Source organism: Ammospiza nelsoni, chromosome 16, assembly GCF_027579445.1.
Source record: "Ammospiza nelsoni isolate bAmmNel1 chromosome 16, bAmmNel1.pri, whole genome shotgun sequence".
Lineage (NCBI taxonomy): Eukaryota > Metazoa > Chordata > Aves > Passeriformes > Passerellidae > Ammospiza > Ammospiza nelsoni.
Window position 1 is genome coordinate 13439304 of NC_080648.1, and position 72089 is coordinate 13511392.

Genomic DNA, 72089 nt, shown 5'->3' on the forward strand with positions numbered 1-72089 from the left:
TGCTCCTTCTGGGAGGGAAGACAGGGAATGAAATGAGACCTGAAGGAACCAGGCTGAGATGAGCACTTATATGAGTGTTCCTTGCTGTTAATGCAAGAGACACACAAAAAAACTGGGCTGTGCTGAGGCTGAATCATGTCTGGCAGTCCTTGCTGCCTCTTGGAGGAGTGCAGTGGGTTTGCTGGGATTTGCTGGGCTGCCATGTGAGCCCCAGCTTTGGGACCATTTAGTGTTATAAGCACAGGGAGGCAGCTCCACATGACTCAGCCCCTTGTCTTGGGACTGGGATCCATAACCAAAGCAGATTTATCTGGGCCAGTGTCAACTGCTGTTCGTCTTTGTTACATGCAGGAGCACAAACTGGTTTGCATCATTTTAAGCTAAGAGCTTGCTGTGTCTCAGTTCCAGTGCTGCTGAAATGGAAATTTATGCCTGCTCTGTTTCTGTGGTTTGTTTTTCTGTGGGAGCAGGTAACCTGAGCTGGGAGGAAACTGTGCCGCAGGGCTTAGGGGAAGCTGAGTTTTGTGGTGCTAACCAGGCTTGTTCACACTCAAAAAACCCCTTTTTCATGCAGGATTTCCCTAACACCAAGCCAGCTAACAAACCCCAGGCTGTACATGGCTAAATAAACATGGTTAAAGATACCTCCATGTTCCTGCATTAATGCTTTGTTTCCTTCCTCACAGTTTGGTGAGTTTTTCTGTTTCCCAAAACTCTGACTCTTTTAAACTATGACTCTTGTATTTTTTTGCTGCAGTTGCTCTGTGCTGCCCAACCCACCTGCACTGCAGTCAACAGCAGCACGAAAAAACTTCTTTTTGGAGACTTTCCATTGAGTCCAGGCAGCTGTTTGGCTCTGGCAGGACAGATCTCTTCCCTGCCCTTGTCATCGCCAAAGAAGTAAAGGAAAGAAAACTGCAAGGTTGCAAACAAATGCTGCAAATTGTACAGTGCTAGAGCTTTGCTGGAATTTCTCTGCCTTTGGAGGCAGCAGCCCCAGAGCAATGAACAAAGGGGTAGGTGAGCCCCTGAGGGTGCTCTCCTCCCTCTGTTTAGTGGTGATTTAGCTGTGAGCCATTTGCTTTGCTCATTTGGAGCACGATTTTCCTACTGAGTCATTTCTGAGGGAGTCTCTCGGGTTCTGGAGAAATGAAACAAATTGGAAGGGTCTGATAAACACACCTGCTCTGCAACAAAGAGCTCTCAGCCCTCCAAGGTGACTTGTGCCTGGCTGTGTTTTTCAGCTGCAGAAGTTATGCATAAAAACTACCTGTAAAGCACCTAAAGTAGATGACTGAAGTAGGTCAGATAAATTGGTTTTAGCACAGCTTTTTTTCCCACTCATTTGACTAAAAAAAGGAATACAGTTTTCCTCTGATGGAGATCATGTTGTACACATCTGAGTCAAAGGGTTTTCTGGAAGACCCACATCTAGCCAAAAAACCAAACAAAATCCTGTTCCTCTGGGAAGGATCTGCTGTATTTCATAAAATAGTGTAAGCTGGGGATGCAAGAAAAAAATATTTGGGATTTTACAATTAGAACATCAGTCTTTTATTCATGAATTAGCCATCCTAGTGGGAAGAAAATTATTCCAACAGCTCCCATAGACCTAAAATTAATCCTTCTTTAAAAATTAAGTGGATTTAAGGTAATTTGCCTTTAAAACATCAGCTACAGCTTTTCAGGGTTTCAAAAAGTCTATATTGTAAAATAAAGTCTTCTTCTACTGGTAGCAAATGAGCTTAGATGTGTCTAGGTATGACCAAGGCAGGCTATTGATTACCCAGAATGTAAATGGAAAGAAATGTTGAGGAATGTCAACAACCCTTGACTCTCCTGGAGAGGTTCTTACATTATGGTCCATTTTGTACGAGGCAAATTTCTTTTTCAGAGTCAGGGAATCATGCACAAGATGTTCCTTGTCTTTTGGTGCATGGTGACCTGCCCTAACAACCTCAGAAGTGTGTTTTTCCCAGGAGAGGAAACCTGCAGGGCCCCGATTAGGCAATTTTCTGCAGTTTCTTTGGGAACTCTTTTAACCCCCCGCTCACTCTGAAGGACATTTGCCATCATTGCATTGACTTGGACCAAATTCTAAACTCAAAATTTAATCCTTGCAACAACTTGTTTAATTTCTTGTTCATTCTGCTTTCATTATCATATTTCTCCTTACATTAATATCCATTTGATATGGAAATGCCTCAGCTCAGCAATTTGCTAGTTTGTAGAAGAAGAAACCTCAGTGGGGAAAATATTAGCAAGTGTCATAATGAAAGCAGAGAAAACGAGACAAATGTGGGAAAACAGAGAGGGACAGCAGGCCTGGCTGTTCCACAGTCTGGGAAGGAGAAATTTCTGCTTTGGGACCCTCTCCTGGCTGTGACAAGAGAGTTTTGTGCTGCCCAGTTTGTAACCTCCTCCCCTGTAGGAGCAGTTGTGCCAATTCTTGGTCACAAGGTCCATGGGGATTTGTCTGGTTTTGTGTAAATATCGCAAAAATATTATATATTATATATATATATATATATATATAATAATTTTTTTTTAAGGACTGTGATTTGGAATGAGCTCTTGGTATTCTGCACCTGAACATTTGGGGAATGTCCATCTTCTGCTGCTCACATGGAATCAGAGGGAGAAACAAGAAGGATTTCTGGAGCATGGACCAGGCTTAGGTAGACGGAGTTTAGTATATTTATTTTCATGTTACAGATACAGATAATCATCTCTGCAGCTGGAATGTACATTGAGTTTTACTGATAAGCTGTGGTTTAAAACTTCAAAACACAATGATGTTCAAAAACTTTTCATATAAACTGAACAGAATAATCTTTTGCTGTTCAGGGTGGTTTTTCCGACTGAACCTGGTGTTAGATCTGAGCATCACTCACTGGCAACAGCCACAATTCTTCTCCCCTTTGAGTCTTCCTTGTAGCACATTTCAGACTCTCCACGTTTTGTTCACAGTGCTGGAGCACTGCCCTGTTCTCCACACTTTCTGCTCACACATTTGCACATTTCCCAGAGGGAAACAGAAGCAGAGAAATAAATCAATAGACAGTTCTGTCTCCAAAGTCACGCTTGATTTCAAATAAATACAGTTTTATCACACCAGACCACTCTGGGGGAAGGAGAGTTGTTCTCCATTTTGTGCAACAGGAGTTTTTCTCAGCCAGTTGCCAACATTTTTCAGCAGTTGGCTATGAAAGCTCCTTAATGTATAAATAAAGGAACAGCATCAGCTTTCATGACATCTCTATCCATCTTCCTGGTTTTTCATCTTTGGATCCAGCTTTCAAAATGCAGGAGGTAAATATCAGAGCAGAGTGATAAATAACTCCAGCACTGACCTTTTGGGGAGAAAAGCCTCCAGTGGGCATTGAGGGACAAAGTGAATCAAACGTTTTCTAGAGATCCTCCCTCAGGAGTACCAAGCTGTGCAGTCATAGGGAACTTAACTTGAAGTCTCCAGTTATTCTGCATTTTTTTCACTGCATTTATTTTATTTTCAGCAGAATTCAGAGGAGTTTTGACATGTCTCTCCCAATAACACTTTCACAGAAGGTTTGGTTTGGTGCAAGACTAAATGTTTTCAGCTTTGATTTTGATATTTGGCCAAAAAAGCTCAGTTGTTTTTGCTTTTTGCATATCACTGCTTTTGGCTGACAACAAACTAAATGTGATAAATCAAATGTGATAAAAACTGATTTTAGGACAAGAAAATAAGTTAATTCTGAACTAGGTGATTTCATGATGATTTGCTTCTCACTATTTCTCTTTGAAAATTATTCCATCCATGCACTTTGCTCCCACCTCTGCTTCTCCTTCCTCACAAGACCCTTTTGAATTCCCTTGGGACAAAACCACGGCCACTTTGCTTAAGGTCACAGGAAATCTTCACCCCACAATATTTCTCTGCAGGTTTCTGTGCTCATCTGCAAGTCAAGGGATGCATTTCTCGACCCTGGGCTCTGCAGCTGAAGGTTGGGATTGTCCCATGAGGACAGGAGAGGAGAGAGGGCATCCCTCGAGGGTCTCTCACTCATGGATGGCTCTCTCTGCACCAGCACAAGGTGCTGTCTCACCCTAAGTGCATAAAAGGCATTGAAAGAGCCACAAAAGCTGGCAGAGGAATGGCTGGATATGTGACTATGTCTCCTGACCCCTTTGGCTGGTGTCTAGGGCAGATTTCACACAGCTGGGACAGGGAGGAAAGCCCCCAGGGCTCTGTGAGGGTTCTGCCCAAGGGAGGAACAAGGAGAGGGAGGAAATCCAGCACAGGCACTGCCCAGGTGGGATCTCAGAGCTGGGAGCAATGCACAGGCAGGAGAACAGGGACCTGGGCAGCCAGGCACCACTGCCATGGGCTGCCCAGAGGGAAAACACACTGTAATCTCTGGCAGAGGGAAAAATAAAGCAAAATTGCTGCTTAGACATGTCGCTGGTAAAATGCAAGTGTCCACTTGGTGGTGGCAAAGCATTTCAGCCGTGTCTTGAGGGAGCAGGAATGGCCTTTTCTCTGCAGGGCTCGTGTGTGGCTCTTCCCCTCTCCAAGGCTTGTTTCTCAAGACTGCCGGTCGTAAAAAGAGTCTGAAAATATTCCCCTTATGCTTCAGGAAAAGGGGATTCTTCTCCAGCTGCCATGAGTCTCCCACCTTGGAGTCCCACAGTGAGAATCAAACAGGAAACTTTGGGGCAAACAAGGAAAGAGACAAAGTGGTAGTCAGGAGTACAATCCCTTCCTCCTTGGTGGGAAATGTCATCTGGATCCCCTGTGACCAGACTGGAAAATGTCTTTATGCACACAGTGTATCGTCCTTCAGGAGCTGATGCTGTTATTTGCTGTGATAACTCTGTGTTCCCTGGCTGTGGAAGTGACTGCCAGTCCCTGGTGACACTCCTGGGATGATTCTCTGTGGCAGTGCCAGCCTGAGCCCAGCCTGGGGACAAACCCAGCCCTGTGTCAGGAGGCACACGGGAGGCATTTCCCTGAAACACAATGAATAGGCTTTGAAACGTGTGAGATAGGGGTTTACAAAATCTCTATCACATAATGAACCCTCCCTTGGCAAAATTCTAAAGTCCCTGCAGTCAGGAATTTGTCACTCAGATATGGGTGTACTGCCTTCAGGATCTGTTTGCACCACGGGGATGCAGGAAAGTTTTTCAGACCTTGCATTGTGCTTTGTGGCAAAATCTGAATTTAGTAGATGCAATATCACTGCAAAACTCCCCTTTTTTTTGCCCTTATATGTAAAGCTTGTCCCAATTCCCTCTGCGGTGGGTTCTGTCCAGGCTCCTTCCTGGTGATTGCTGATCCATGTGGATCTCTGATTTCTGCAATCCAACTGGTGTGGGAGCAGTGAAGTCTGCTGAGGCACAGCACAGGGCTTCACTGGTGGAGACAGCAGAGAAATATCTGAAAGAATATCTGAAAGAAGCTCAGAAAGCAAAAGTTTGCTTTACATTTATTTTACAGTTGTGGTCTTCCTGGTTTTTCTGGCCCAGAAACAGCTGTTGCTGGTAGCTGGTGTTGATCAGCCCAGCTCTGAGCTGCTCTCATTCTTGCCTGTTTGCTGACGTTGGCAGCAGAGGTTTGCAACAGCCATACCTCAAAATGTTGTGGCAGAGGGAAGTGGGACTGGCTTACCTAAAGCTGGAAGTGGGGAGAGAAGTTTTATGCAGAAAATTGTCCTGTTTCAAAATAAGTAAAACCTGATGTTTTGGTAGCTGTACAAGAAGCCATTTGGTAAGATTGGCTAAAGTGATTCTCTCTCCTGTGCTGGCAGTGTTGGGAGTGTCTCTCACCTTTCACAGCAGCTCTTTGCTGGCACAGCCTGCAGTGAGCAAACTCCCATTTCCAGCCCTCCCATTAGCCTGGGGGCAGCACAGTGCTTCCCTAACACATCCTAAATACAGCCTCCTCCTTGCTTCATTCAGCGGGACACCTCCTGAGCAATTCTTGCTGAAATCACTCTTTTAGGAAGTTTTCTTCTGCCTTAGTTTCTCAATTTTCTTAACCTTTTCTCTCTCACCTGGATCACAGCACAGGAAGTCACAGGCCAGTGGAGAGCTGAGAGCTGCTGACAGATGTCCTGTGAGTGCCAGGGAGGCTCGTGTTTTCTGCAGAGTCCATGAGATTGTGATCCTCAACCACAAACGTGCTCTTCTGGGATGAAATCTTGCAGGGGGGATGTTTGGGGGCACAGTGCTTGCAGCAAGGAGCAATCACACTGAGGAAAGCCATCCTGAAGCGCTGGGACAGCAGATTGTAAATGATGGGGTTGGTGGCAGAGCTCAGGTAGAAGAAAACACCTGGGAGAACAAGGGCGGGGGGGAAGACAGAAACATTTATTTGTGTGTGAAATGATCTCAGAAGAGGAAAATCTCTTTATTGCCTGTACAGCTCCACTAAGTTTGGATGCAAGGGTGGAGACAGCAGCAGTGGAGCTCTGCTGCCTTCCTGGCCCAGGCAAGTTATGTCTCACCAAGATTAGCTCAGCTTTCACTGTGGTGAAAGCAAAGTGGGAGAGATTGTGCATTGGAGCTCAGGCTCTCCAGCTGTTCAGGAACCAGCTCTCTCCTGAGCTGCCCTGACCTGCCTCCAGCACTGCCCTCATCCCCACAGCAGCATTTGCACAGCTGGTGCCCCATCAAAGCTGTCAGAGGATAACTTCCAACCAGGGGAAGCTAATTTCCTACAGCTCACCAGGACAATGGCTTAAGATTGGATTTGTCTGAGCTGCCTAATGGCCACATTCACAGTTTTCCCATAGCAGACTGAAAATAAAATTCCTCTTTGAAAAGCCCTTCATTTTATGGTTGGCAGGGCCACAAACATTTGGTTTCATCACCCAGTGCTGAGCAGTATGTAAGGCTCTTGCATTTGGTAAGATTTCCTATTTGCTCCTGTGTTCTTCTTAAAAGCAGCTGAATGACAGCAGCCTTTACTTCTGATCATTCCCAAGAGTTAAAAGCAGCTAGTAATGATGCATGATATCCTTTTATTTCCTTTTTTTTTTTTTTTTTTGGTGAATTTGGCAACATGTCCAGATCTTGAAAGCTGCAGAAACCTGCCTGCAGTTTTTATTCAGGCACAGTTCTCATCACTGCCCACCAAACCTCAAGAAGGTTTTCCACACAAGTCTCACGTCCCCTACAAAATAAATGACTATACATTCCAAGTAAAACCATTCAAAAATACCTTTTTTTCCCCCAGTCCCTGTGCAAGTGGAAGAAGAAAGCTTTACCTGACACCACGTGGATTAAGTTGAAGGTATTGGCCAAGGGCTCAGTCCATTCCACCACAAAGCTGAAGAAAAGTCTGTCTATGTGGAATGGAGCCCAGCAGATGGCAAAAACTATCACAAGGACAACTGGTGTGGAGAAAGGGGAGAAGGAAAACAGGTCAGAAATGGGAGGACATGGTTCACCAGCCTGCACAGGGCAGAGAGATCATAAAGCTGGATGGGAGACTTCATATATAAATTATATTCACAGTTTCAAAACTTTTGTCATCCTTTCTGTCTTACCATTACCTACTAAGAGAACAATCTTTCCATTAATTTCTGTATTGGATGATCCAATGCATGCACACAGGGTGGCTTTCAAACACAGCAGATAACAGTCAGGCAATGTTGGGGTATATATGGAGGCCAAACCCATTCCAGGCTCAGAAAACCAGGCTGGCTCCAAAGTAGAGTTTGGTGTGATGCAAAACAGATGTACATTCTTAAAAATGTACAAGATAGACTATTTGCACTCTGAAAAAAGGGGATCCTCCCTGGAGGGCCGCAAGAACTGGTTTAGAGTGAAGGATGTTGGAGACTTGCCATACAAGAATCTGCCATGAAGGTTTCCTCCCCTCATCTTGTGCTGGGAAGGAAAATTTGCTTTCTGAGCAATGTTTTTCCTACTCTTTTGGTAGTTACCCCGGATGCTTCACTCCTACAAGTCCAGATACAACAGAAAAAACCTTTTTGTTTAATATGACAGCTACCCATCTCATACCCATCTCATATCCAATGGACTTGCTCAATACCCTGCAGGGTCTGGTCACGCTCCTGCTCATGGTAAATAAAGCACAGAAGGACTCACTACTTACACAGCATCTTGGTGACTGATCTCCTGGATGGCCTCTGAACATTCACAGCCATTTCCTCCACTTCCAAAGATTCATCTCCTCTCAACTGGCAAAGAAGGGAAACCAAAGGACAGCTTAGGCACGAGACCACATCCACACCAGACATAGACTGTTTGATATTTTGATAGTTGTGGTTTGAGAAAGCAAAATTTGGGGCCACTCGGGACCCACTGAAAAAAAATCTGCATTTAAATTTCTGTTTTTGTCTAGAAAAACATGGAAGCTTTAGGTTCAAAACAATCTGCAGATTACAGCAAATTTGTATTTCAATTCCCCACTTACCTTTTCTCAATGAGTCAATATTTTGCTCACAGTTTATGTTCCATTTCAACAGTGGCATTAGGCATTATTTTCTCTTCCAGCAAAATATAGTTTGTTTATTTTCCTAAAAGTGTTCCCCACAATTAAGCACAAACCAATGATCCAAAAAATACCCAGAAAGGCCTGAGTACAACACAGCTGTAATCATTGGAAAAAATCCTGTGGAATTCAAGGGAATTTGTTTCATGTCGTGAGTGTTGGGAGTAGTTGATATTCAACCCATCTAATGAACAAACCCCAGAAATTCTGCCTTGCAGATGGGCAGGGTGCATGATACACACAGATTTAGCCACACACTGCTCAGGCACACAAGGAGAGGTTTTTCTCCAGCAGTTTTTCCTGGACTTCAAAAAAAAAGGGCAATATATATAAAAATATAAGTAATAGGAATAATATATAAATAAATATAATAGAAATAACAATTACATATATAAATATATAAATAAATATAACATAGATAATATATAAAGAACAATAATCTGATCATCCCTGGAATCCATCCCCAGTATGTTTATGATGAGAAGACTGGTGCTGTGATGAAAAGGTCAGGTTTACATAAACAGGGCAACTGGTTTGAATAACAAAGAAACATATCTGGCAATATCAAATCATATTTGGTCCCAGCTTCCTGCAGTGGGAACTCCTGATTAGCCAACAGCTTTGTCTGTTTTCAAGTAGAGAAACTGGAACCAAAACTTAATTATACATGAGACAATATCAGGAATGTTGGAAAAGATAGAAATCTTTTTTTTTACAAATCTCTGGATTTGTGAAAGCCTTGTGAAGACATGCTAGCTGTGCTGTTTGCTTTTGCCTTTATACTGTGGCTTTGCTTTCTGACTAATAATACTTTTCTGTAAGGATGATGAAATGAGCCCTTCTGTTAATGTTCTCTTTATTCTATTTATAAAAGGAAAAAGCATATACATGGAATTATAGTCAAGTGCAGTGCAATTCAGCCTCTCATATTTTACATTATTCCCCTTGTAACTTTCAGTCATAGCCACAGTTGCTTAAGGAAAAGACTCAGCTGATTTGTAACACATCCAATGATGAATGATCAGATTTATTAAAACCCATGGATTCCCTTCAGTGGTTTCAGTCTCAACAGTAATCTATTCCAGGCATTTTCCAAAGCCTCAGAGAGTAGAGTGTGCTGATGCTGTAATAAACCAGAGACACATGTATCTTTATTTTTCCCCTTCCTCCTGTCATTTTGATGATGCTGTGAGGCTCCTCTTCACCTCAAGTGATGAAGGTCTAACAGGTAAGAACAACTCAGCAGCTGCAGTTTAATGAAACAATGAAACATTGCAAACTGGAGGGAAAAAAATAAATAAATTAGTCCAAGGAAAAGGTTGTAACTTGAGTTAATGGTTTGAGAGGGGTGTAACCCCAGACAAGGTATTTTACATCACTGTGATATATGAGGCTGTGTAGGTTTGATATGAATACTACTCTTCCACTGAAGAGAATGAAAAGTGACTGGAGCAAGAAGCTGAAAATTGGATTTCTCTCCCCCCGATCTTTATTAGCTACAGCATTTCACCCCAGAAATCAAAAGGCTGAGTGAAATTAAGGTCTCACCTATCCCCAGACAAATATAGTGAGGCCGATCTGCAAAATGACTGTTTTCTGTAATCTGCAAAAGAAGAACTGTTTTCTGTACACTCCTTGGCCTGTCTGACACTAGTGGTGATCAAAGTTTCTCTCCAGTTGATGGAAAAAATTATATTTAAACCCCATAAGGCTTCTGCTAAAGATTTTTTCAGAGGTTTGGCTGAAGCAGTTGCTGCTGAGCTGCAGCCTTGGTGTGCCCTCAGCTCACCCCATGGGAAAGGAGAGCCAGCCACTGGGACAAGGACTGCGGAACACATCCATGGAAAGGGGACAGCTGTGGAAGAGCTGTGCTGGGCTCTGCAGAAATTAGCCAAAGTCCACAGACGATTCTGGGTGTTTAACAGCTGGGCATTTAGGGGGAGAAATAGATTTTGAGGATAAAAGCTGGACCAGATGTGAATTGGCAAGAATAAGTTGTCTTGCTTTGAAGACAGCTGAAGTTTTCACTATATCCTTATTATTATTATTATTATTATTATTATTATGACTACTACTACTACTACTACTGCTGCTGCTACTACTACTACTACTAGTATATTTTGAGAGGATGAGACACTAAGAGAAAAGTTGGAATCTTGGGAGAAGAATCATCCAGCCTACTCTGTCAGAAACCCTTGTTAAACAGAGTATGACTTTTAGCCAAGCAGTGATCAGCACCTACACCTGTGTCCTTTTAGGAGTCAGTTTGAAAGAAATGTGCAGGGACCTTGCCCTGAATCCTGCTGCAGTGCAGACTTCTGCCCAAACACTCCCATCCCATCTCACTCAGTGCCCCAGGGATGAGCTTCCATAGTGCCCAATGTTCTCATCTCATCCCTCTGCTCTCCCTCCTCAGCTCTCTGGCTGTGGCCTGCAACCGGTAGCTCAACAGCTGAACTGCGTTTGAAGAGCCTGGATGATTTAGGGATTTATCCTAAAGGTGTCTGTGATAGGAACCCAACGACAGAGGCAGCAGGAAGCTTCCCCAGTCAGGCCTAATGAGTCTACAGTGCAATGAGCAGTGTCCCCTTTTTTATTCTGATGCTTGACTGATCAATTGACCATAACATTGCAATATCAAACCACCAAGCCTTAAAATTATACCCAAATAGATAATGAGGTAATCAACCATTTCCCAGTGAAAAAGGCAAATGCATTTTTACATTTTTGAAGGGATTAAATGATAAATTAGCTCAGGTACCCTATGACCCATGTTTGCTGCCTACTCACAGCTGCTTGGCAGGTGCCCTGTCCCTGTCTCCATTGCATCCTGAGACTGTCCAGCACTGGCAGAGCTTGAGGGAGAAAATGGTGAAGAAATGCCCTTTCTACAAAGCCTGAATATGAAAAGGTCACATCTCTGTTTGCTGAATTTGAGCTGTTGTACAACCTTTGGATCAACCCTGAGCTTTTTCACTACATTCTGTGAGTGATGTATGGCATTCAGAGACTGCAGGGTGCTGCTGAAGCCTCATGAATTTCCTCATCTGTGAGTAGATAAAAAGTATCTCCTCTTGGAAAATTATCTATATTCATCATTCTTCTATCACTTCTGCTGAAGAAATGAAATCATCTTGCCCAGTGCAGCTTGGAGATAATGCAGATCTAGCCAGGATGGATCCTGTTAAAATTTGGAAGTCTGAGCTGGATATACAGAAAAGCAGAGGCACAAACAGTGAACATGACTGTCTTTAGGAAAGACAGCTTGAACAAATGTGTGAATTTGCAGAAGTCCTGGGGGATGAGCCCTCATCTGGTACTGAGCTTCTCTTCTGGGATGGGTTATAGGAATATCTGCTGCTGCAAATAGAAGTTATTGCAACCTTCAAGTCTTCCTTCTATAAATTCAGGGATCTCTCTTTTTCTCTTTGTAACAACTCTATTTTCATCACTTTTTATTCCCTTCAGGTCTAATTTTACAAAATATTAATTGATGCAATGTAAAGGACCGTTCAAGAGGCTCCAGAGATTTGGGATAGTTTAACCCATTCACTGCCTCGAGGATCTGCTCGTTGCTGTGGATTTCTGGCAGATAATCTGTGTTTTTTCACTGGGTAAGTAAAAATTGCTTCTGTGTAATTTCAGGTGACAGTAAATATCAGCCAGCACAACAAAATTATATATACACCAGCAGAGATTTGGTTGAGTTTACTGCATGTTATTTAATAAGTTCATTTGCTTCCTTTTCTTGCTATGGGATCAGATCTTTGTAAACTTTAAGTTACATTCAGTGTGATAAAATGGGATTTGTATTGTATAAATGTCTGTAACTTATGAGAAGAAAGTGGTCATCAAGTCACTGTGACTAGCAGTGCATCTCAGTCTTGTGCTAGGTAGTTTTATAACACTGTGATCCTGATTGTTTTGTCCACACATTTACATGATGGATACTTGTCAAAAGTAGTCCAAATTTTTCAAGAGAGAATGAATATAAGCTCTAAGGTAGCCTGGTGAAACAAGGCTGTAGTTATATGAAGAAATGATTGCTGAATTTTCTAGCTGCAGCAATAAGGTAAGATTTCAGTTTATGAGCTTTGTGAATTTTAACAAGTGAATATTACCACCAGCTCCAGGGAAAGAAAAGAAGAAAGTAATGCAATGAAAATTCTACAGTCACAAGGAAAGGGAAAATAAACAGTACACAAGATTCAATCACTAGCCATCTTCTTTTTATTCTTTTCACATTTTCCTTTTGGTCCATTTCTTTCTAGTCCCTACTGCAAAGGTGTAAATCTCTGAGAGGCTGGAATCAATCTACAGACTTGGATGTTTCATTAACACTCAGATGTGAGCACCAGTGATGGTAAGTTTTCATAAGAAGATTGGGGTAAATTATCTATCTTAATAGCTAATAGCTATCTTAATTTCAGAACAGGCTTGCACCAGAGAAGAAGTTGGATCTACTAACTTGGGGGGGAAAACACGGGCAACAAAAAAAGGTGCAAAAATCTCACTCAGAAGCCACACATAGCCACAAACACACAAGAATGAGCCAAGCCAACACTGAGCACAGCTCGGAGCAGGACTTACTCTTAGCCCCATCAGATAGTACAGCACACTTATCACCCCCATGGGCAGCACATAGAAGAGCAGAGAGGTGACCTGCACGATGCAGTTGTAGATCCACAGGGGCACCACCACGGTGCAGGTGGCGGAGCCGGGCACCAGGGTGCCGTTGGGGAAGCGCTGCAGGGCGATGCCGTGGGTGCCCGTGTTGGGCAGGGCGCAGAGCACCGAGAGCAGCCACAGGCCCAGGATGGTGGCGCGGGCGCGGTGGCGCGTGGCGGCCAGCTTGGCGCGCAGCGGGTGCAGCACGGCCACGTAGCGCTCCACGCTCAGCGCCGTCACGCTCAGGATGGAGGCCAGGCACACGGTCTCCAGCAGGGCCGTCTTCAGGTAGCAGCCCACGGGCCCCAGCAGGAAGGGGTAGTTGCTCCACATCTCGTACACTTCCAAGGGCATTCCCAAGAGCAGCACCAGCAGGTCCGAGACCGCCAGGCTGAACAGGTAGTAGTTGGTCGGGGTCTTCATGTTGCGGTGCTTCAGGATGACGAGGCAAACCAAGAAGTTGCCCACCACCCCCACGATGAAGATCACCGAGTACACCAAAGCCATGGGCAGGAACAGGTGGCTCCGTCTGGGCCCGCACAGGAAGGTTAAATAATCCTCAGTGCTGTTTAAGTACCCCCTGAGGCGTTCTTCATGTAGAACAAGGTGGTTTAACCAGGAGAAATTACTGACCCAGGCCATCGCTGGATCTGCTGAAATGCCTCACAGCTGAGGTTTGCTGTCCTTTCTGTTTTTCTCTGTGCAAGTTTGCTCACTTTTGGCAGAAACAGGAGGAGGGGGGTAGCTGCCTTGCCACCCCTGGCAGCACAGAGCCACCGAGGATGTGAATGAGTGTGTTTGCCTGGCTCTGGGTAAGGTTTTGCTGCTCAACAGCTGTTCCCCTGCCAGAGCCCCTCAGCCAGAAAGCCCCTCCTTTGCCACATATTCATTGGCTCGCTAAGTGCATTAGATTATAGTGTACGGAAAGAGGTTCCAGCCACTTGCATCAGCTCCCGGGGCTGATGCACGCACAGAGTCACAAAAGTGGGAATTAAGGGAGCTGCGAGTCTGAAATGTGGGATACAAAACCAGATCCAGGTTATTTGTTTATGGCAGAGGGCGGGGAAGCAGACCAGAAACACTCCCAAAATTCAGTCCAAAAAGCTTTCACAAAATTATAATGATGCTGCATCCTAGTTATGAGCCACAAGCAAAATACAGCAAAACAAAAGATTCTGGCATGATTTTGTTGTTCAAATCTCTGCTGATTTTTATTTTCTGTTGTCTGTGGCAGCAAGTACTTGGAGACAGAGTTTGATCAGTAGAAAGCCAAATGGTTTCTGTAGCCATTTCTGTGGAATTATAAGGCTTCAGCCTTTTTTTAACCACTACAATTGTTTTTCTCCTGAGATCTGACTAAAGATTTTAATTGCAATTCTTATTGACATAAAAATATTTTCTCACTTCCCAAGTATGCTGGAATTTGATCCTATATTCTTAGAGAGCCTTGTTTTGGGAATATTTCTGTACAGCATATTATTCCGTATTTATTGCCTGTGGGGCATAAACTTCTATAAAATCTTATTTCTTCATGAATGACAAGCATCCTGCAAACACACTTTCTGAGCCAAAAAATAAGTGTCTCCTGCAAGCACCACAGCTTTACCAAAATAGATCATTTAGCTCTGTATGAATGCTTGATTCCTTCCTGAATTTCTGTAAAAGAAAAAAGGTCCCAAGTCTGTAGATATAATTTTCTAAAATTCAGAAAACATTCAGCTGTTTGCAATTGAAGAGGTGCAAGGTCCAAAGGCTAATTTACGGGATTTTTGTCAGCTTGGTTGTGTGATTTCTCTGCCCAGAGCCTCTCATTAGCTCTCACTTCTGAGTACCTGCCCAGTCCCCTCCTTGAAGCCATGTAAACCTTTTACATCCCTGACATCCTTTGGCAAGGAGCTCCTTGAATCTGCTATTTGTATGTGTATCTCTTTTCTCTGCTTGACCCTTTAGCTTGACCTCTCAAGGAAAAAAAATGATTGTTCCAATAAGCTCAGACTGCCTCCAAAATAGCAGCAGTGTGTGAGGGACCAAGGGTTGGTGCCTTTGAGGCACATTCAAAATGTGGAGCCTGGGAATCACTGAGCAATCATTTAAAATGTGAAAGACACGGAAGGTACCACAACAACCATACTAAAAGGCAGAAGCAAGTCTCTTGTGATGACTTTCAGACCTGCTGAAATTATCCCACACGTAAACTGCATCAGAAGGACCCAACTCATTTATTTCCAGCATTGCACAGAGGTATTTCGTTCAGCAGATCGAAAAGTTTTACTGGATTATTGAATAGCAAATGTGCCCTTTTGACCCATTGCTCCTTTCATTAAGGATTCATTTTATGGCTATTCCCTGCATTTTAACAATGTTAAATTTGATCTTGATCTGCTGCTGATGTAAGAGCAGAGGAATCATTAGTTGGGTTCCTGGCTGACACGAGGATTAACTCTTTCAGAGCACAGCAGAAGACAAGTATTTGAAAATTTGTGCAGGACAAAACATTTTCTGTACCTCTGCTTCACTTACAATTTTTTTTTTATTTTGTTTCATTTATGCCTTTTGTTTTGTTTTGTTTTGTTTTGTTTTGTTTTTCCCACATAATTTCTTAATACTTAGTTTCTTTCCATTTCTCCTTCTTCTTCCCCCAGTAAATTCCATCATTCCACTCCACACTGCAGCATTTATGAGGTGAGTAAATCCTTCTGAAGTAGCTACCAAATTGGCTTCATTTTTCTTCTTGCACATTAACCTCTGTAAAGAAACTGAAGTGAAAGATTGAGTCTGTTCATCTTGAAGCCAGTCTTACAGAAAAGGAAACCAGAGAGGTTTGAGTAATTTATTAAAAAGCCAGAAGGGCAGCAGCACCCACTGTGATCTCTATGAGAGGAAAGCAATGGGCTGTGCAAACTCATCAGGTCAGCTCAAAGTGTGGATGTGCCAGACCCACCTGAGCCTTCTTCCACTTGCTTTCAATCCTTTTTGATCCTGCTGAGCTCGGATGCTGAAAGCCTGTAAGAATAGAAGCAGAAGAAAACCAGATAACCAATGGACCAATGTTGCTATGACCACGGCTGTGTTGCAGATGGAGAGGACAAAGAGAGTGGAAAATATATTTCAGTTTATTTCTCAAAGCTTTATTTGTGTTCTATATCACATCTGTCTCAATAAAGATAGAAGAATGTATCCAACCAAAGACTTGCTCTGGCTCTATATGAATGGAAATATTTTATTTTTACAACTGAGACAGAAAATAAAAACAGATTTTTCCTTATGAAAGTGATATTAAAGCATTTGGTATTTTTCTTTATAAAGCAAACCTCATTGGTACTTGCTTTTATGCACTGGAAGGAAGAGGGTGTGCTGCATGCTGGCCTTGGGATTGTGCAGCTTTTATACAATAGCAATGTAATGAATGTAATGTAATATTTCCATTAATGTAGTGTAATATTGGCAACATTAACCCAGACAAGTGTTTTTGGCAGTGTGCAGGAGTCACAGGAGGCACTGGCCATGTCCTCATGCTGGTGATGTCTCTTGTACCACATTTACACTGTGGAATGTTTCCTTTTGCCAGTGGATTCCACTATGAACAGCAAAGTGCACACTTGAGGGCTGAATTCAAACACTCCATGTTTGTCAAAGCCCCTGTAAGGGCACCATTAACTACTTCATATGAGTACTTGGTGAGTAATTGGGAAATGAGAAAATTTGGCACATTAATCAAAAGAGGCAGAGGACAGTGGAAGTTATCCAAGGTATAGAAAATGGATAAATGCTCCACTGGTTCCACTGAGAGAGGGGTGAGGGGTGTACATTGAGCTATGAGCCATTTTGATGGACTCTTCTTAACATTGGTTTATCTCAGAATGGAGACTTGCATTCAAGCAAAACAAGTTGGTTTTGGATATTTTTACCTATGTGGTGAGACAAGGAGGTTTCATCATCATATCCTCTGGTTGTGGATCTGGAAGTAACAGAACTGTGAGAACTGACTGGTGTGCCACACAGATCAATTCAGTGCAATCCTGTACTGACATGTCCACTTGCACCCAGGACTGGAACTGGCATCTCTCAGCAGAGCTGCAGGGCATTTTGCTCAGAGTTTCCAGGGAAATGCTGCCCTTCTTACTGTGCACACACCCTCAGGATGTCATCCTGCTTCACTGGAAGGGCTTGGAGAGGTGCTGGGTTTGCCAGAATTCTGAGAAGGTCCAGTATTTTTTATCTTCAGCAAGTGAAGCTTGGCTTTTTTCTCATTTCTAATTTCCTTTTGCAGATTCTGTTGTTTCAGTGGTTTCTCCCCTGCAGTTTGAGGATACTGAAGGCAGGGGCAAAAGCCTTTAGAGGTTCTGTGTAAGGGAGCTTTCTCCAGCCTGTCTGAGCCTGAGTTCCCTGCTCCTTTCATGGAGCTTTCCTGAGCTGCCCTTGGGCCACACAAAGTTCTGAGTTTCAGATTCAAACTCCCTGTTTTAATCCTTGGACAACTTGCCAGAACTTGGTTTCTGTCCCAGAGGAATGCAAAGAAGAGGATGCAAATAAGAGGGTGCACAGCTGGAAAGCAGAAATATTAGGTTATACTACACTGAAGATATTAATACAATTACCTAAAAAAATACAGTCTCATTCCCCTTACAAATTCCTGAGCTATAATTATAGCTCATGGATTTGACTTTTTTTCTCTGAAAGGCCTGTTTGAAATGTTCCCTACAGTAGCTGGAATGTAAATCCTTGTTTTCCTAAGTACCTTCAGTATAAAATTCAACATGCCACCAACCACATTGGTACATTCTGTGCATTTTCTCTTCCTCAAGGCTGGAGGATGCACCATAACAAAAGCTGGATCTGCAGTAGCCTTTCCGTGCCTCATTGTAAGTAATTTTGCAATTACTTTGGCTCTTCACAGAGAGCTTTTCCATGGCTGTGCATGACATCTGAAGTCCCCAGGATATCAATCAACACACATAAGAAGTGGATTTCATGACTACAGTATAAAATACCAACAAGGGCACTTCTTTGCCTGGAGCAGCTGGCATCCTACACAGGCAGTGCAGACACAAGCCACTTCAGGGGTGGAACATATTTTGACTAACTTTAGTCATTAAAACCAGCAAATGAGTCTTCACAGATTTTTCAGGCTCCTGCTTTAGTCAATAATGGAAAGAGGAACCTCCAGCAGGGCTTTCTCCTAAGCCACAGCACAAGGTGAGACGCGTGACATGGAATAGTTTAATTTTTCTCACTGTCTGTAGAGGGGAAATGAGTAATAACTTTAACAGCAGGCTTATTAAACAGAGATGAATTTATACCTCAGTTTTGTACAGTCTTTTCCATCCCCTTCCCATCAGGCTTTAGAGGGAGATTTCATTTTTGAGGAGATGTTTAGGACAGCTGAAAACAGGGCCAGAGAGGCAGCCAGCAGGTCCAGGGCGAGGACAGAGAGTGCTAAAATCACTCCCTACTCCTCTCTTGCCCAGTGGGGTGGTCTCTATTGACACATTTTCAACAATGGATTGCTCTGTTAGTGTTGACTCCAGAAATTACTGGGAATGATGTATTTTCTTTTTAGAAAGCCTTTTGTGTGTTTGTGTCTGTGTGTGCTCATGCTTTGAAGAGGCAGTGGGTGACAGCCAAGGATGTTGGTCAGACTTGATGTTCAAGAAAACAGCAAAAAGAGCTGAAAAAGAACCCTGATACAGAAAATCTTGTGATACTGAATGTGTCCATCATGTCTTGGTTTATGTGGAGGAAGAGGAAAGTATTGTCATGAGAGAAAATGTCACAAGCAGGGTACAGGATGAGTCAGGTTGTTTGAGTCAGGAGGGGTCTGGTGCTACAGGACTCAGATTTACGTGGGAAGGATCAGATGATTCAGCACCTCTCTGTGGCTCTCTGCACCCATTCCCATTTCCACACTCCCCTGCATCTCTTCCTCTCCTTGTGCTGGATGTTTCTCAGGAGAGCTCAAATCACTTGGTTGTCTGACCCAAAACAGACTTAACTTCCCCGACACAGCAGAGATATTTTTTTTTCAGCTCACATCCATTTGGGTTCTGTCCCACACTGGGGGTTCAGGCAAGGATTTTCCTCCAATGGAAAAAAAGCCATCCATACCCTAGAGACTGCATTGTGCCTGGATGTGTGCTAGACAGACACACTGAGGGGACAGAAGGAACCACAGGGACAATCTTAAAATATTCAAAGAAAGGTAGGGATGTATTGTGCCACTGGAGGTGGTAGACAGTCAGGAAATTGTGACAGGACAACTGAATCCATCAATGAAAATGATAAATAGGGCACATGGAATTTACAAGCACGTATCATATATAAATCTAAGAGAAATATTAAGAGAATTTCTTTTCTGAATGTTTCCTTCTTTAAGGGAGGTAGCCTGGCTATAAGAAAGACAAAGATAATTGGAAAGCTTTTGTTCCTATTGGAATACTATATACACTTTCCCACAGAAATGCAGCGATGTGTTAATTTATATTCTATGAAGCATTATACATTTTGTTCAGAGCTACTTACATACTAATATTAGTAATATCACAATTTTCTAAAGTGGAAATTAGAGAGCATTTTTTCCTCTTGGAATTTCAGAAAAGGCTTGTTTGAATTACCTGTGCATGTTTAAACTTCTTGTCTTCCCTAAAAGAATAATTCTACTGACACTTCAGCAAAAACACTTGTCAAGTTTCCATTCCCCTCCTGCCTCAACTACTCTTCAGGTTGCTTTTTAAGTTGTATCACAGTGATCACTTGTCTTTGTGTCACATTGAGAATCAATATTATTTGACTTGGAATTGAAGAACCCATTTTTATGAAGAAGGATGTGCATTAATTTAGAACATTAATATGCTAACAGATGATGATTTCTTCCTGCTCTTTTCCACATTAGACTATCCCCAGGAGTCATATCTTGGTTAAGTTAAATGCAGCGAGGGATGGTAATGTTCTTTTGAATGTCTCCTGATACAAGGTTAGAGAGAGAAAGAAAACTCTAGATACAACAGTGATGCAAAAATATGAGCCAGAGGCATAACTTACCATAGTTTTCAAATAACCTAATGGACCTTACACATGGAAAGCAAACTGGATCAAATTATTAAAAAGCTTTCTTCAAATTGTGCTGGACACCACAAAAACATTTTTGTGCTTTACCACCCACTCAGTAGCGAGATGACCCCAGGCAAAACTGCAAAATAAGGTAAAATATTCCATCTCTGACTTCCAGAGCTGAGGAACAGAACCAGGAGCAGTCCCCATGCAGGGAGAGCAGCTCTCCTGTACAGGGCCGGGGGTTTGATGGCCTCAGTATCCCTTTGACCTGTGATTTGGGATTCAGTGGCTTTATTAGGACAGTGATCAGCCATTTCTCCACCAGGATTTAGATCAATCTGCCAGTTGGAGTTTGGAGCTTTATTCCCCTCACTGAAACTGGAGGTCAGTGTGAGTCTCAGGAGCTTCCCACAAAACCCTGCAAGCAGACAAGGGCATGAAGGCTGTGCCCTCTTCATTTCAGATGCAAAGCAATGCAGTTTGGGCATTTGTGATAGGACAAATGAGAGGACAAGGGGAAATGGCTTGGAACTGAAAGAGAGAAGGGTTAGATTAGATAGTAGGAAGAAATTCCTTACTGTGAGGGTGGTGAAGCAAGGCCAGGCTGGATGGGGCTTGGAGGAACCTGGGATGGTGGAAGGTGTCCCTGCACTTGGAAAGAGATCATGAACTCAAAACTTTCTTTGATCTATGATTTTCTTAGGGGCTTTAAGGCCACAGCTGCTGCAGTGCATCTCTGTTCTTCCCCAATGATGGTTTAACTGCAGATGTACAAATTTGGCTTGGACCTCCTCCCTTTACTGGTCTTCACTCCAACCTCCTGCTTAGACTGTCCAGACTGAGATCTATCAACATCCAGACTGTCAGATATTTCATCTAGCCAAGACACCTTCATTATCTGCAAACTTGCAAACTCTGATCAGCAATCAGGTCTGAGGTGACCCAGAACTCTATTGATCTGCTGTGATTGTCCTACATGCTAAACACATCTTGTATTGACCAACATCTGAACGTTCTGCTGTACCTCTAATGAAAGAAATCTCTGCACCAGACAGAAATGACTCAAATCTGAGCCAAGCTGTTGTCCTCTCAATACAGGAAGTTGTGTTTAAATAAGTAGTAATGTAAACTTAAATGGTATCAGGAACAGATTAGGTTAAGGAAAGCAGAACTAGACAGTCTGATGTTTTATTTTTTCAATTCTGTTTAGAGATCAATGGCTAAAGATCAATGCTGCTTGAAACAAGAAAGCTTAATGATTGCTGGTGGGACATAGAAAGGAAATAAAATGGAGGAGGAGAGCTAACAACCTTGAAACAATAACCTGGTAAGAAGATAAATAAAGAAACACTGAGGATTAGGAGTGAAAAACAACAAAATGGATTTTAGATATGAATATTAATAGAATACATCAAGGGAAGGAAGGAAGGAAGGAAGGAAGCGTCGGAAGGAAGGAAGTGTTGGAAGGAAGGAAGGAAGTGTCGGAAGGAAGGAAGGAAGGAAGGAAGGAAGGAAGGAAGGAAGGAAGGAAGGAAGGAAGGAAGGAAGGAAGGAAGGAAGGAAGGAAGGAAGGAAGGAAGGAAGGAAGGAAGGAAGGAAGGAAGGAAGGAAGGAAGGAAGGAAGGAAGGAAGGAAGGAAGGAAGGAAGGAAGGAAGGAAGGAAGGAAACAAACAAGTACTCTGGTGTGCACTTGCCTTTCCCAGCACTCCTCTCAGTGGAAGCTCCTACCTCTAAAATGTAAGGAATGGCCCTTCAGCATTGTTATTTCCAAGACAACGCTGTGAATAAATCTGATTAACCCCCCTGTGTTATTCATTATTCTCTCTCCTGCTTCCACATCCCTCAATCATCCCACAAGTGAAAGGGAGCAGTATCCACAGACACAATTTATGATGTGTCTGGGAGCCTAAGTCTCTCTGGTAGTAATGAGATTTTGAATCTTAAAGACTGTTCAGAGCTTTCGTGCTCAGGCTTATGTTACCAGCAACAGAGGAGAAATATTGCAACATAATTTTTTCCAGAATTGAGACTGTCTTACTTAAATATCCACTTTACCATTTTCCCGGAAGATTTAATGGTTGATGAGATGGTACTGGATAGTCTCCTAGCACTAATAAAAAACATTTAGGGTTTTTTTTCCTCAAGTCATAAAAGTGTTCCAGAGTTAGAGCAAAGCTCCTCCCCACAAGCCTTGTTGATTGCCCTTGCACTGCCCTTGCAGTGTTGATCTGCAAGTCTCCCAAACTTTCTGGGTGTCCCATGGCTGCCAAACCCTTCAGCATCTCTGTGGTTCCCCTCTCAAGAAGGAAGATGTGTTCCTTTCTGTGCTTCCTTTCTGTTGTTTGACAGTCACCAGGGTTTTACAACACCCACACAAATTGATTTAACAGCAAACAGAACTGAAAGGGAAGAGATGCAGGTAGTTCTTTATGTGAATGTTGTATTTCTTAGAGTTTTACAGGGCCCTGAGAATATACAGAGAATATCTGACCTTAAGGTTCTGGAAAACCAGTGCATTTCCTGATACTTTGGAAGGCACAAGGTTTAAAGGATATCTCTTAGTCAGACAGAGAAAAAGAGCCACTCTTAGTGGCTAGGCGGAAAAATGTTCAATCTGCACATCTCTGGTCCATTTGAAGGAACATTTATGACACTTCCAATGGTGATAGTGCAGCTCCCACCCTGGCTCTGAGCTGAACAGCTGCTTTTCATGTGAAGTGTTCAGGCCATGATTTTGCCTCCAAAGATGTGAGAATCAAGGCCTGCGCACTTTGCCAGTGATTCTTTCAAATGCAATCTACAGAGCAATGCAGATGGTGCTTCACAGTCTAAAAAGGCCATTCTTGTTGGAGAAAAAGCTAATTTTCCTGAGCATATCCACCCTTGCTTTGCTATAAAATTCTCATGTGATTATCAAGTGCTTTATGGATAACCCAGCCTTTCAAAGAAAGATGTTATCCCAGAGAGATAAAGAGGAAGTCTAAAGTTCTAAAAATGTAGTGTTTTAAACTTTGTGGCATTTTGTCCTGTGCTGTACCAGCAACACATTGTAGGAAGTTCATGAGGCATTTTTGCCTCTTTCCAAACTAAATGCTGTTTTTCCTTCCACCTTTTCTGGAGCATTGTGTAGATTCTTCTCTGAGAGATGTTATGTCCTCTCTGACAACAATTACCATAATGTCAAGAGCCTTGGAGATCTTAAAAGCCCATTTGAGTCTGCTGCAATGATAATTTGAATATTTTTAAACTGCTAATACATTTGGTACACATTAGCTTGAAGGCTTTTTCTTCAGACCTTATGCATATTGACCGTGATGTGGATGCTTTTCCCATCTGCTCTTGGCATTTTAAAAGTACAGGCCATGAAAGGGTTTCATATTAAAGAAAAGGGGAAAAATAGGAAAATATGTAATTTCTATGTAACAGCCAGGCTGCTGCAGATGTATTGCTCTGTTGCAGCTAGACTTCTGAGATCTGAAGGCAACTGCAAGATGTAAACTGGGCCCAAAAGATGAGGCTCAAAATTAAATACCCTCTTTAATAAAAAATCCCCTCTTTTTAATAGTTTTGTATTTAAGACAGAGTACCTTGAGTATTTTAAAATACATGCTCTGCATCATTCAGATAGAAAATGCCCAAATTTGAAACACAAATAAGTGTCATGGAAGCATGTGAAAGCTGAAGGGCAGAATGAAAAATCCCACACCCAAATCTGAAGAGCTGAACAGCCAAAGGTGCTTTTCAAATAATGATATTTTTTGACAGCATCCACATTAATGCTGGCTCTTTGTCCAGTTACCTGGCCAAAAAACCAAAAATGTTTCTACTCTTCTGCTCTAATGTCAAAGTTTTGCTACTGTGCTCTAAAGTCTGTTGGCACACTCAAGGCAAAGAAATGAACAAATGCCCTCACATGAAACTGCAGTGCCACCAAAGGGCTGTAAAGAGCCATTTCTCTTTCCCATTCCTGATGGAGAGAGGTCCAAGGCTTGGAGGATGTGCTGCAGCCCTGTTTCCATTTGTAGCTGCAGCAGGGATGGGATGAGTTGTGCGGGCACTGCCCCTTTTCTGGTTGGCAGCATCAATCCAACACTCCACATGTCCAACTGCTGCTCCCGGTGTTGCCAAAGGTTGCTGTAGGTCTGAGTGGATCTGGAGCAGCACGGGATCAGGCCTGGGGATGCTTCATCCTCTTCTGATGCAATGAAGACATTTGTATCAAAGTGTTTTGTCTTTCATTGTTCTCTTTGCAAACCTTCCCGGCAGCGTGGGGACTCTTCCTGCACATTTCACTGGTTGGTCCAGACCCTTGTGAATCCATCTTGTGTTTACAAATGGATGTATAGAAGCCAAAATAATGAAATTCTTGGTAGCAACAAATTCTCATTGCAATCTTGTGGTTAAACCAGCTTTCTTTTGGGAAATAATGTTTTGATGAAAACCAGACATTTTTGTGTCTCATGAGGCTTATTAATTTCAATGAGACCACTCCCCTCTGGAAAACTTCTAAAAGTAAAAACTGATCTGCTTTGGATATGCCAAAATAAAGATTTTAATATAAAAATATTGTTATGACTTTTCATTTATATTAGTTTGAACATTTCTGTACTATTTAAGGTCAGTCATAGATGTTGCTCGATATGTTTTGTTAGGAATATGTCAAGTTACAGTGTGAAATAGAGCCAGAAATAGGACAACACTTACATGTTTTCTGACCTTTTCAATAAGTTTTAAGTACAGTTCCTACTGAATAGAGATTGAACTGGAAAAGCACCACGAAGCCTTTCAGTGTGTTTCTCATTTAATAAAAAAGAAAAGAGCAATACTGGAAGTACTACACAAGGAATAGCTGGTTTTGATAGTCTGGTGGTTACCTGGAACATTTTTTTAACATATAAAAAATTATATTATTTTATAAAAAACATTGGAATTTTATTTTTTTTCCCACAGCAGCAGATTTCAGTGTTTCAGTTATTCCTCATGTTTCAGAAAGAAAATAACTCTTCCAGCTTTAGTGTTTCCAATGAACTCGAAATCCCAACAAACTCTAATAACCATCAATTTTCTTTCTCTCAGATTGGTTATGTGTTCCACAGTCACCTTTGCAAATAGGATCTGCAGACCTTGGGCAGGCAGGGCTGTATTTACATACAGAGCAGACAAGCTTTAAGGGGTGCATCACCAGACTTCTCATTTTCACACCAAACAGACAAACTCAGGGGCAGGACCTGGGTTACACACAGAGGAGAGGACAGCAAAGGCAGGGCTCAATTCAGAGAGACCCTATTAAATGCTAACAAGATAAATTCAGAACATTCTGGACTTCTCTGTCTGTGCAGTTTTAGGTATGTATGTAAAGTCTTTTATGAAGTGTAGATATGAAAGTACATATGGGGAGAGTTTTCCTTTCTCTGTAGTCTATCCTAGTTCTAAACATAAAATAAGTCTTTAAATAAATGAAAATATACAGATAACCTGCCCACTATGGCAAACTGTATTAGTCTATATTTTGAAATACAAAAATGTGAGTCATGCTTCTGACAGGGTTTTTAAAATTTTGTATCACTACAAAAAGGTCAAAGTGTTGGTGTTGTTGGAAAGAAAATCAGTGCTTTTATTCTCTGCATTTCCATTGCATTTTTAAGTGTGTGAGGTGACACAAGATTTTGTGGGGATTTATCTGCCCAGATTTGCCTGAATACAACTAATAGTTTCTAACTCTCTTGAGAATAGCATTTTAAGCACAGGTTCTGCACAATATTTGCTCCTTAAGATTGAGGTCTTAAACCTCTTCAGTGCAGATAAAAAAAACAATTCTCCCTTACATTGCTTCAGTGCAGATAAATATCAAAACTTTTCCCCCATTGGAAATTTTTAGCTCAATGGGATCTTGGTTGAAGTTTTTGAAAGAATTTTGCAGTTTTGTATAGGTAGTATTCCAGAGTGGTGAGGAGAAGGGACACAGAATGCATTAATTATGGAATTAATTCAGCTGTAATTTTTTTTTTTCAGTAGGAAGCAAGCTGTGATCACATAATGTCAAGCTGTTGCACTCAAAGCCTTTCCTGGAAAGGCACTTGCTCTGAACACTTGGAGACAGATTTCTTTGTGTGGTTTCTAAGAAGAACAGTAGAAGACTTTGCCCCTTTCCAAGAAAAGCCAGGAGCTCGGGGCTGGGAATGGACACGGTGTGTTCAGGGCCAGGTCTCCATGCCCACACACTCCTTAAATGAAACCCAAAATAGCCCCAGGTCTGGCACTTAAACTCTTCCTGTGCTGAGCAGATTTGGGCATTTGATGTGGAGCTGTCAGAGCCTGGCCTGGATCCACCATGGGTGAGCCCTTCCCCTCAGGCTGGTCCCACATGAGCTCTGTGTGGCACACACACCTTCTATGGAAAATCCTTTCCTTAGGATTTTTTCCTCCTGAGAAGCTGAGAGGCCTCAGGAACAAAATATAAACAATGGTTATCTGCTGCTGTGGAATGCAACAGGTGCATCTGTGATTGGTCTCATGTGGTTGTTTCTAATTAATGGCCAATCACAGTCAGCTGGCTCGGACAGAGAGTCCGAGCCACAAGCCTTTGTTATTCATTCTTTCTTTTTCTATTCTTAGCTAGCCTTCTGATGAAATCCTTTCTCCTATTCTTTTAGTATAGTTTTAATATAATATATATCATAAAATAATAAATCAAGCCTTCTGAAACATGGAGTCAGATCCTCATCTCTTCCCTCATCCTTGGACCCCTGTGAAAACCATCACAACTCTGGGCTTGCCCAGGGTAACCTTCCTACACAGCCTTTGTTTTATCTGAAAACTGACCCTAAAGTATTGATGTGGCAGAGGAGGCATTTCTTCTCAAGATCTGAACTTTATTTCAAAGGTAGCTGAGATTCAGGGAAATTCTGGTGAGGATAGGTTCTCACTAAATGATGAGCAGATAAACAGAGAATTTTAAAATTTTTCCAAAGAATAAGCAAAAATTCTTTACTTCCTTTCTTCTCCGTTATATGACAAACAAAGGCCATTAATAATGACAAGCAAAATGTAAAAACTTCAGTGACTTTCCCCAGGCTGGAAAATGGGTCAGTAATTCAGCTTCTGTAAGAATGCAATGTTCAGGGCTCCCAGACACCTCTTTCCCTCCCTACAATGTGTTGTTTTCCTTGCATACTGAAAATACCCTAAAGAAGGGTACTCTTTAAAAAGGAGCTTTTAAAAACAACATGTGTTTATGCAATGACAAAAATTGGATTGTTTAGAATACTTTTGAAATTATTAACTGATAGATAAAGATTATCTTCTAAATGTTAAAGTGTTCAGAAGTACTTTAGAAATATACCTTCAGCAATGAAATCCCTGCAGCTTGGAAAGGGAAAATGTAAACAGGTAGGCAGTTTAAAGCAAATAAAAAAGCAGTGGCATCGAATTTACATCTTATTTACACACACACAAACCAAAATATTGCATATATTAAAATTTTTTGCATCTCTAAGAAGATGTTCTAGTAATTTTACTTTGAAATTTACTGCAATAAATTACCTATTGTACTAATACCTGATGTCTATATAATTTTCAGCACAACTGCTTCCATTTTTAAAAACAATCATCATCTTTATGGCTGGAATGTAACAGGAACATAAAAGTCCAATTCATGAAAATAGACTTGCATTTATTTCAAGATGCTTACAGCAAAGTCAGACTCATATTTAAGACTCTCTTTGGACTATATCTTATCTATGTATAGTTCAGGACGCAGATTTCAGAAGTCTAATAAGAGAAGCCCAGCAAAATGAGAGTGATAAGGAACAAAATTCCTGCAGATAAGACTGATTTTGTTTTGCCTCTCACTGCATTCAGGAGCTGGTAACTCCTGCTTTTCCTCTGAACTCAATAAGTGCCTTTTTAAAATAAATCTGTTCACCTCCTTATTAGCAAAAGTGACAAAACCCAAACCCAAACAGGACTGCAGCTATGAAAAATCACAGACTGCTTAACTGCATTTGTGAAATGTCAGCACAGGAGATGCTCAAGAAACTCTTCCTGATGGGAGATGAGCCTGGCTGGGCTTTGCCTGCACTGCTGCTTCCTTTGCAGTGTTCCAGCTGCTGGAACAGCTGGAGGTGTCACCACTCCCAGGTTATCCATCCTTATCCATCCCTGTGTAACTTTCTCCTAGACGTGTGGTTGATATTTGCTCAGCCTTTCTCAGGTGCTGCTAAGAATCAAGCAACACCTGCCACATAAAGTGTGTTATTAAGTTCATTAACACTGATATCCACCTCCCATGAGCCTCATCTGACATACATGAGAACATGCTGTAAACCCAAGGGGACTAAAACTGGAAATTTATATGTTAGGATGTATTATGACACCAAGAAAGTGGAGCTTTAGGGAGTAAAGGTGATCCAGCATTGCTAAAGAATACCATCCCGACCCTTGTTCCCTCTGAGCTGGCCTTCTCCTCACCTCCTGAGCATTCAACTCTAATTTCCATATTTTTGTGCAGATGTCTTCCATGATTTGAGAAGAGTGCATGTAGTGTTTATTATTGATGTGTCTTGGAAATGCAGACCAGAATGAAGAGCATGAGTGCTTTGTTTACTACTTAATGGCAAAGTGGTTGAATTCCAAAAAGGGCACTCTTATTATTTAAAGATGAGTGGAAAGCAGGCAGCAAAGACAAATAACCTGCTCAGAATTCTGCACTGTCTACAAGACAGTAATAACCTTCTGCCATGGAAGAGAAATAGAGGTAATTAATGCTTTTAAACTCCAGTAGGCAACGGGATCCCTTTCTTTCCATTCCTGCCACTGTTTAACAACACAAGGCAATACCTGAGCATGGAGAATGGCACATCCTGGGACAGTTTCACAGGAAATGTAGTGGAATTGCTGTGGTAAAGTTCTGAAGATACAAAACAAATGTGTGTGGCAGCAAAATGCCAACTCATCCTGAGCCCACATTGGCTAATTTAGTGGTTCCTCAGCTTTGTGTATGGAAAGGATCAGACTTCTGTGGGAAAAAAAGGGAAAAAAGCCAACATGCAGCACAGAGATAAGCAATGTGAGAGCTTTTTGAAAACCCAATCTTTGCAAACACTTTATCTGAAAAATCTATGAGGTTCTTATTGCAGCAAATACTCTTAGGAAGAGTGCCTCAATTTCATATAATCCTATAAATAAGGGCCATTACTGCTCAGTGAATTTCTCCCTCTGGTGGGCACAACATGATAAACAAAAGCAAATATTTCAATCAGAAGATAATCTTTCTATTAGCCAGAAAAGTAAGGCCTGGAAAATCCCATTGCTCAGGGATGGGTTTGTGTGAATGAGCTCCCAGTGTGAGGCTGAGCTCTCCAGAACTCAGGGGCAGAGAGCTCTCAGTGTCTGTGTGAGCAAACCCTGAAATAAATAATGCTGTCTCGCTAGAAACAGCAACTAAAAGAGGTCTTTCATATTTTCTAATTTTAGAGGTTTAGAAAACCAAAAGCAGCTCTTTCCTAAACACCTCCAGGAATGCAGGGCTCAGTTTCCCACCCTAACTGAAGCCAAAAAAGAGAATATCTTTCTCTCAAAACTCAACCAAAATCCACCACCAACAAAAAGGAACAATGCCACATTTTCTCTTTCTCTAATTTTGTCTGAACAAAGTGATGTTTCTGTTCAGTTTTGGGACACAGCTTCAATTTGACTGCCTTGTGACCAGTTAAGCTGCAAGGAGGAAGCAGGGCATGGACTGATGATAATCTGAGAGGGGGAATCATGCCCAGGAGTGCAGGGAGCTCTAGGAAACACCTGCAGTGTCAGGAAAAATAAAATTACAGGCAGTAAGAGGAGTATTTCAGCAATGTTTAGAAGTGGCATCAGAGAGTAAAGGAAATAATGATGCTAATTAAACACTTTGCCCTGCTTCAAATCTCCTGTGGAGGTGAGTCCAAGCAATCAACTTTCACAACATTCATAAAGTCTTTGGTGATGAATTCATAGTGTGAGAAAAGCACCATAAACAAGCTCCTGGAAAAATTATTTGTTTCCACAGAGGGCCAGACCAGGGGGGAATGTCAGAAAATGAGATAAAGACGGGGCCTGAACTCTAACAGGCAGTTAATTCTCCCAAATTGCCTCCCTGTGCCAACTTCAGCTGCCCTTTCAATATGACAGCATTGATCCAGCCAGTGCTAATCCCCCAAATCCCTTCTTCTGCTGCAAACTGCATGGCAGCTCAGTGCCTCCAAGTCACTTCTTGGCCAGTGAGACACAGCAAGTGTCCAAATGTGGCTATTTCACTGCAGCAAGGTGAAATACACCGAATTATTCATAGCTGGTGTCCCTGCAGCCAGCAGGGCTGTCCTGTCACCTGTGTCCTCCTCCCTTCCACTCCTGTGCCTCTGTAATAACAGGAATTTCCATTATCCTGAAGGTTTGAGGATGTTTTCATATTTTGCCAGTAAACATTGGGACTGGAGTGTTACTTAAAATATGTGAGGGAAGGCACAGTGAGTTGGCTCTGGGGCTCATCCCTAAATTTATCTGTGTCCTCCAACAGACACATTAACCTCCAAATAGAGCTCAGTCCCACCAGCATAAGCATAAACAAGAAAAGATATCAGGTATAATATTAATTGTTCTAAAATGTATTTGTTCTTCAAATAATATCTTCATAAAGAATCCCAGATGTGACTTGACATTGTCAAAAGCTGGGCTTTCTTTAGCCTGATTTTTTTTCTTAATATCTCAATTACAAGTCTTGTACTTGTGTTATCTTGTTTTTGTATTACACCCCAGATTTGTGAACATGGGGAAACATAGATTACTGCCCATGTAAAAAAACCTCTATTTTTATCATGCTGGAGGCTTAGCAGACTTTCCTTTTAATTTCCCTTTTGTAGAAGAAACAGATTAACTTCTTTCTATTTTACACTGCAGCTTCTCTTCCCCCAAACTCTACTGTTTCCATAATATTTAGCAGTTAATAGCTATTCTGTAATTTTTGCAATTTATAAACTGCTCCATGACAATCCCCCCCAGTGTATTAATAGTTATATGCACTGTTGATTAAAATTTAAGGAATATTTCAGAAGACCATCTGTGGACAGCAGTGTCAGAGTAGAAAATATTGTCATTTCATCATAAACATTTTTAAAAATTGTTTATGAATCTCCTTTCCTGACTAAATAGTAACAGATTTTGTGGTGGCAAGAGAGGATTCAGCAGGAAGGTGTTGGTTGCCCAGCAGGGACATGGAAAACTCTGTCCCCTTCCACAGCCCTCTCAGAGATCAGGAGCTGGCCCAGAGGATTCCTGGCTGTCCTTTTACTGAGTGGGGAGTGCAGAGATCTGTGAGGATTTGGGACATTCTCATTTTCATCTGTGACACAAAAAAAAACAAATCAACCTCTGCATCCAGAAAATGCCCTCAGAAACACAAAAACCATCTCAGGATACCTGTGGCCCTAATAAATGCATTGGCAAATGTTTCTATTCTTTTACAAATCTTAATTGGCTCCCTAGAGCCTGTCCGACTTCAGAATAAATGGAACCCTAAACAAACAGGGAAAAAAAAGCCAACTAAATTCTCAAAACTCAGAAAAGCTGGGGAACAACTTCAGCCATTTTTAGAGCTTGGAAATATTTGCTAATTCCTGCCCAGGCCTGCTCTCAATACCTTTAGGCAAGACATCTTTCCTGGAGCAGTGCTGCCTGTCTTTGGTCACAATCTCCTGATCTTTCCATGTATCCAGCTCCCCTGAGAACTGAGCACCTCCAGGGCGAGGAAATAGAATAAAATATAAATCTGTGTCCCCAACTCTTCAGATGGAAACAGACTGTGCCTGAACATGCAGCTAAATGAATTCTTTTAGAAACCAAATTAAAGCCTGATGCTGGCCAAAGCAGAAGGAGAGTGGAGGCAGTGAGTCAGCCCCGATGAGCAGGGCTGGGGTGAGCAGGCAGGGGGCTGAGCCCAGCACATTGCCCATGCTCAGCCCCACTGGGGATCCACTGCACCGCTGCTGCTGGAATTACAGCTCAGCCAGCCCCGGGCAAGGATGGGGGAATTAATTCAGATTGCTCTGAATCACTCTGGGTCAAACAGACTGGAAGTGTGGCCAGCTGAGAGTGGACACAGAGCTTGCTCACCATGGGGGCAGGAGGAGCAAGACAGATGCTTGTGCGGAGAGGAACCCAGCAGGGATGGGTTTGGGGGATCCTTTCCATCCTGGAAGGCACTGTGTGATTTAAAATATATATTAGACAAATTTTAAGGAATTTAAAATACTATTCTTGAAATAATATTTAAAAAAAACATTTTAGAAAAGGTTAAAATATTCAGACAAAGAGCTATTTGGCAGTATATGTATTAATTGTGCAACTAGCATGAAATGGGTGTTTCCAGATGAGACAGTGCCCTACAGCCAACACAATGTGTCTGTCTGTGGTGCAACACAAATTTCAGGAAATATTAGCTGGGCTGCTGCTGTGAAGTTCAGACTTTTTAATCAGCAAATAATTTTCTTCCAGTCGTGTGCTGCTGTGCTAAATTGTGGGGCTGAATTCAGAGAAAATTCTCGTGGCATGACATGTATGGATTGGAAATTGAAGGCTTCCAGGCTCAGTAATTTCTTGTTCAATCAGGATAACAGAAAGCTGTTGTGATTCAGAGTTGGTACAGAGTGAACCCAATTTCCTGTTCCAGTACAGCATCCCCAGAATTACCCAGCCCAGGGTGGGTTTTTGCCTGTTTTGCCCATAAAAAGTGCCCCATTATGAAGATGAACATTTACCATTGGAGCTCAGCCATTCAGTGTGATTTACATTAATCTGTTTAATTGCATTAATCTGGCTACTCCTCTCACTGTTACTGGACATGCAAATTGGCAGACCCACAATTGTCCAGGGGCCATGGCTTTACAAGATGGTACAAGTATGATTTTGTTTGATTCAGACTGAAATAAATAATTCTGTCTCGCTAGAAACAGCAACCAAAAGAGGCCTTTCATATTTTCTAATTTGAGAGGTTTGGAAAACCAACAGTAAGAGCTAATGACCAAATCCAGTGGGAGCAGCTCTTCTTTTGTTCAAGTTAATAGCTCAATACAGAGGGGCTTTTCTTAGCTCAGCTCAATTCCCACATCATCCTGAGACAGTCTGCCCCAATAACTCCTGCTTCCACAGCCTGTAAAATATTCCTTAATGAGGATTTTCCATTCTAACCTGCTAAAAACCTCCCATTTCCCCACTGATTATTGAACCATTATTTTTAGCAGGAGCGGGTGTTCTCAACATTTCCTTCTTTGTTTGACTATACAGACAAACTCTTAATACTAAAAAAACCAATTAATATTTACTAAAAGTAATAATTCATAGAGCAACCCATGTTTTTTACATTATCAAAATAGACATAAGAATCTCATTTTACACAAAACAAGCCCAAAATGTTCACATCATTCACTTATCAAAAAGAAGAAACACCTACTGGTTTTTTTTTGAGGTAAGAGAACTTCCTGGCAGATCCAGTTCACTGTGAGAAATCTGTTAATAAATCACATTCCTGAGTGTCTAAGGCAACACTTCCCCTTCCTTTTCCCTACTTGATTCTCACACCCTGACAGAAGGTTTCTTTACTGCTTTTTCAGAGCTTTCAGTCAGGTTGTAATTTTGCTCTTCCAAAGCTGAAAATTCAGGTTCTGGAGGTGCTGGTTCATGGCCATTTCCAACTTTTATTTTCTCCTTATTTACTTGATAACAAATAAACATTCGGCCTTAAAACTAAATTTTCATATCTCAGGTATTTCTTAGCTGAGCAATATTAATCCATAATGACAACTGTAGCACAAAGTAAAATCTGTATTTCTCAGAAGAAATATATTTTTGAAAATTTTCCCCAAAGGCTCAAAATTTGCTGGCAATGAAATATTTTAAGTGCTTTGTCCAATGAAAATGGAACTTTATCACTGTCTTCTTAAGTCATAAACCCAGGACTGCAGTGGGGCCATTCACAGCTTCTCAGCAGCACCCACAACTTGAGACTGTGAATTAATTTCAGATTGCTGCAGGGCTGGGGGCTGTGCCCAGGTTTTGTGCAGGTAATGGTTGAGTTTAGGTATGGTACTCACAAAGCAGCTGAAATAAATCTCCATTTCCCCCAAAACCTGATTTACCTGAGTGCAGAGGGGGAATGACCACACCAGGTAGCTGAGCTGCTCTGGCTTGGCTCAACAAAGGCACAGAAAAGTGTAAATAAATTCAATCCACAGTGGGGAAATGATTGCCTGGACTGCTTGGGGCTACTGCTGCCTTTTCTCTCTCCAGCAGCACTCCAGTGTGTTATCAGTGATTCCTGATTATTTCTCACCATTCCCTCTAAAACCTTTCATTCCTACCCACTCCTTTTTGGACATAGTTTGAAAAGTAGTGGAATGGCTTTTTAAAACTGTATTTCAGGCAATTGACTTTTCTGGAAGGCTGAGAACAGCGAGGCCATTGTGCAGTGGCAGCACCAGGGAGCAGATGGTGACACTGATGCCAGGCACCGAGAGGGATGGGGCTCCTGCTAAGCGATGGCTGTGGAGATGAGTGATTTTACACACAGAAAAATCTCCCTGTGCAATCTGGTACCCTTCTGCATATTCATTGCATTCTATACAATATTCAACCGCTTTTGCTGTACCTTCCTGGGTCTTATTTGCCATTATAAAAATTACATTTGTATCTCGTGCCTGTCACTCACTTCTGCACTGATCTGGCTGGTGGAAGGGAACAAGCTGAAGGTACAGCTCAATTTCTTTCTGACAGAAAGGGTGCAGAGATGCTAGGGTGCTGCTCTGGAAGGACAGAGAAGTCACATCTGCCCTGTCACTGCCGGAAGCTGCAGAAATGAACCTGTGCTGCTCCCTGAGCTGACCCAAACCCTCTCCAGAGCTGGTCCTGCAGAGCCAAATGTGCAGGGCTGACACACATCAGCTCTGCCATCTCCTACCAAGACAACCTCAGCAGAAGGTTGGAAAGCTCAGGAGAGGTGGGAAAGCTGCTGTGAGGTGACAGAGCTGAGCTGTCAGAGCCCTAATCCTGCTCTGACACCTCAGGAAATGAAATGCCTCACATAAAGCAGCTGAAATAATTCTCCATTTCACTAATAAATTATCTGTGAGGCAGGCACAACAGGGGAACACCACACTTTCCAATCAGCATGGTTTTCCTACCACTGTGGCCTCAAGTCATGTAATTCCTTTAAGGGGAGAGAAGAACAGGCAAGTTCAATAAGGGCAACTCCCCTTCAAGGAAAATGAAATACACTCTGATCAAATTTTAGATAAATTAGAAAGTTTTCAGCAGTCTGTAAAGGAAATATTTGATTTCTAGTTGCTTGTCCTGATTGGAACAAATTTTAATAGAAGAACAACATTTTTCAAAAAAGAACAAAAGAAGAAACCTCACAGTGGTTTTGATGTTGAAGCAAAACCCTGTGGCATTTGCTGGTAAAACATCCTAATGCTCCCCTCCCCAGCCAGCAGACAGATGGTAGAGCTGGGTTATGGCATCTTATGCATCATTGATAGCACACATTTAGAGTGTTAAGCCGTGAAAGAAATGAGTTCAGATCCTGATACCTCAGTGACATGACAGCACTGCAAATAAACAAGAGCAAACATTAGAGCAAAGTGGATAAAGATGATAAAGATTTTGGGATGCTGAGCAGGACACCCGTGGTGCATCCTGAGCAGCCAGGGATTTCAGCAGGAATCACAGATATTCTCTCAGTGCCAGTAATGAGAAGAAACAGTGGGTTAAAGAGTATAAAGATATTTAGAAATTATCTTTGCTGGGTGAGTCAACAAGCCATAGAGTGTTAACCATGGATGATCTTCATGGGCTGACTCTGGGCTCCCTCTCTGAGGGGAGGAATAAAAAACCCGTAATTGCTGGTCCTGGCAGGGAAACAAAGGGAAAAGAGCTGCAGCAGTAGCAGCAGAGCTATAGGGGTCCAAATGAGTGACCTGCTGTGCATGTACCTTCTCTGGGGGGAGCCTGCACAGACCTAGAGCATAAACACAACAGCTGCTGCATCCTCACCCTGCTCTGGCAAGTGGGAGGCCCTTCTGAACCCTAGGAGAAAGATTGAAAAATATTTTTATATATATATATATATACACACATACACTTCCCAAAATATTTCTCAAGTGGGATACACACACAGACATACGTATACATATACATATATATATGTACACCATTTTTTCCTAGCAGTTTCCAAGTGTTTAAAAGCCACAGGGAAAAAAAAAAACAACAAATAAAACACAACCAAAATTCTGTTGTTAGTCTTTTATAAAAACACATAATTTACATAAATCCCCCAAGTCGTTTGTAATATCTTGGAGTGATAAAAATAATTGTGTAGCAAGCAAAAGTCAGTACTAACCACCACTAGTGGTTCCCAGCATTAACCAGTGACTATTAACCAGTGACTTTCCAAGGCAAAAACCTTTGAGGATCTAGTGAGAGGATATCAAAATGAAGAATTTAGTTTGAAGTCTACTGAAACAATTTTAATTAATAATGCTGTGTTTGAATACGATGAGCATCAGACAGCAATCCAGCCCAGGATAGCTGGAGCCTGACTGTGTGACCGAGACCTTGACAGACCAGGCTCAGTGTTCTGTGCTATTTTCCCCAAGAAAAAGGCAATATTTGACTCCAGGAGGTGCCAGGGCTTAGCTGCTACCTTGCTGCCTCACTTTAATATGGGCCAAAATCCAGGAAATTCCTTCATGTTCCTCCTTCCACTAATCAGTTTGAAAACTCCCTGTCTTCCTGCTGCCTGCAAACTTTTCCCTTGGGTGTTTGCCCCTGAGCACCTGGGTTCTCCTTTAACAGGGCAGCACCCCTGAAGGATAAAACCCACAGAAGAGGAGCATTGAGTTACCTTCAAATCCTGAAAGGAGCTTTTGGCAGCGAGAGTTTGAGAAGACGGACACGGCTTGGGTTCCACCTGGTGGCCAGAAGACCACCTGTGCCAGCCCAGGTGCCCCAATGCCCACCTGGATGTCCTGTTCAGGCATCCGAGGAGCAGAGGCGAGGCACTGCCATGGGGGTGGGAGCAGCAAACAGGGGGTGAGGAGACCCCTGGGCTGCCCTGCAGATTCTCCTGGCAAACCCTGGGCATCCCCAGCTCCCGAGTGGGCACCAGGCTGCTGCCAGGAGCAGGGAACAGGTCTCAGTGTCCTCCAGCTTTTCCCCAAAAGTAGAACCCCAGGGAATTATTAACACCAGGAATATTCAACCCTGACCAACTCCTGCAGGATACTTCTGCAAGAAATCTCCTGTCAAAGAAAGCAACCACCAGATGTCATTGTAGGATAAATTGTTTGAGAAATGTTGTTCAAACTGCACAGACTATTTCACTGCTCAGATTATTTCACTGGTTCTCCAGCAATCTCATGCAGGGCATCATTGGGACCGTATGTCCTGTTTTCCTTCCCTCATAATGTGAGGAAGAACTTGGATCACATTTATAGGCTGAATTTCACAGTGAGTTAAAGTCAGAGCAAATAGCCTCACACAGCACAGTTCCAACTGTACTGCTTCTTTTTCATAATGAATATTTTGTAATGTTTTTTTATTTTTTTTAATTTACTTTCTTCCAGTTGTATCAGTGGCTCTATGAAATTCACCCCTGTGTACATTTTGGTTCACTTGCTGATCCTGCAGGGTTTTCAGCACCACTGTGACTCAGAAAAACATACATTGGTGTAAATCAACAATTGAGATTCAAACACTAAACATTACTGTTTCCTTAACAAAATCTTGGCCAAAATAACTTCAGCTGGTAATTTTGACCTCCCAGCCGTACCCCATAGGATCAGAGATGATGGGGACATCCTAAATCTCCACGCTGACATCTCTGCTGTGGGACACCAACATGGAGCAGCTCTTCCTGCTGATTCCACACACCAGGACAGCAGGGCTGAGCTACAAACCACTTTTCAGGTACAAACCACCCTTGTAGCCATAGTGCTCCATTGTTCTCCTTCCCTGCCAAGCCCTGGGCTGCTGCACTCTGTCCCTGGGCTGTGGTTTCCCCAGTAACACAGAAATCTGCTCTATTGTGGCAAGTGAATGAGCATACATAATTAAAAACACAAGCAGGGATCATCTCTGCTTTGTAGCAGCTTTCTTTATTGGCTCTGCTAGCAATATCCCTGCTCCAAATGGGAATTTGAGTTACTGACCACCAGAGGTCCTCTCCAGCCAACATTTCTCTTGTTCTACTATTTTTTAATATTTGTTCCCCTCTTTATTCAGGGGAAGAAAGTGGAAAGCTGGAAACATTGTTTTTGGCAGAGACTAGGAATTTTAATATTTAGGATTTTATACATGGTATTTTGGATTCTTTTGCAGGTTGAAACCTGTTAAGAAGAAGAGTGTCAGAGATAGCAATTATCAATATTCATATCCAATTATGTAAGTGAAAGGAAAATGCTCCTGAAGATGTTTCTGGCTTTCACGTCCAACTATTTTCTCTGATAGTGGCGAAAGAAGAGGGGAGAGGGTGTTTATAAAGGTGCAGCAGCCAAAAGAAAAATAAAGAATGTAATTCCTTACTGAAAATTATGTATTGACATTGATGTTTTTCTTATTTTCCTTAATTTTTCTTGATTTTTCTTACTATTCTTACAATTGAGTTTAGGCCAGGCACTACACGTCCAGGAGTTCTTCTGGGTGCCACTCAGAGTTGTCACTTAGGATGCATGGGACAATATTTCCAATTTCCTCTTGACCTGCAAAACACAAGCACAGCACGTGTTTATCCTCAAGCCAACAGGGCCTTTCCCAATAAATAAAAATGCCTTTCTTTTGCACGTTACAGGATACAGTTTTTCCTCTCTTACAAGCCATGGGACAGGCCCCTGGTTTTGTGTGAATCACATTCTCACTTGGTGCTTGCAGAATTCCACGCAGCACTGGGATATGAGAGAGCATCTGTCTCTTGAACTCCAAATCCAGACCTAATAGTGACTTGCTGTACATGTGTTGACGTGTTGGTTCCTGGTATCAGGAGGCAATATGTTCTACACAAACCCTTCCTGCTGACAGTTCCTTGTAGCTCATCACATCCACCAGGGATCTGGGATGAGGCAGTGGCACCTTTCATGAAATTTCACAGATGGTGACACAGCACAGAATTCAAGGAATAAAAATATGTCCTCTCCGTTTTTGCTGCCTGGGATCTGGCCTGATCTTATGACATTCATATTTGTATATCTAAGGTGGAAGAAGCTTTGAAGGAAACATTGTGATAAATGAATAATACAGCTAAAATATAATTACACACAGAGCCAAAGAAAATTACGGTTGCAAACTTGAGCCCTGCAAAGCAATGAAAGGTGCCCCTAAACCAGCTCTGTTGGATCACACTGATAGTCATCATCATTAATTGCACCTTCCCATAATGATCCTTCCACTGTCTCATCAGCTCACAGGATGGATGATGTTCCCTTAGTCAGCAGCTGGTCCTTGTTGTGTTGTCTCTTCATTCTTCAGTTTGTTGCCCTGTGTGTTATTTATTGCCATGAATTGCTGAGATCAGGATTATTCCTTTTTTTACCTGAGATCACAGAGGGCAAGAACTCAAATCAAACAACCCTCTCCTTTCCTACCTTCCCTCCAGGGGCAAATAACCCAACAAGTTCACTTCCCTGCACTCTCTCTTGTCTCCCAAAATGGTTTCATTCTTTCATTATCTGCACATATCTCTGCTTACCTTGTCTCCTGGTTCAGATGTGAGTGGCTTGGGATGAAATACCCTCGTGCTTTGAGCTGCCAAAACCGAGCAGTTCTTCAGCAACATTTGATGCTTCTAGCCTCTTCTGTTAACAAGTATTCTGTCTTCCTTCTTGCAGGACGTTCTTTAGGCTTTTCAGAGAGCTCAGGGGGCACAGGCTTGTCAGCAGGAAAGCATAGGGAAGGATGATTTGGGAAACTCGGAGGTGGATCAGCTCTAATGGAGTCACACTAAGATGCAGCAGGCATGGGGAGCCCAAATTGTCCTGGCATCAAACAGAATTCCTCAAAGGACACCCCCACAGAGCTCAGAACCCCCAGCCTTAGGGACTGGCCCTGCTGCTGTATTTTTCTGTCTCTGATCCCTTATATTAATACAAACTTCCTCCATTATATTTGTACAAACAGATTGGCCAAACTGGAAACAAAATCAGTAACAACCCCCCCCAGCTCCCTCCCAAAACCACGACAACCATTAAAAAAAAGCCTTAGCCTCCTGTGAATAAGGAAGCTTTAGGAGCAGAGATAATAAGCAGCCAGACCATCCTCTGGCTCTGTCTGTAGGGACACATTCACACAAAGTTGCTGTCTCAAACTAATTGCCTGTGCTGACTCATTCACAGAATCATGCTGGCCACAGCCTGTAATTATCATGTCATAATTATCACTTCAATAGCACAAAGAGTGCACTCTTATCTGATATGATAAAATAGTTCAATTAATTTTAAACAGAGGGAAACACTAGTACATCCTTAGAGCCTGGCCACAGAGACAAAGCAAGCTGTCAGAATCAGATTATTGATTTCATGTTCTCTCCTGGCTTTATTAATTTTTGCTCAGGCATTACAGTCACCACTTTTCATGCACCTAGGAGATTTTAATTTGGCATAATACAGGAGCAAAAGAGTAAGGGTGGATATAAATTAAGGAGAGAGACAGGGATAATGGAGAGAGGTAAACTGTGTGTAATATTTACAGAGGAGAAAGTGGTAATTTCAGCAAGCAGGAATTCCATCCCACTGGGGGAAAGGATAACAAAGTGAAAAAGTGGAGAGGAATTGCCCAGTCCTTCAGGCTTTTCCTCATCCTTGGTGACAATGCTCCTCACTGTGTCCAAAAAAGGATGGAAATTTTCCTTGGCCCTCCTTTTGTTGTTAATCTATTTATAAAAACACTCTTTATTATCTGTGTTTGTATCTGAAGCAAGGGAATTCTACAATGGACCAGAACAAAAGCACCATTTAATGATGATAGTTCTAATTTTTCCAGCTTGATAGCTTTCAAAAGCAGATTCCTTTGGGCTTTTTCCTGTCATGTGTTCCAGGGGCAAATGCTGTGTATCATGTCAGTGTGATTCTCTGCAGTTTATCCTGATCATTCAAAGGATTCTGTGCATTCAAGCAAAAAGCCTTGGAATATCATAGGAAATCTAATGGGCAAGATTGTGGCAAAATGATTTTTTTAATATCAGGAAACTTTCCAATGAGTACATTGCGTTACCATGGTTGCAAGACATTTCACTATTCCAGAACCATCGCCTGTCAGCACTGCTCAAAATATAATAGAGCAGCCTAAAATAAATAGTTCTGAAAGAAATTGGGGTTAAAATGTTAACCTTGGGGTTAAGTTTAGGGTCAGCAATTTTCCTGTTTTTTAACAAAGAGGGTAGAAAAAGCCTTGTAAGGGGGAATCTGTACTTAAGATCCTCATAACCCAGAAGGTCCCAGGCAGGATCCATCTGCAGTGCAGATCCTGCCAGCTCCGGGAGAAGAAGTGGGGATGAATATCCAGATAAAAGGGCTCTGGATTTTTCAGTCAGTCAGACCACAGAGCAGCTCACCTGAGCAAACTTCTGGGGAGTCAGAGAGGGCCCAGCTGGATCCCAGCACTTGCCAGTGTTCTCCATCATGGGTGCACTGCTTCCAGGTACCTTCCACAGCTGCAGCACCTCTGGGACCACTGGGTGTCCTCCTTGGGTAGTGAATATTGCTGCAAGACACCAAGGCATAGGAAATGCAGCACTACAAACTCCTCCATCCCAGTTCCTTATTGTGCCACTGCTCACTCCAAGGGTGAGAGAAGGAACATCCTCCATGGAGTTTCTCTGTTGTTAAAGCAGGCACAAGGGAGCACTGATTGCAGGGAAGTTCAGGCATTCAGTTCACCTACAGTGACTTGTTCAGTGAATGCAACTCAACAACATTAACTCACTGTTCACGTTCAGGAGAGAAAACAATGCTGATTTCTGCTGCTCTTCTGCTGCTTTCTTGTCCACACAATATAGATTTCATTGTTTTTTTCCTCCACATAGATCTCACACATCATGGGGTATCTGATTACCTCATACCCTGAGAAGTGGTTGATTCTTGCTGCAAGTTTTGGTTACTGAGGTTTCTGGCTTCTCAAAGCTGGCATCAAAACACAACAGAAAAAAACTAAATCATGCTGGCAGTTTTATGAAATTCTCATAGGCAGAACCTAGCAGCTAAAAGCAGCAAGCAGAGATAATAAACATTGTTTCTGCCTAGATGTGAGCACCCACCCCATCAATTACTCCTTGGTACATTGCTGCTTAAAAGTGAACATTGTTTAATTAATACAGTAACTGCAGCTACAAGGGTATTTATATATTCATGGAAAAATGACATTTTTTTTCTGAAAGTAGGGATGTAAAATGCATGAACGTATTTATGAACACCTCACTTACATAAAAAGGGCTTAGAGTACCAGTTGATGTTAATAGCAAGCTTTCACTGACTACATTGATGCATAAATTTTTAACACATATGCACAAGTCAGGTAATGCATTTGCATACTAAGCAGGGGGTTTGAGCTCCAGCTTTCTGGGGCAGAAACTGCTTTTAATTGTGTGTGATGCACAGCACCGGGAGGCTGACGGCACTAATCAAAAGTTAAAAAGCAGGGGGGATTTGTTCTTTGAGAGCTGAAATTTCCAAGTAATCCTTTGCATCTAATCCAGCTTGAGCTAAGGATCGGGAGGAGAATTGCAACTGGACTTTTGTGACCTCCTCAAATGATTTGTCAGCTGAGTTTCTGCCCTTCCAGAGAGACAGACACAGTTTTAGCCTGGTTGGGAGAAAAAATGAGGGGAAAAACAATGCACAAAAGCAAACTGGGAAAAAAAGTTTAATTGCATTTCTCCAACTTGACATTTTTAGTTGGGTGACTGCCAGATACATGCCAATGCTGCTCTGCATATTGTTTGGGATTTGCTGGTTTCAGCACTAAAACAGACAGCAATGGAAGCTTTCAGTGTGCTTGAAGATTAATTTCACATAATCACAACAAAGCTGAAGTCAACAAGATTAATTTAATTACAATCCTGACAGCTGGGAGGCAATTAATACCCTTAAACTTTCAGGCACTCTCTCACTTGTATTTTTCCCCTTTCCTTATTCCTACTAAATAGAAACAGGCTTCAGGGGTAAAGCTGACCATGGTGCTACATTTCCACCTTGTCATCAGAGCCACAGGAACTTCCCAGTTAGACACCAACCCCTTCCCAGAATGGGGATCAGGGGTGCTGAGAGCTCAGAGCAGTTTTCCATCTCTGTCTCACAGGGTCAAGTCCCTCTGGGGTGCAGAACTAAAGGAATATCCCAATTGGCTCTGGCAGGAATTTTTTATCACCTTATGGCCTTTCAGATTTCCAGGTAATAAAGTGTAAGACAACCTTTGCAACAGGACATTGGTATGCCAGCAAATCTGAGTTGGAGTTTAAAGATCATCTCCTGTGAAGCTTAATAAACCCCATACTGCACCTGAGCTGAGTGGGGCTGTGTATCTCCAGGGAAAGTGAGCATTAAAAAATTCCCTGCTGTAATGGCATTATTAAGAGAGAGAGCTTCACCACATGCAGCATCAGGACCATGACATTTTTGTTCTGAAACTGGGTAAAAAATGCACTGATGCAGCAGAGAACAATTTGGAATTTCATCCGCAGATAAAATTCCGGTGTTCAGGTTTATTGTGAATCAGGCAAAAGATGAACACAGGATCAGAGATTTTTAAGGGTGTTTTGGCATTTTCACTGTTTCGAAAGGAAAATGTTTTGTTTTGCATTGCTGGACTTATGCAAACATCTTTATTTCTGTCAGGATTAAGCTGCATTTTCTTACCCCAGCAGCTTTCCCAAGGCACTTTAAGCTGTTGCTGACCATGGAGGGCTCAATAACATAAAAAATGTATGTGGTACTCTCCATTAGGTACATAAAGAGGGATCAAACCAACTTCATGTGCAAAATAGAACCCCCAAAACAGACCAAATGTAACAATGCAGTTTAGCACTTTACTGAAGTGATAATTTCAGCCAAACGAGATATTTTGGTTTTCCCCCTACAGAAAAATGATACTTCCCAGTTACATCTGTGAAATCCTTAAATAGTGTAAAACATGGATTTTTAAAGGTTCAAGTCAGAATACAACTGGTTTTATTTGAAAGCTGAAAGAAGTTTATTATTGGGCCAATAGGTCAGTTAGGGGAGTACAGAGAGAACAGAACTGGGAGCACTGGGGAACAGAAGTCACTAGGCATTCCTTATTGTAGCCTTCAACTGCTTAAAGGGGGCCTTTAAGAAACATGGGGAGAGACTTTTAGTAGGGCCTTTAGCAATCAGACAAGGGGTGATGATTTTAAACTAGAAGAGTGTTGATTTAGATTAGCTATAAAGAAGTTTAATTGTGATGAGGGTGGTAGCACCTTGGCACAGGACACCCCAGTGCTGGGAACATTCAAGGTCAGGTTGGACAGGGCTCTGAGCAGCCTGATGTAATGGAAATATCCCTGCCCATGGCAGGGGTGTGGCACTAGGTTGCCTTTAAATGTCTCTTACAACTCAAATTATTCTCTGATTCCTTGATTTGACTGCTGGGATTGGAAACCTCCATGGCTTCTTTCTCCCAAGCCTTTCTGCTGGCAAATCCCAGCTATTTCTGTGTGTGCTCAGTCTTACTGCTGTCAGCAGAACAGAATCTGGGAAAGAAACTCTGCCCAATAGTTTTGCTTTATGTCTACATTGCAGCAAGTGCCGGCAATTAATGATCTGTTGGCAAATTAACACTGCACATGGCAATTGACTGTGGTAATGAAGTTATAGAGTCTTCTTTATGGTTTATTAGCACAATAATAAACCACACTCAGCATGTAATAATGGCACACAGTTAAATTAAAGACTTGCTGATGCCTTATAAACCATTTTGAGAAACACTCTTGCAGCGATTGGTAATAGCGTTCCCTGTGAGCACGGGCAGGCTTTGCTCTCTGCTCTGCAGATACAGTTCTGTCAGTGTGGTTTTTTTTCTATTACTCTTGCATTACTAACAAAGCAGGCTGGGTAGTGGAACATTTACTTCAAGTTGAACTAATTTTTAAGTACTTTGGGTGAAAAATAAGTCTTGGCTTCTTCAGGCTGCACCTATTTCTTCTCCTGTGAAGAAATCTAACACCAGAGTTGTTCATCACTTTCCCCCCAGACAGAGGCACCAGCTGAATTTTACAGTGTTTCCCAACACTTGGCAACTTCAACTGACTATGGCTTTTAAAAAACTGGCAGAGGCGAAATCCATCCTCCCACCTCAGCCAGGTGAGATGTGCTGCTGTGACCCAAGCTTTAGGTTGAACTTCCCTTAAACTTCCTGCTCCATGTATGTGACCAAGATCCTTCCTGTTCAGAGTGGGGCCTCATTCCAAACTTCCCGCCCCGTGCACTGTTTGATCCTAAAGCAAGAGGCGTTCACACAGAGCCAGAGCTCTGTGCCTGCACATCAACTGAGCTCCCAGCACCCAGAGAAGCCTGGCACCACAGAGCCTTCAGATCTGCTTTACAGCCCCTCTGGAAATGTGGGAGCATTATCTCTCTCCTTCTTGCAGGCAAGGCAAGCACTTCTCTTTATTCAGTGCTGCAGTGTGGGATTCACGCTGGGAGCCATCGGGCTCTCAGAGAGGCCCGTGATGGCAACTGTGTGCTGAATTTAACAACAGACTAAAATATCTGGAACTCTCCAGACTTCTCTCTGCAGGAAGCCAAAGCAATGCTTAGGGAAGCTATTATGAGCTTCTTTCCAGAAAGCTGAGTTTCTTTCCTGCAGCTCCACTAGAGGACAGCCCAAGCCTGGCCAGCTGCTGGCCCTGGTCACAGCAGCCAGGGCTGACACCAAGGTCCTCATCTGCCTCAGCCCAATATTAAACCTGATGGGGTTTTAGGTCAGTCAAGGCTTTCTTTTTTCTGTCTGATAGAATGAATAGAGGGGTATAGGGAGAAAAGCACTTTCCCCTACCCTTAATCTGTCATGTCTGCTTAAACTGAAAACTCATTAGGCAGCGGCTCAGTCATTGTTGAGGTTTGACTGTATTGCCCATCTGTCTGATATGAGATTTTCTCTTGGTTGAGGTGCTGAAGCAGGGTGTGTCAGGCACTGCCTCAAGCAGAGCCAAGAGTCATAACACAGAACCCTTAAATCAGCACTGGAGATGTTTGCCTGCAGTTCAAGGAGAAGCCAGGTTGTGCTCACTGGCTGAACAGGAACTGTGCTCATTTTGCTGATACAGACACGATTACCAGGGCCTCACAGGCAAATTTGCACCTTCCACCTGTGGTCATGGAAGCTGAGATTCCAAGACAAAGGACAAAAGGAATGAGTCTGTCTGAAACCCATGAAACTTTTAAATTTTCTATAAAAACCTTCTATAAAAACCAGAGTACAGACAAGAAGGAGGTGATTGCTGCCTTCTCTCAGCAGGCATCTATAGAAGAGGCCAGTCCATAAGAACATGAGGAAACATGGGGGAATGTGTATAAAAATTCACTTTGGCCATTGCAAGGAGGCCCAACAAGGGCTGAACTTCTCTCCATTGACTGCAGTGGGACACTCATCTTCCTAAACCAAGGGCTGAGGCTTCATCACTCTGCTGCAGACAGAACAGTACAGTAAATATTTTTGTGCCTACATAGAACTGCCAGGATCTAAAACTTCCTTTGTGATCAGCACCTGTAAATCCCCCATCACCTCCTGCTCACCAGCATTTGGCAGCTCCCCACCAGGGCCCTGTGGTTTGCAGCAGGTCCATTTTGCTGCCAACCCTCCCTTTGTCTCATCCATCAGACAAGCTGAGTCAGCATTATATAAGTTCTCTGCAACAGAAGGCTTTTCTGCTTGTAAACACTTCTATAATATCACCCTCTGTAAGACTGCTCCCATTAAGGAGCTTAAAATCTTCTGGAAGTCTCCAGGATGAGAGAGTCTTAAAGCTGACAGTGTTTTCCAGCCACCTCTGGCACTGTCATTTTCTTGTGTTGCCAAATTCCCCCTCTCCCTCCTTTTCTTACAGGCACTACCAGGAGTTTCTGAAGGGAATTAAAGAATACCTGACGGGTTCTGCTGAAGCTGAATAACCCCGCAGGGAAATGGAGAAGTCAGAAGGGAAATGGAGAGAGTGCAGCTGTGTGCTGCTGTCATGAGGCAGTCGGGTTTCATTTTTATTCAGCTTCTCCTAGCTGGTCACTTCCATGCCTGGCTTCAAAATGCTAATCCAGAGCTTTTGATTAATTAATGAGCTTTGCCCAGTGGGAATCTGCTTACTGGGGGATATCTTTGCCTGAGGTGAGCAGCTTCCTTGGAAGTCTAATATCCCAAAACGAAGATGCTCAATAATCCCAAATGTGTGCACTAATTAATATGGAATAAATACATCTCATAATGCCAACGCTGAAGGACTGGCTCACAAGCTCTGACTGGACTCAAGGAGCTGGAACAATTCATAATGAGCAATTAAGAGCAATGACTTTGTCTTTCCTTGGTGCTTTGGAAGGGATCTATCCAATGACAAAGAAAAAAAAGACTTGAAGGACCAACTGGAGCAGCTCAAACTGTGCCTCCTCTCCACCAGCCCCAGAATAAATTGTGCTTTTTGTGGCTTGTCATGCCCTGGTGCTGTTGACAGTGGTGGGACAATATTTCATAGGACAGTGTGTCACCACTAGGCAGCAACATCTTTCCTTCTTTTGCAGAATGGGAGGAATTTCAGCTGTTTTATGCTAAGGTTCAAATCATATTCTCAGTGCCCTAAGAGGTAATCCAAGGTCTTTCACTCCATTGCTGTAGAAACTACTGTCACTCTCTCTGATCTTTATAAGGACAGGAGGCTCCTGAGATGGTACTTTCTGTCCATTTCAGAAGAACCCAACCATTCACATAAAAATAACCTAGAAAGAACCTCTTTTCACTGAGTCTTTGAGCAGAACCCTCGAGGTGTTCAGCCACATCAAACTGGGGAACTTTGCAACCTCTGCTCAGAAGAGGGAATGGATCTGTGCCCAAGGGCAGGGAGGTGAGCTAGAGAGTCTCTTGACATCCTGAATTCAGAGAGTGTGAATTTAGAAAGTGTTTGGGGACAAGAATACAGAGTACATTTATTGTGACACACTGCTTTGGAGATTATCTGTCAGGTTTAGGACTGGTACATGCAGGCTTCAAAGCACACCTCCTGTTGCAGAAAAACAGACATCTGGAACTTCTGTTTCTCTTTGAAGGCAGAAGGTAACCAGCCTCACTTGCTTAACACAAGTGATACAGTGGACTGGAGACAGCTCAAATCTGATTTCAGAGCCACCCTTAGGTTTTCAATTTGGTTATGTTGTAAGCCTGTAAGGTTTTCTGATTACTGATTGCCATGATTAAAATACAGTGACAGAGGTTCAGTGCTGAGACCTATTCCTACTAGTGAAATAGAAAAAAAATATTTGTGTGTTAAAAGGATAATATCATCAGCATCAATAAGTAGTTTGTGATCCTTCATGTGCCCTGTGGCCTAAGAAACTGAACTCTGATGGGCCCAGCAATTAGCCCACCCACAGTGATATTTAGTCTTTGGGTAATGATGCAAAAGGATTTTTTCCTCCCAGGAAGATGTTTTCTCAGCTCTTTATACCAGTCAGGACTTACTGGCTGAGTCAACTACTTGCAGTCCGACAGCAAATCCTGACAGACCAGGACTTTTCACAAGGTTTCATCCCAGAAGCATGACATAGGCTTATTTTGCAGTAAGAGAGGCTCAGGTATGTACCAGTGAGGTGATACTGGTCTGTTCCTAACCAGCTTTTAAAGGAGAAAGAAAAATGAACAGGTTGGAAGCCTCTCCTCACCTCCAGCCAGGCTCAGCCCCGGCTGCAAATCGATTCTCGATTACCATACCCAGAGAGAGCTTTGCTATTCAGGTTACTGATGGTGATAAAGGAGGTCGTTAACAATGAGCCAGCACAAAGCAAGTCATTGTAAGAGTTGAAATGTTATCCTCTCTAAAGGAGCCATAATAATAATGCAATATTATCGAGCCTTTCTAGTCTGCTGGCATCTGTCATCCGTCTGCCTAAAACTGATAGGGGAGAGTGCATTTGAATTTATTCTGCAGGAAAGGAGTGATAAAGCTTTATGGCTGCTCTCTTTTTTCCCCTCTGCTTTGCTGCCTGTGCCTGCCAACAGCTGCGTTTTGTCACTTCTTTTGCTGTTATTTTCTAAAATTCTTACACTACGTGGGAACTCACTGCTGCACAGGACAGTACAGACCTGTTACTATGGATATGCTGGCAAAGGTGACACATCTGACCATAATTACACACAGATATTCTCTTATTGGAAGTAATGAAAGAAGTTGTCCTGCTTACTGCCTCCTATTGATCTCCCACTCCTATAGCAGAAAGTCCCATTCCCAAAGGCCATGAAGGTGGGCAGTGTTCCTCCCACAATCACACACAGGTGAGTGCTCTGTGCTGGAAGTGCCAGCAGCACCTCCTTTCCTGTACAAGGGCCAGCTTCCACAGATTTCAGCAGGATCCCTGAATGTCCAGCATGTCAGCAGCAGCACAGGAAACATTGGGAAATAGCACAAATAGTTTTTCTGTTTGTGGTTACCTACCTGCACACTTGAATGGGCACCACAGGTTTTCATAATGCTGGAACTTGAAATGACACTGCAAGATTGGATAAGCCCTGAAATGCAACAGCAATGCCATTAATACATCACACAGATAACAGAGGGTCTGGATGACTCGGGACACTGAGCACATCTAATCTCTAGGTCATTGGGGGTTTAGATTTCAGTGACTCCTGAATCTAAAGCAGCACAAAATGTAGCTGTAACCGTTCCATGAATGTTGATTTAAAAGGGACAACCTTCCTATCAATCTTTGCTCCTACCTATCATGTATTTATTAATGATTTTTTAATGAGGCATCATCTTAGTTTGTAGTTATAGACCTGCAATATTAGAAACATAAGTGAACTAATCATGAGAGAATATGATTAAAATCCTGATGCTTCACCCAGGAAGATATTGCCTGGATCTTTACAAAAGAAAGGGCTAGTTAATGTTAATGTATGCAAATACTTATCCAGCCATCTAATTTGATCTGCTTTGGAACTTAACAGAGCCTCCATCATCAGACCCTCCGAGTGACTTTTGTTTAATCAGCTTCCACTGCTTAATGAGTGGGGTGATTAACACACAAGCAGAGGATTTGATGTGCAGTATGTCCAGTGTTAGCAGAGGACAAGACTTAATAGGATTTCTCTTCTCTACTTTTCTTCCTTTCCCAAAATGTGAGATTTGCCATATGTTAAAGCACGGTCCCAACCCACTATCAATTAGCTTGCTATGAGTAAGGAATTATGGGGTTCCTGCACCTATTAACCTACAGGAAAACACCAATCCAGGAGTATGATCACAAATGATTATAAAATACATGAGTACTCCCCCTGCCATGATAACAACTGGAGAACCTTTGTGAGCTCTTATTAACAAAGTCATGTCTGTCCCAGTCAGATGTTTCTGAGTATGAATATCTAAACAAATTCACCCCATTTCTTCTGCAGGTATCTACTTTTGTCCGAACAATTACAGCACAAAAGTGCTGGACAGTAAAATACCATCAGGTTTGCAGGAGTTCCTGCATGTAGCCCACTGCACACAAGTGCTCAGAAATCACCTGCATAATTATGATTTTATGGCCTACACAGAGTGACTCTTCCAAGGGATAGGGACAGCTGGGTGGGTAGAGGATCCTGAGTTAAAATGAACTGATGTACCAGATGTTAAAGACATCTGTGAGTCAGGTCTGCTTTCTTATGGAGACTAAATATTAACACTGCAGGTGACTTATCCCACCAACTACAGAGTGAGCACAAGTAGTGTCTGGGCAAACAAACTCCCAGTTCAGGAACCAACCATCAAATCATCTTCAAAATGACTCATTGCAGCCTGCTAAAACAGTCTTGGTTCTGGAAGATCTAATCCAGAGCTGCACGAAATCCTGCAAACTGCCCCTCACAACAACTGAAGTTGCAAATGATCAGCTCATGTTCAGTACATCTCAGCCTTCTGTCTAATCTTACAATAATTACAATGATTAATAGTTCTGTTTGCCAAAAAAATGCATATACGACCACTTACTCATGTCCTCTTAATGTAAATTGGAGTTCTTCTTGTGTCAGCTAGCAAGTGAGGTGCTTCTTTGCAAGAACTCATTCTTGCTGAGCCAAAACTAACCTTTAAGAACTCTCTGTGGCTTCTAATAAGAAAAATAAATTTAAAAAATCCCTGTCACCTTGTAAGAATTGAGGTTTTTTTGTTGAGTTACTCATATGTCCTGCTCTAGAGCAGAACACTTATGCCTTGACTTCAATGTAGAGATGAGATCTAGTGTTATGAAGAACTGGGACTTGCTCTCTATGAATGGGAAGCAGGAAAATCAGACTTGCTATTTCTCCTCTGATACAGATTCAAGACCTTCCATGTTCCCTAACAGTGATCCTGAAAATCTGTAGCTCAGAATGTCTGAAACTCTGGCACTTGAATGGAATGCTTTTATCAGGGTTATCCTCTGTTATTTTTCAGTTTTCTTTGTACAAGTAGTACCTATATTTTTCTTAAACTAAGTGGGGCTCCTGTGACCTTTGTATGTGATCCTAACAAGTCCTCTGATTATAATTACTGGGCTTGGTTAAAGCACATACTTTTAAACAAAAGGTCTCTTAAACCCTTTTTCCCATGAGGTAATATCTGAATAACATGCTGTTTCCAAAGCCTGGAGGCAGCTGATTGCATCTCAAGAAACTCTCCAAACGAGTTTGTCATCTGCATTTCTTGGGAAGAATTCACTCATGCAAAATTATCCCTGCTCACGGATGCTTATCTTCCAAGACCTGGGCACCATTCGCTTTGGACTGTGATCACCTTTCCTGACAGTTTTGTGTCAATGCCTCTCCCACACGGGAGCCTTTTTGGAACTGCTCTCACTTTCACTGAAGAGCAGATTTTGAAGCTGTGTTATTGTTACTGCTCATTTCCCCCTCCTACACGGCATGAAATCCTAACACGCAATCAAGCGACTAACCCCAGGACCACTGTGTTTCATGTTCTCCTAATGCCTATCATTAAGGAGTATAAATGCCAGTGAGTTGTCTAGGTGCTTTATAAAATAAATATATCCATCTGTGGGGACAAATTATACCAGCTCTCCAAAAGGAGAGGCTGCACAGCAGGGACGTGCACAAGGAAACTTTGGCCAAAACCAGCACGATGCTCTGAAATGCCCATGGAGGAAACATCTTTTCTTCTACAGCAGGACTGAAATACCTCCCATGCGGTGAACTGCTCAATAATTCATTTATCTATCACATCTTGCAAAGGTACAGGACTGAGTTAAGTCTGCCAAGATTTTCAATAAAGGTGGTTAATATTAACCCAACACATTTCTTCCAAGCCCTATTGTACTCAACAACGAGAAATAACAGCTTGTCTGCTTCCTGTACAGTAGAAGCAAAGAAACAGCAGGGCCTTTAGAAGGAGAATGTGAATGCAAGCCAATCATCCTCCTTCTGGCTCCTGCTGGCTCTTGTCTCCAATTACAAAGGAATAATTCACTATCTGAGCTATTTCTACATTTCAAACTGGGCACTGAAGTATCAAAAGTTATTGTTAGCCCGCCGTGCTCTTGAGAAGGGAAATAAGGAGGAGATAATAGAAAGACATAAATGACCCAAATCAGTGAGATATTCTTTATGGCTTATCACAAAGGAGTTTCCCAAGAGACCTTCATGCCATGCCCTGTGCCCACGCACTCACACAGCCCAGAAAGATAATGAGGAAGGGCAAACTGCATCAGTGCGGACACTGGTTCCATTCGGGACATTTATTCCCCTAAAAATATATATTCCCTTTCAATCTCGGTGTGCATGGCCGTGCTTTCTCCTCTAGGTGACACTGTGTCTGCTTGGAACCCGGAGCTGGAATACCAGGAGCCCTTCAGCACCGGCAAAGTCATGCGGAAGAAAACTGCACCAGCACCTGCACGCAGTAGTCTTGTCACCAATGGTTTCTGCACAATTCAGAGTTGTTGCTTAAGGACTTGAAGCCCCTGAATCTCAATATCTCAGCAGCAGCCAATATTAAACTATGCAATACAAGATGCGAGCAAAGTTGCAGAAAAGATTTGTATTTGTATGTCTAGATATATATATACTGTTACCTATTGCTTTGTCTCTCTGTTTACAAATATCCTGAGGTTTACAAATATCCAGGCTGCAAAGCAATCTGCAATTCCAGGCAAATGTATTTATCTCGAGGTAAAATTCTGTGCAGGAGTGGACTGGTAATATGACAAGCTGGATGAGTGAAACAAACTGGACTGGGACATTGCAAAGAGTCTAATCCCTAGGCTTTGAACTGCCTGCATGCATTCCCCAGATCCTCTGGGGGAGAGAAATTTCACTGGGGAGAAAGGTTTTGGAAATTATGATTTCATCTGAACTCCCCAGAACACCTCTGATTTCCCCAAGTTACTCACGATTTATTGGGAAATGATTTGGATCACATTCAAACCTGTGACATTCAAATGTATAAATAGTACAAACAGATTAAATAACAACAAAGCAGGAAGGAAATGCAATGACTCTTAAGGGAATTAACAGAAATGCCACTACTTTTAGTTTGTGCCTCAGAGGCTAATAATTTCTAAATTTCTTTCCTGTTTCACCAGTAGCAGGATAAGTTTACATGCTCCTATCCATAACATGGCTCCAAAGGATCAGATAGAATTTGGGATGACAGATATCTCAGACAATGATAAAGAGATTTGGGGATATTTTCCAGTTGACATCACTGTGCCATTAGTCATTCTCTAATAAGAAATATCTTGCAAACAAGACAGATCACAGGGCCAGCACAGGCAGGGAGGAGGGGGCTGACACAAGAGTACAAGAAGAGTTACTTATCTTCAGAAATTTGGAAAGAGACTCCCCCAGAAGTGGGATGGAGAAGGTGAACTCTGAAGAAAGTTCCTTGATGATTCATTACCCCCCCAAAGAAAGAAAGGGACACCTTAAAATTGATTCCTTCCTTCTTTGTTTGTCTGGAAGATGGAAGAGGGAGATTTTTTAGCTTGCTCTGAACGTGTGCTGCCGGCTTCACACTGCAGTGTCAGTAGGCTGATACCAGCCCAGGTGTCTACAAATTGACTCACCATTTTACTCTGTTTAATGAATAAACAAACTTTCCTCTGTAAGATTGAATTAATTTGGATTTATTTGTCTAGGTAGAGACATTGCAGATGTTTTAATTTAGGCAGTTTGCACTGTCAAAGTGGCTGGGCTGGCGGAGCCTTCGATTTCTGTCCATACAGAATTCAGAGTGGCTGTTGCAGCCTTTTCGACCATGGGAAGGACAATTCAGGCTGAATATCACCAAGGGAAAAGAAGTTAAGTGAAGTTTAACTAAAGTGCATGGAGTGGTTGCCATAGCAAAAGTGATGGAGCCTCTTTGCTTTAGCTGCTGAGAGCAGGACTGACAAATGCATGTGATACTACACTGTCAGGAACATTTCCGCAGCTGAGATGAGCGTCTCCTCCAATTTCCACTTTCCTGATCAAAAAATGAATTGGGAGAGAAAGGGAGAATTGAGCAAGAAAACTTTCACCTGCAGAAAAGGAACACCAGCTCTGCCGGCCCAGAGGAGAAGGGAGAGCTTGTGGATTTTAGGGGCAGAAGTTTCCTGGTGTTTCCCTCCAGCTGAGTTCCAAGTGCAATGATCCAGTTAACAGCTCTTTATTTTGCCCCTAGAGTTGCTTGCCAGTGGATGTGCTGACTCAAACCTCTCTGCAATTTTTTTGTTTCTTGCCTCAGCAAGGGTTTGGATTCCAGGACTGAACACTGCTGCTAGTTTACAATTTTCAGCTGAACACTGAGTTTTGGCCCATGAGGTCTAATTCCATTCTGATGTGTTTCTTCTGTCTTTAACTGATGACTTCATAGGGGACTTTGAACCACTTGCTCCTGCCCCACAGAAGAAAAAGACAGCATCAAAGAAAAATGGCTTATAACCTTTCACTGCTATGTTCAATTTTGATATTCCGTCACTTCCTGAAGAATTTTGTTTTCTCAGATCACATCCCATCAGAGAGTCTCGTTTGTGGGTGAGTAATAGGTTGTTCTCTGTCCTCTCATCATCTGCCCACACAAACACTCCAGCCTGGATGCAGAGCCATTCCATCCTCACACTGTGGGTGGATCTGCTGCAGCTTCCACAGATCTGTAGTAACTGGAAACAATCCAGAGCTGAGGTCTTGCCTGGGCAGTCCCAGCTGGTGAATCTGAGGAGTCTGGGGAGAGCACAGTGCAGGCAGTGCAGGGGGAAGCACTCCTAAATCACCAAGAACCAGCTACAGGTAACTGTGCCACGTTGTTTTCTTGCAAAACATTTAAGCTTCCTCTTACAAATTAATACTCATTTTATGTGTTCCCTTTATTCCTAATCAATATTGCAGACTGTTGCTGCCCTGGGAGAGATTTCCAGTAAACAAACAGGCTATTTCCTCCTTCTCATGCTAAAGATGGTTTTCAAAGCTAGCACATTCTGGGCTCCTGGTGCTGTTCCCAATCTGGCATCTCCACTAAGAAATATATTTTTGGGGAAAATAAGTTGCAAGACTGTCTGGAAACAGGTCTCTTGTAAACCCCTCTCTTTACAAGTCACACATCTACTTTCCAGCAGTCCTTACCTCTTATCAACCTCTATTTGGCTGTATAACCAATTTTACCCCCTTAAATCTGCATCTGCTCTCCCATTCTGTTTCAGGCCATCTCCACAGAAAGGCAGAAGCCAAGGTGGGTTTGAGCTTTACCCTTTCAAAGCCTTTCCTTACCCTCCACTGGCTTCTCCCATGCCACTTTATTCTGTTTCTACAGCAACCTTGTGTTTCCTGCTTTTGCAGAGTTGCCTCCTTAGCACGGGGACACACGCAAGGCTTCTCTAATCAGCACGTATGTGGTCTGAAACATTTAGCTCATCTGCTCAGACTTATTCAAATGTTGCACCCATCTGCTGCGGGAGGCTCTGGTGAAATCAAAGCCAGCATTTTCCCTCTGTGTTTCCTGTCAGGCCCAAGCCCCTGGTTCCAGCAGCAATGCTGTCCCTGCCATAAGGCACAGCACCTGCCTGGACCAGCTTGGGAGGGTGTCAGCTCGGTCCTGTGCAGGGGCTGCTGGAGGAAGCACTCTGCTGACATTTGCCTTTGAGTGCTGAACGTTGGGGAAATCACGAGTGCAGCGCAAGGAGCTCAGAACAGCATCTTTCAGAGCTTCCTTCACCCTGCTTGGAGGGAGGCAATTGTGGCAGCAGGTTTCCCAAGAGCTGGCTCAAGGGATGGGATCAGCCTCAAGGAAATGTTTAGCCCATCTGGCAAGATGGGATCCCCTTTTCCTGGTTTTTGTCATCTAATTCTCTGGAGAGCTGTGCAACTTGCTCTTGTGGCTCCCAGAGGAAACATCACAGTTTCCTTTAATTCCCTCTCCATCATCTGGTGCTGTTCAATCTCCTCACAGGTGATCTGTGTTATGCTCCTAAACCTGCATCTTTCCTCAGGGAGTTGGAGGCACTTTTTAAGATGTATAGCTGCCATAATCTGACCAGCCATAGCTTTATGTGTATCTATAATAGTTTATTCACAAAACAATTCCTCCCCAGCTTGCTGTGAGTGTTGGACTAACAGCAAAATGTGAAATTTTCTATTATCTTCACCCAGCAGCTCTGCAATCCCTCCTGGTCATGGCCACTACATTGAGAAGTAAAGGCAGTTTGATGCTTATTTGTCCTAAGACTCATCTGCAACACAGATGTCCTTGAAAGGAACTGCAGCAAATCAGAAAGAGGATACAGGCTGTGGAGAGAGGCTACAGGGTGAAAACTTGGCCAGGGGAAGATGGATGAGTGCTATCTAAAACGAAACTACAGCAAGGATGAGCAGCAAACAGAAATACCTTCAGCTCAGTGTCTGGGCAATCACGGTAAATCAACGAAGGCATCTCCCAGAGAAGGCTTAATCACAAAAAGCTGTGCTTGCTCATCTCACCTAATGTGGCTGATGGGTGTTTGCAGTCAAATCCCCATCACAATGATCTTGTTTAGAGCCACGGTGCACGGAGGGGAGACCTGCTAACAGGGAGTTCATCTCCCCATTACCAGTGGAATTTACTTTAAGTGGCTCTAGGGATTACTGAGGTATTAAGGAAAATGCTGTGACAGTGAACTGTATTGCCTGTGCAAGAGGATGGCAGTGTGGTGTTGTCCTCTGTGGAAATCACGATAAGGAGTCCAAGATGTTTATGAAAAAGGTTTTATTCCTTTTTTTTTTTTTTTCGTGTGTGTATGATGCTGTTTTCTTTAGTTTTTTATGAGGAAAGAAAAAGATCCAGTGCCACTGCCTATATTAGGGATTTAGAAGTGCTTAAAAGCACTAGTAATGCCTTTAAAATGCAGACCTCATACTCGAGATAAAGCACCTACCCAGAGAAGAGATGCTCTGATGCCTAGATGTATTTGTTTGTTTATTTTCGAGGGGAGAAAAGAATGGTGTGTTTTACTGCTAAGCTATTAACCATCAAGATTGCCCAAAGGCATCAGCAGGTTCATTCAAAATGCAAATGAGCTTCTCAGGCAGGCATTCAGCTGTGCAGGCTCTACAGGCTGCTGCTGCTATGTGAAATTGGAAGGGTCTGCACAGCGCACATCTGAACAAGGGCTGGGCACCCCCCTGCCCCACATCAAGGAGAATGGACACTGCAGCGGACATCTGCTCTCCAGATGAGGAGAGTGGCTTCATTACAGAAGGCAGGGGTGATTAACTGAGTCCCTGTGCTGCTTCCCAACGATCTCCTTGGGAAATACCACTTAGCCCTGCAAACAGCAAATGGGCATTTATTCATGGCCTTCCCACCCCTTTTGGGAAGAACCATTCTCTTGAATTAATATTTGGAGGCTACTGGCTAAAAGTGAGCATAAACAATGAAAACCAATTGGACCGAGGAAGATTTTTTTAATACTAAATTATTGTGTACCCTGGGCTGACATGGAGGTGCACTCAGCAGTGAGATCCCTGCCCAAACAGCACACTGGGAATAGCAGCTGAAGGGATGCTTTTGCCTGGGGGTGATACTGCCATCAGGGACATGTTAAAGACTTGCACTGTCACTTTTTAAAGTTCTGCCAGTCTTTCCATCCATAAAAGAAGGCTTGGGAGGAACTCACCCACTTAACGGGGAAGTTGTGCTGCGGTGGATCATCCTGATCCCACAGAGAGGGCTAGTTGAGATCCAAGAATTCCATTGTACTGCAGATATCAGGGTATTGTAAATGCAGGGTCAGCGACGAGGGGAGAGAATGATGCATCTGACTCCAACTTAGCAGAAGGCTAATTTATTACTTTATGATACTATATTATATTAAATAATACTATACTAAAGAATACAGAAAGGATACTTACTGAATGCTACAAACATAATAAAGAAAACTCCCGACTCTTTCCAGAGTCTCAACACAGCTTGGCCCCAATTGGCCAACGAGTCAAAATACCTCACACCAGAATCCAATTAAACAATCACCTGTGAGTAAACAATCTCCAAACACATTCCTGACAAGCACAACACATGAGAAGCAAATGAGATAAGAATTGTTTTCCTTTACTCTGAGGCCTCTCACTGCCTTTCAGCTTCCCAGGAGAAAAAACCTGGGCGAAGGAATTTTTTCAGAGAATGTGATTGCCACATCAGGGTTCTGCCTTTCAGGTTTGTTTTGATGTGGAGCTAGAGACAATGCCATCACTGCTGCTCTGGATGTCAGGGTTCTGCCTCTTGGGTTTGTTTTGATATGGAGCTAAGGACAATGCCATCACTGCTGCTCTGGAGTGTGGTGCTGGCAGAGCTGCTGACACGTGAGCAAGGGTTCAGCTGCAGCAGCACAGCACTCAGTGCTAGAGCTGGTTTGTGGAACAGAGACAAAAGAGACCAGAGAGATGGCTATTAATATAACTGTAATTAAATGCTTATCTAAATGACCCTTGCCATGGGCTTCTGCTTGGTAAGGCCTCATTGGATTGCCCTTGAAAATCCCACTTGCTCACCAAATCAATGTATAAGAACATGTTTTTGTGAGCTTGGAACAATGATTTCCCTGTGATGATGAAGATAATGATGATGATGATCATCACCATGAAAATGCAGTATTGCAAATGTCCTGGACAATGTTTGTCAGAGTTTCATGGCGCTTGACTGCATGTGTCTGTCCTTGTACACACACCTGTGACCCATGGCCTGAAGTCACAGATGTTTTTAGAAGAGAAGCAGTAGCTGCACATTGAATTACTTTTTTAAAAGCATTAAATACCATTGTACTTTTCCATTTTCGCTTTTTTGGTGTGTGTATGTGAAAATGGCTGCATTTATCAAAATGTGTTGAAGCCCGTTTAGATGAATTGTCCTGCTGAATAAGAAAAGGGTTTCTTTTCTAGAAACAAACTTCCCAAGTGCACTGCATTTTGTATAAGTAGGGTTAAATAAATCAAAGAAAGCAGAAACACTGAAGAAGATCTTAATTTCTGCTTCTATATCAGTCTTTCCATTCCTTCTGCATATTATGGCTTGCATTCCAGCCTCCGGATAGGACTTGCATAGCCCCTATTAAACATAATCAAGCACTTGTAGAACTTATTTCCAAGTATCTAAAATGGAACCATGATTTGCATGTCATTAAAATAAAAAAGAACCAACATGATTCTTTTCCATTATTTTTCTACATGCTGTATCCAAAAGAAGCTTACCATGCACTTTTGAATAACACTGCCAGTTATCTTAAATGATACCATTTTTAAAAATTTAATATTTCTAATTAAATTACAAAAGAAAGCTGGTTTGGGGACATATTGAAAACTTGAAAAAGCACAAAACCAGAAGCTATATTGTAATTTATTAGCTCTGCTTCTTAAGAGTATAGGAAGCTGCCTGGGGTGAAGTTATTTTGGTGGTCGATACTGTGCTGTGAGAGGTTACTGAAGCTCCACCATCACCCATCCAATGATATAAAGATTTATTGGTGAAAAAGCCTTCTACAAATGAGAGAAGAATCTTAGCTTCAGCATTCAATACAAGCACAGCACATTGTATTCTTTTAAGAAATAAATAAGTACTTGTGATGTGTCTGCTAAACCAGCTGATCTTATCTTATAACATCAGCCTTGGGATTTTGAAATCATTCTGGCTATGATTTATGTCTCTTCTTTGGTGGAATAAAAAAGAAAAATTGTAGAAGTGAAACTCATGGCAAAAGAAAAGAGAAGATGCAAGTTATGCACTTGCAAGGAAAGTTGTCTGCCACAGCAGGGCAAAATGTCCTCAATTACACTTGAAATCCACACAGAACTTCTGTTACTCCACATTTCTCTCATGAGCCAAGTTCTCCTTGAATTCCTCATCCTGAATTTTGTACTGATCTCAGGTAGGTGTCTAGACAGTGTATCTCTTTATGCTGATAAGCCTGTTGAAAATCACCTCCCTCTAACTTGCTTCTCTGTGATGGAATTAGAGAAGAAGATCCACAGGACATCCTGTGATGTGCACAGGATATCCCAGCTCCAGTGGGAATTTCCCCCAGCAGGAAACCCAAAGGAAAACCTACATCGATGTGTCTACACCCTCCTCCATCTCTGTTGGTCCAAGTAAGGGAGATTTTATCTATTTATTTCAAGAGAGAATGAAGTCACCATTCGTTGGGGCATCTTTTCTTCCTTTTGGATAAATGCTTCTTTTTCACTGTTATTCATGGGGGAGCCCAAACTCTTCCCATACTGTAAGGACAGAACATCCAGCTGTGAGTTCCATGCATCTTTGCCCTTTCCATGGCATTCCTGATTTCTGTGAGCCTGCAGGGGATGTAAAGGAGCCTTCTCTACCCCATCACTGCTGTTTGTGCCTCTCCTCCTTAACTGAACATCCTCTTCTCTGGGTGTTGAGGTAAAAAAGAGAGAGGTTATAAACTTATCTGTTTATTTCTTTGCAAACTTCCCTGGGTAGTGAGGGAGTAGGGGAGCTTTCTGGCTGAAGCAGAGCAGAGGGAACCTAAAAAGGTACAGCTGTCCCACTACCTCCATGAAATAAAAGCCACAACGCTTCTGGCTCCTTTAAAAGCAGGATACCTCAGTCCCTGCTGCTTACAGCAAGGCTGACATTTGATTTTATTAACAAACCAGAGAAACTGCTGCAGAATTAATGGTGGGAGAGATTAGATTATTACAGCTAATTAGATTATTACAGCAAATATGCTCTGGTGGTGGTAGGAGCATGGGTCTGGAAAAGTGGGAGCTGGGCTCTGCTGTGCTGTATGGACTGGAGTGGATTAATCCTCCTCACTGCTGTTTTCCTGCTCCCATTGCCAAGAACGCTAACAGCCCCTCAGGAAAGGATGTGCTGATCTTTATACATCAGATTTAGGAAGAGGCACTGAGATCTTGAGATAAGCGGGGGAGAGAGAAGACTAATGACATGGAACCGAATTCCACTTGTATTTCTCGGCAGTAAGTGGATGGTTATAGAGCCGGAATTATCTCCCTGTATTTCAGACTGGCAGAAACTTCTGGGGGAGCACGTACAGGAACACATTGAGGAGGAACTGCTGCCTGTGGCATTTGGCTGGGGAGCCTGAGCCCTTGCTGGGAAATCACCAGATGGCGCCAGCAGAAATAATGTTCAAATGTTCCTTTTTTTTTTTTTTTTTTTTTTTTTTTTTTTTTTTTTTTTTAAGCAATTAAAGCTGGAAAAAGGTTTATTTGTGAAATTGTGACTCAGTTCCTTCAGTGAGAAGTATTTGCATCAGTCAGAATTTGTTGAGTGTCTGAACAGAATAATTCCTCTAATTCAGGGCTGGTGTTGGGAGCCTGTGTGCACACCAGCCAAAGGAAAAACATCGCGTTGTGTAATAAATCACTGCATTAGGCAGTCAGCTTTGGCTGCTCCTGCTACCTTCACTGCAGTTTTAATCAATATTTGCAAGGATTTGTTAAGCTATGTGGACAAAACCTGAGGCCTGGACTCAATTCCCATCAAAGCACCATGGTTGTTATGAGAATGAGAAGGAGAATTAAGGAGAATGAGAAGTTTGCCTGAGTGACAACCTTATAATAAACCAAAAATCTTGAGATCTGAATTTGCCACACTTCACCACTACTCTACAAACAGATTGGCTCTCCCTTGCAACTCTTCTTGCAGAGAAGTTTGCTCATTTTGGAAGCTGGAGAAGTTCATTTTCAAGTAGGTTAAGCCAAAAGGTGCCAAAAATGCATTTTTCTCCTAGTCTATTATTGTATCTTACACTGTAAGTGAGAAGTAGCTTCATCAAGGAATTGATTTCCTGCAAAAGAGACTGAAGCCATGGCTGGAAGATGATTTTCATAACAGATGCAGCCCTTCAGCAGGGATTCTCAGCTTCTTTCACTGCTGGATAGAAGCATGTCTTGAGTTCAATCCTTCTATTTAAATATTTCATTAAGGGCAGGTGTGTTTTCGACTCCCCTCTTAGGGCTCCAACCTTCAATTTCTAACTTATCAAAAAATCCACTTTCTTTTATTTTTAACTGAGCTCCTCGATTATTTTCCACTTCACCTACCACTCCCAGAGACACACACCACCAAAAATCCCAATATCTGATCTGAAGATTATTTCACATCCTAGCACTCAAGCCATAATTACAGCTACGTGGGAAATGCAAAAATTAAAACCAAACCCCTCTCCTGAATAGAAATTTAGCTACAGCAGTGATCCTTTTTTTGCCTTTCTCTAAGATTTGGAGACATCCATACACGGTACTTTTCAGGATGTAACACTAAGAAATACCTCATTTCCATTCAACTACTGCACTTTTATACATATATATATATATGTATACACATATATATTTATGTATCTCATACATATGCAGAGCTCAAGAGGTCGTTTTAATCTTACCTTTCAGGGTGGATAAACTGTATGTTTACTCTTCCAACTTCACTTGGTTGGATGGCCCATCTGAAAATTCAGGAGAAAAATATCAGTTCAAGACAAGGCAAAGAGTTTTGTAGTTTGTTGTTATTTTTTTTTTCAACAAAGTGAAAAGATTTTCACCTTTCAAGTCATTCCACATTGTAATGGAAGCCAAAACAAAATAGCAATCAAAGAAAGTACTCCAGAAATCTACTACATTGTGGTTCTCTTATTTTTCACAAGCTCTTTTAAAGGTTTAATTTTAATTTTGTTCTGGACATGAAACAAATACTGGAATCTACTCTTTTCCCCCCAGAAAGACTTTTCCACCTGTCTCTATTTCTCACACATTTGAGATGATTTCTCTGGAAAAGAGGAACAGAAATAATTGCCCTAACACCGACACTTCACACGCTCAATCAGCATTTTGCTCTAGGCCTGACTTAAGTCTCAGGTAGGGATTAGGGGACATTTGTTACTCCTGCCTTCACCTCCCTCCTGTTAATTCACATTTCAAGGGAGCAGAAAAGTGCATTTCATGCTGTGGTCATTAGAATTCCATTTTGCTGGGGAAGGAGCACTGGGCCATGGTTTTCCCCAAGAGGCCAATTCCTTTGGTGCCTGTCATGCCTCATTACTCTGAGCAGCACAACTTATGCTGGAAAAACAGCAAGCAGGAGGAGCTGCAACAAAACCAGTAGCGTCGCTGCAAGGCTCCTGACCCACCAAAACAGCACAAACACCATGTGAATAATGACTTTATTTCAGTTTTAACCAGCCCTGCTCGTTGCATTGATGCTTGTTCGGGTACTTTGGTTGCATTGTTAATTACCTGCTCATTTAAAAAGGGCTAATGATGAGAGAAACCCAGGCAATGAGCAGGGTCAGCCTCAGCTGTGTGCACCGTGCAACAGACTTTGTTAGACAGTCAACAGCACAACTCACTGGGAATGTGCAGCTACAGGGTTGGGACTTCTGCATCAATAAAATTAATCCATTTTGCCTCATGGATTTTTTTTGTGGAAACACTTTAGTTTAGAAAAACAAAACTGATCCACATAGAAGTTTAAATAAAACCCTACATTTCATGCACCGGCCTCAGCCCTAGGCCACTCATTTTTAGGACAAGCAACTCCAACCCTCATGTAAGCTGACTTGAGTGCAAATATGTGCAAAGCCATGAACAATAACTGGTGCTCAGACTTTGCACAGACCAAAACACCTCCCTGCCCACAGGAGCAGGGGCAGCATCAGCAGGGCAGGTATGAACAGCACTTTTACACTTGGGAGTGACCAAACTGTGCCGTGGAACAGCTTTGCTCAATGCTGGAGTTTCCTGGAGCTGCAGACCAGGGACAGGGACTGCATCCAGCCTCCCACACCTCTGCCAGGAGAAGCCACAGCTCTTCCCACAGACCTGCACAGAGGCAGGAATTACACAAGCCAGCTTAATAGAATCCCACAGGAAGGACAGTGGGCTTTTCACAGTGGAGATTCTTGGTTGGTTCTACTTAAAAAGTTACTTATAAACATTGAAAGAAAGGTGGCATGGAAAAAAAAGTCATTCTTTCTTTTCACCATTTGGTTTTGATCCAAGTTAGCATGAAGCTGGTGAAATGAACATTTCTCTGTCAGCAGTGCTTAGCCAGGCAGGTTGGAACTGGCTGAGCATCTGCAAGGTCCTGGAAGCCTCTCTTCTCCCAGTGGTTGTACCACCAGCTTTTCCAGAGCAGCAGAATCAGTACCCCCAAGCACTGGGGTCAGCTCTGTGCAGCCACCAGACCAACTGCAGGAACCCAGGAGGGGCTCAGTAAAAGTCCATCAGTTAAAACACATCAAACCACTCTTTTTGTTGATTTTTTTTTTCTTTTGGATTAAACTGTTTTACCAGAAAAACTATGAGCAGGTTTACCTTATCTCACACTGTACCTGGCAATTCCCTGCCTCCTCCCTCCACCTTGATGCCTTTCTCTCAGCTTTTTTTTTTACCCTTCTCCCTTAAAATCCTCTTGCCTGGAAATTTTCAAGTATCAGGAGCCTGACCTGTCTTGTGCTTGTGCCCCGCTCCAGTCAATAATCACATTAGCACATCTGTGTGACAGAAATGATGGCTTTTGTCTCCCAAAGATGCAGAGTCTTGTTGCCAGGCAACTCCATCGTGAGGCACCGGCCCAGCGAGGAGCGGGAGTGTGGGAGGACCGAGCCCGGCTGCAGGAGCTGCTGCTGCTGCTGGGAGCTATAATTGGGCAACACTTGGAATACACTGCTTTCACCAGAGAGCCAGGGTAGCACAGCGCTGACAGGCTCAGGAACTTTCAATTAGGTGGCTACAGGCTGTGGCTGGCTGGTCTCTTTTGTTCTAATGTCAGGGAGAAGCTTTGGCAGCTTGGCTGCAGACTGGGTTGGCCGCTATCAGAGGAGCTCAGGCCACTGCAGTGGAAAGGTAAACAAGGTCGCCCTGTCCAAATCCACAAAGAGCACAGACTGAAGATGCTCTGAGGGTTGGTCCTCCTCAGGGACCAGGTTCTCTCCCTGTATTTCAGACTGGTAGAAACTTCCACCAGGGATTTCTGGCGGCTCCACCGTCAGGGATTGCAGCAGCTCAGCTGCTCTGGCATTATTTGTGTGCCATTTCTGTCACAGCCTGGCAGCCTCAGCATGGTGTGGTTAGAAACAAGCATTTCACCAGATAACCAAGCCTTGATTTATGAAATATTACCCTGTTCATCCCAGAGAGAAAGGGGAGTCCCTAAAATAATATGGTTGGCCATAGACCTAGATGGGATGGGAATTCTTGACAGAGCCTAATTTTGTTCATCTCTGATTTACACTGGCTGCTCCTGTGTCAGAGCTTGATGCAGACAAACACTAAGGCACATATAGCTGCTGCCAGCACCCAGTCTTCTGCCAGGGCAGGACTGTGCTGCCCAAAAGGATTTTGGATTCAGTGCAAGAGCCCCTGCCTGCTGAGAGCTCCTCTCACCTGTACAGTGCTACAGGACAAAGTTTTTGGCCATAAAACAGATGCACATACAGCATTCCTGATATAAAATGCTGTTTCCTGAAGAAAACTTGTATTTTTACAGCTGGAATATAGCTCAGAACAGGAGCTTCATCCCCACCATCACTTCTGACTCTTTAAACTGATATTTGGTAAATGCAGTTTCAGCTCTGGGATGTTCACAGCTCTCTCTCTGTTCTGCATATGGGGTGCATATTCTATCTTGAAATGCATCACTTTGGTCTCAGTTTCACTGGGGGGAAATGGAAGTTTTCCAATGACCTAAATGACCTGGGATCAATAGCAATTGAGCTCTGAAATGTCACCATTGGATTCTCACTGCACGACAGCAGCCGGGCACAAGGATCCCTGTGTGCACAGACATCCATATAACAAGGCCTGCAGGAAAAAAACTGAAGAGATTCCTTGAATAAATTATTTAGCATTTGTTATTCAACCTCCTCCATTCCCACATAAGTCACTATATCCAACTGGGTACAGAACCATCTTCATAACCTGTCTGGTACTATAAAGTATCTTTGATACTTCCCACAGAGACATCTGTAGAGTGTTTAGGATGGCAAAAGTACACAACACCACGTCAGGACACTTTTGCTTCCACATGAATATTTGTTTAGCTGGTGCTCGGTGGCTGAATTGCTGAATATTCCACATTTTTTACAAGCTGTCTCATCCTTTACAGCAGCATTTATTTCTTTTTCTAGGCCCCATATTTTAAAAGGGGTAACTCTGCTGGGCTCAGCCAGAGCTGGAATACCAAGGCATGGATATTGGACAAGTGTGAACAGCGCCATGTTAGAGTCACATCTTGGAAAGCACAGTTGAGGCCATAAATTGGAGATTTTTTTTCTTCTTTTTGGCTTTCCTTGGTTTATGATCTGAAATACAAGCAAGAAAGGAGGTAATATTCCTTTAAAGGCACCATATATTAAAGGGTAAAGAGAAATTATTTCCCATTTTATAAGGAGAGAAAAAGCAGGGATTGTGTCCAAGTCTCAAAGGAGGTGAGACACAGGTTTTAGCTTAAAAAGTCAGATGGCACAGGTTATCTAGGCTTTGCTGCCTGCTGGGAAAACACAAAGACATGAAAAAGCCGAGTGAAAACTGGGGAGCATGTCAGGAAGCACAGGCAGAGAGCACTTCTTGGGCACAAAAGTTTGCAGGCCCTGAGACTTATCAACTTCTCAGTGCTTCAGAAGAAGTAGATGGAAAGGAAACCACAGGTATGGGTCAGGGAAACCACTCTGAAGCCAGTCTTTGAAATACTACAAAATCTCTAAAACTGTTTAAGGGAACAACTCTGTCCATGTCAACCACTATTTGCTCTTTCATCACCCTGGGAAAAAAATAAAATTACAGGCACCCAGAGAGCAAAGATGTGCAGTGACTTGAAATCACATGCCTCTAGGTCTCGTTATAATAGTGCTGTAGTTATTTGTTAGCATGAAATGCCTCTCCACTGCAAGGGGGGGCTTTGCTGCAGTACCTAATTTAATCTTTCAATGGATGTATATTCCCCTGAATACAGTGTATTTTGTTTGACAGCTCTTAAACGCTTGGATGAGTCCAAACATTGAGGAACTGGAGTACACACATTATTTTTCTGCAGATTCGTTTAGCAATTCAAGCTAACAGTCAGATTATTAATAACGAGCTAAATAATGCACTTTTCAAAGGCTTGATGGGCATTTGAAATCTGGAAAAGAAAATACAACATTTGCTACTCAGCTTCCCTCTGGAATAGCATTGAAAAGTACCCAGATATCCCTTTAGGAAAGGTTGTTTTTTTCTCTGGTTTTTACATCCATTGAGGAAACTAATTGCAAGGGGGGAAATATGAAAGTGACATTAGTAACTTTCCTAACATATGTTTTGCAAAGGCACAGAGCTATTGTTACACCAGAATTTTGGCTGATAGAATGGCAAAAGCTTCCCAATCTCTTGGCTGAATTCCTCCAGCAAAACCAGCAGCAGTTCTGCAGTATTTTGCAGATGCAAGAAGCGATGACCAACCCATCCAGAAGTACCTAAATTTGCTTTACAGATTAACTTTAGAGCCCAGCTACTGCTGAAGCAAATCCCTGTAGATGTAAATTCTTAGGAATGTATCATCTCATAGCTCAACTTCTCTTGTTGGCAGAAGTTGTTGGTCTGTCCTTTCTACTCCAGGGGCTCTTTGGAGAATCAAAGCCTTTAGCACTACACCACAATCCAGAAAAGGATTTCCCCAACCACTTCTGCGATTGCATCAGTTAAAATAGATTAAAAATTGTGGACAAGTCACTGAATTCTGCAAGACCAAAGCACACTCCAAGATAAGGGCAGGAGCCCTGGTTCTGAGTGGTTCAGCTGTTTGGGGCTGGCAGGGACTGAGCAGAAGGGTCACTCACATGTGCAGCACAGGGGTCTCACAGAGAGGCAGCACACCTCAGATATTGAAAGGTGACAACAGGATCTGGAGAGCAGAAGAAAATAATCTTATGCAATGAAGAGCTGTGTCCAACTGAGAATCCAGCATTATTAACATCCAGAGAGCTGCCAAGCTGAGAGGTGAGCCAATGAGCACAGCAGCTCAGCAGTTCTGCTGCTGCTCCAAAAGTCAGGTACAGCTGCTCTGCCAGGCAGAGAACCCAGACAAGCTCTGGCTCAGCCATGCCAGAGTGTCTGGGCTCCTTGGACATCCTTCTTTCCATCCAGAAACTCCCTCCAGCCAGAATGAGATTTTTTACGTTTATACCATAGTTTGGACACAGAGGAGGCGCATCAGAGGTTCCTGGGTAGTGCCATGGCATGTGCTGTAAGAAATGGGCACAAAGCTGAAACCTCCTGGAGGCGTTGGGTTTGTGGCACATGGAGACATCATCTCCATCATCTACCTGCCTGATGTAGGTGAGAGCTTCCCATGGGATCCATGAACAGGAGCATGTCCCCCCTCATACAGGGACATGGATCAGGGAATGCATTTCTCTTCCTACTAAAACCTTCACATTCTTGGAAATGTAAGGCCCAGTTAATCTCCTAATTCCAGAATTAGGAAATTTCCCTTTTCCCCAGACATTCCAGTGCACACAGATCCCTTTGCCTCTGTCTCTCCCATGCTGATATCTTTTACATCCACACTCATGCCAACGTGGCTCACAGGCACAACCCTCTCCAAAGAGCATCCTTGGCAAAGCAGCAAATCTTTCCCTCTTCCCCTCCCTGCCTTTTATTTTGTACCTTTGTCAGGAATGTTTGCACCTGTCCTCTCACACTCAGCTGCTCTCTATTTTTGCTGAAGATTTCTCCTTTTCAGTACAGGACACAAAAAGCAGAGGGTTTCATTCAGTAGTGTCTGTGAGAAAAAAACATTCCTGTCTAAAACAAAGCTCTCAGCAAAGCAGAGAGACAGGGAAAGTGAGAGTGTGCCTGCAGGGAAAGCAGCTTAAGGAGAAGTGTAGGAGGATTTCTGATTCTAGACTTGCAGCAGGTCTATTTTTCATAAAGATAACAATAATATGGTGTAATTAGGACCCAAAATCACACTAATTGCTGAGTGTTTGTCTGCAGGGTTGACTAGGAGGGAATGAAACAAATGGGGCTGAATGGACCCTCCTGGGGTTGGCACTGAGATGAGTTTTCCCAAACCCATCCAAAAGGTCTCACTGCTCAAAGTTAGAAGTGTATATTGCAATTTCCAGCCTTTTTTTTTTTTTTTTTCTCCCTTATAAATTCCCCATGGCCAAGTGTGGGAGGCTGCTGAGGGTGCACTGACAACAGAGGAACCCCACAAAACCAAACCCATCTGGAGCACTGGAAAAGAAGAATGCACAATCCATATTGCTTCCAAAGCAAGACTGAATATTGAAAACTGGCATCTCTGCATCTCACAATAATATCATACAATTTCTTGTCTTCAGTGCTGGGGAGAGCCTTTACCTTTTCATTGCTATGGGCTTTGCATCCTCCCAGAACTACATGAACAATGTCATAAATGTCTTCTGCAGCCAGCATGGCACTACAGCCAGTTCTTGTGTTCAAAGGAGAAGGATCCAGCTCACAGAACCTTCTCATCCTGAGATGAGATGAGATCTCCCCCTGATTCAGAGTGGTTGGTACTGGGCTGAGGAACTTTCCAGAGGAGCACAAAGCACAGACCTGCTGTGATCTCATTCAGCTACTGAACAACCAATTGTCACCAAATTGGATTTATTCCTCATTGTTTCTTATCCTCAGCTGAAAATTACTTTTGCTTTAATTTTCTACACAGTTTTCTTAAGTAAGAACATCAGTATCCCTCAAAGAAGAGTTCACAGTGCCAATTTCTAGCAAGTGTATACCTGAATCTCTGCTCAGATGATCTTCAGAGTTCTTTAACATGAACTGTATCAAAAATACCCCCAGTCAAAGAACCTTTCTAGCTGAAGACACTACTGGGTAATCCCCTCCCTAGGGTTGAGGCTTGAAGCTACACTCAACTTTAGGTGGTGATTTTCCAGAGATTTTAATCTTTTTAAGGGTTTGTGCTACAGAATCACTGCAGAATGCTTATGAGTCACAGCTGAAAAGGGAATTTGAGTTAGAGCAGTGGAAACTGGAAAACCTGCAGGCAAGGGATGCAGGCAAAAAGCAGCAGCACAAACTCCTAGACTGAGTGTGATGTGTTGGGAGGAAAGAGACTGCCCTGGTCGTCAGTCCTGGAGCAAAGAGGTTTTGTTTTAAACAGGAGAGGTTTCACTGTGAGACATCTCCTCCAGGCTCTCCTCATGCCCAGCCACACCTGCCTCTGCAGGATTTATTCCCTGGATAATGGAGAATACCTTGTCCCAGCCTTGGGCTGAGGGGTGCTGCTATGGCAGAGCTGTGTGTTATCACCCACAGACGTGTTCCCCCTCTCAGTATTGCTCAGATTTAGCTCCCAGCCCCCTGGCATGTTCTGGCACACCCACACACTGCCCTGCAGTACACACAAAGGCCAGTGATAAGTCAGGTTTCAGTATCCAAACACCTAATGGCTTGTCACTTGTCCTGAAGCCACCTTACTGTAGACGATGCAAGTTCCGAGCTCAGAGACAAAACAAGAGGGGTAAAAGCATAAAACGAATTTAAGAGATTTTCGCGTGTGTCATCCACGGAAGCTGCCAAGATGCTGCCTTGCAGCTGGGATCCAGGCCACCAGCAAAAGCTGCACCTTGAATCCAGCTCTCCCAGGGGAGGAGGATGCTTTGTGCCCAGCCCATTGTTATGCACCCAAACTCTCCGCGGTGATTGTATCCTCAAGACACCTCACCAAGTGAGTCACCATTTAATCAAGGGTCTCTTTTTAACACTCCCCACACAGAAGGGATGACTGCATCTGTCTCTTGATAATAGTGATGCTCTTTCAACATGACTGGGCAGAATTATATGCTAGCCAGAGCATCTTAATGAATGTTTCAGTATTTAATTGTAAGCAGACCTTTACCCACTGCAAATCAAATGTACTTTTCCAGCTGGGGAGCAATATTTAAACCTCAGTGCATTCTTTTTTATATTAAACTGTAATTTATACATACAAAATAGCAATGATTATTTGAGCAAGTTCAGAAAGGGGGATAAGGTAAGCTATTTGTGCTACTTTTCACAAGGTTTTGATTGTGATCAGACAGAACAATTTGGGGCTAGGTGTGTTTGGGACAGAAAATTCTCCAACCACACCTATGAGAGATACTGTGATGGAAGTTCACATTT

At 42.7% G+C, this 72089-nt stretch overlaps 1 protein-coding gene across 1 annotated transcript; it reads right to left on the minus strand.

Annotated features, from left to right (window-relative positions):
• Nucleotides 1-6058: 6058 nt before the first annotated feature.
• Nucleotides 6059-13816, minus strand: NMUR2 (neuromedin U receptor 2). Its single transcript, XM_059483871.1, has 4 exons — nucleotides 13097-13816; nucleotides 8108-8192; nucleotides 7254-7379; nucleotides 6059-6318 (listed from the first exon to the last, which is right to left on the minus strand). Exons 1-4 carry the CDS (start codon nucleotides 13814-13816, stop codon nucleotides 6059-6061), a joined length of 1191 nt encoding a protein of 396 aa, XP_059339854.1.
• Nucleotides 13817-72089: the final 58273 nt, after the last annotated feature.

What these genes read in the sequence shown, in the direction of transcription:
- NMUR2 (XM_059483871.1), bottom strand. Translation starts at nt 13,816, where the DNA reads ATGGCCTGGGTCAGTAATTTCTCCTGGTTAAACCACCTTGTTCTACAT. An exon ending in ACTATCTGATGGGGCTAAGA is followed by an intron (nt 8,193 to 13,096) that starts GTAAGTCCTGCT and finishes CTTCTTTGCCAG; the next exon opens with TTGAGAGGAGATGAATCTTT. An exon ending in ATCAGTCACCAAGATGCTGT is followed by an intron (nt 7,380 to 8,107) that starts GTAAGTAGTGAG and finishes TCTCCACACCAG; the next exon opens with TTGTCCTTGTGATAGTTTTT.